The sequence below is a fragment of the Metopolophium dirhodum genome, chromosome 6 (assembly GCF_019925205.1).
Source record: "Metopolophium dirhodum isolate CAU chromosome 6, ASM1992520v1, whole genome shotgun sequence".
Lineage (NCBI taxonomy): Eukaryota > Metazoa > Arthropoda > Insecta > Hemiptera > Aphididae > Metopolophium > Metopolophium dirhodum.
Window position 1 is genome coordinate 15,032,346 of NC_083565.1, and position 72,089 is coordinate 15,104,434.

The window sequence follows — 72,089 nt, forward strand, 5'->3', positions numbered from 1 at the left end:
AAAACAATTTCTTGTTTGTGCATCTCTAAATCGCAAATATTATTTATATTAGAGTTAACATAAAAAGTAATTTCTTTATTTTCAAAAGTATTTATTGGCGGAGAAGTTTCAAGATCAGACTTAGTTTCAACTTCTTTTGTCAATTCTTCATTGTATTTTGAAATTTTATTGGATAAATTTCCTTCATTTAAATCCATTTTGGCATTAGGTTCGTCTAAGTCTGTAGCTGGGTCTAAACTCATTAGTGGTTCACTTAAAACAATTTCTTGTTTGTGCATCTCTAAATCGCAAATATTATTTATATTAGAGTTAACATAAAAAGTAATTTCTTTATTTTCAAAAGTATTTATTGGCGGAGAAGTTTCAAGATCAGACTTAGTTTCAACTTCTTTTGTCAATTCTTCATTGTATTTTGAAATTTTATTGGATAAATTTCCTTCATTTAAATCCATTTTGGCATTAGGTTCGTCTAAGTCTGTAGCTGGGTCTAAACTCATTAGTGGTTCACTTAAAACAATTTCTTGTTTGTGCATCTCTAAATCGCAAATATTATTTATATTAGAGTTAACATAAAAAGTAATTTCTTTATTTTCAAAAGTATTTATTGGCGGAGAAGTTTCAAGATCAGACTTAGTTTCAACTTCTTTTGTCAATTCTTCATTGTATTTTGAAATTCCTTCATTTAAATCCATTTTGGCATTAGGTTCGTCTAAGTCTGTAGTTGTTGATGTACTGGTTTTGTTTAGAAATTTCATCATACTAGTACTCATAGCTTGGTTCACTTGCATCATTTCAGCTTTTCTCTTTCTTTTGGAAGCACCAGATTCCCATTTCCGACCAGTATCTCTGTCTCTACTAGATCCAGACATGATACCTACATATGGATAGTTAATTATATTTTAATAATAAATTATTATGTAATATTTATAAAATTATTATTTTATTATTTATTAAATTATATTTATAATACAAATAATATTCTATTACAAATTACAATTATTTATTAGTTCTTAAAGTTTTAACTAACATTTCCAATACAACATACTAAAATATATTATTTCCATACTTCCCTATTATAAAAAATTATTATTATAGGTATATCTATTCTGTCACAATAAATCGTTTTCCATACTGATTATGTTATTTTCATATTATAATAAAATAATTTTATAACTAATATCATAAAACAAAAAAAAAACAATGGAAAATGTAAACACAATTAATAAAGTTTTATACTTACAACTTAGGTACGTGTGGTATGATTTTTGCTTCGTTAAATATTATTAAATTGAATATAATTTTCGGTAATCGATCGATACAGAAACGAGGATAAAACACAACCAATTGAACTAACAACAACTGTCAAAATGAAATTACGTTATCGAGTTTAGATAAAATCGGTTCGCCGAATCGGTCAGTCTGGCCCCGATAACGCGGTTTATATGTTAATTATAGAATAGTCGCGGTCGTTTGCCGATCGGCAACCGACAAAACGCATAGTGTGATCTGGTACTTTTAGTAATGACTAAATATGACGAAATATAACATTTATGCTTATGATTTTTTTTTTAATAAAATAATTTCATGGATACAAAAATTTTTGTATAGATACTTCTCCCATATTTTTCTATGGTTAATTATAAGTCCCTATGAAACGCGAGGCCCTTTGAGGTGCGAGGCCGTGGGCAATGGCCCACTTCGCCCACGCCTAGCGCCGCCACTGCCGGGTATATGTTGCGAGCTCCGTGTACCAGGGTCTCATGCTACTCCCTACCGTTCTTCGATTTCGGTGCCAGTGATTGCGACGGACGGCGGCGGCGGCATAATAAAGGCTCTCTATAATTTTATCATAGTTGTAGCCACTCGTTCGGCGGCCATCACGATCGCAGCATACGCTCCTGTTACATGTGTTCCAAACGGCCCCCGTTATGATTTCTATAACGTCACAGCAACGTTACTACAACGTCCCTGCAACGTTCCTACAACGTCAAATGAAACAACCGAGTAATTTTACTAACTATCACGTCGTGACTCACGCGTGGTTTTCAGCCAACCTTCTATCATCCAAATTACGCTCATACGATAACTGACAAGTCAACTATAGATAAATTCTAATAAAATTTAAAAGTGGGTGAAGCGTACAGTAGGGGTAGAGGTTAGGGATTTTAGTAAGAATTTCGTTAAATCTCGTCAACACCTCGAAAGTTTTCACTTTATTTTGTAGGGTAAAAAAGCGTGAAAATTTTATGCAAGGCTCCTGCTATATTGTTACAATAGCAAAAATTTCCAGTAATTTTCAAAAGTGACATGGTAAACAAAAGAAAAATTAAGGAAAAACGGAATTTTTACGCAAAATCTGTTTTTGAGAAAATCGATTTTGGTTTTTGGTGTAACTCTAAAACAAATGACCGTAGGTACATGAAATGTTGACTCAATGTTTATATTAGCATTTTCTATACACCATAACATTTTCCAAATATTTTGACTTATTTTGAGCTGTTTACGAACATTTTCTGTTTCCCATTTTTTTTTAGTTTTTTTTTCTACAAATATCAATACAATTTTATTTGTTGGGTAAAAAAGCTTGAAAATTTAATACAAGGCTTCTACTATATTATTGTTACAATGATATTTAAAAAATATTAAAAATCCTTAGTCACAGTTTTTATTTATAAGCATTTAAAGTTCAAATATTGACAAAATACAAAAAAATCACGAAAATTAGGAAATTATTTTGAGTTGAGAATTCATAAAAATTTTTCTTTTTCAATCTAAGATTTGAAAATGTAATACAAGATTATCCATAAGTTTATCTACCTTTATCAAAAAAAGTCTAACAAGAAAGTCAAATTAAATGTTTATGAGCGTTTGAAATTCATATTTTTACAACAATTGATATTCACTCGATTTCTCGTGTAACGATTTTCTTATTTTGTTGTAATTAAAAAACGTATGACTGTAGATACTTGACAATTTCACTGAATATTTATATTAGCATTTTCTATACACGATAAAATTTTGAAAATAATTTGACTCTTTTTGAGCTGTTTATGGACATTGTCAATTGTCAATTTTTTTAGTTTTTTTTTTATAAATATCAATAAAATGTTATTTGTTGGGTAGAAAAGCGTCAAGGCTTCTGATATATTGTTACAATAGTAGTTAAAAAATATTGAAAATACATAGGCAAAATTTTTTTTTATGATCATTTAAAGTTTAAATTTTGACAAAATTTATCAAATTTAAAATGTAATAATTATTTTGTAGTTAAAAATGTATAAAATGTTCAACTTTTGTAGCTATACGGATTGAAAATTTAAAACAAGGTTCCACGTAAAGAAGTATTATAGGCTGACTGACCGTTTTTGCTCAGAATCGTTTTTCTTATACAATGATATTATATCACTGAATTCAAATTTAACACCATTCATTACAGTGACCCACTTGTCACCCACTGTACAGCAGAGCGACATCCACTCACTCACCTTTTTTTTTATTGATATTTTTAGTTCAAATCTAGACGAATTTAAATAATCAAACGAAGAATAACAATTTTATTATTTTGTTGTAATTTGAAAATACTATTTGAGAGTACTTGAACCTTTTGAAGTATATTATTATATTTGATGCATACACAACGACATTTTCAAATGCAATGTTTCCATGTAATCCTAATGGACTGCTATGGTAAAATAAATGACTTAAATAGCAATATTAATATATCATATGGGTACTATATATTTAGTAATAATGGCTAACAGACCATCTTCGCTCAGAATCGTTTTTCGTATACAATAATATAATATCATAGAATTCAAATTTAACACATCCATTACAGTACCCACACGACACCTAATATACTGCAGCAGAGTGGTATCCACTTGTCAGCTTTTTAATTAGGAGCGTATACTTATATAAAAACAGTCGTATTACCTACTATAAATTATAGTAGGTAATTACATCCATATTATCATAAATGTTTTCAAATTATAAATAAATCTTTAACATACAACAGCTATACCTATATATAAATATAAATATACATTTCACGTTTTAATTTGTACTATAAATTATGATAATTATATAATAACTAACAATATTATATGTTGATTATCATAATATCATATTATGATTAGTTATTGTTAAAGTTAAAAATGTTTTGTCATAAACGAATTATTTATCAATTCTAATTTCGATATAACTATAAACCTACACGGCTACACAATGTAGATTAGTTTATTGTTATGTATTTTGTTCGTTATATTTAAGAAATACATATAAATATCAATCAAGTATTAAAATAACAATAACATATTGAGATTTATTTAAAAAATATTGTAATCTATCGAAGTCAATAGGTACTTATATAGGTGCTTCAAAATTCGACACCAGACATTTTAATGTTTGTTTTTGATAAAAGAGAAAATGTTTTTAAGCTTTCGTGGGAATGGTGGCCAATGGCGAGGGGAATATTTTCTTTTAGAATGATTGACAAGTTTGTGTCCGTCGGACCCATTATACGCATACCCTCATCTACCCTCAATGCTATTTTAACCAAAATCGCCCCTATAGCTACATTGGGGGCCATCATAATCTGAATACCGAACTTGAATGGAAACAAAACTGGATGGAACCTAAGCTGGTATTAAAGTGAAACGTAAGTTTTAAATCCCGTGATTAGGGACACATTAATTCTGTATGTTACTTTAGTAGAATATTTATTTTTAATATGTGCTAGACAGTGGTAAAGACTCTGTCTGAATCTATTATATTTGTAGATCAAACATAAAATTCAGTCTTAAATAAAATTTCAAAAGGTCAGTAAGTAATAAAAATTCTGACCAACTTAAACTAGGTATATTAAATACTCGTCTCGCTTTGATCACATCAGCACAAAATTATAATGTTTTATTAATACCTTTTACATACTTGCTGAAAATAAATCATAGTATATTTAATAATATTGAATAATATATGAAATATCTAACAGTAATTAAAAAAATAGTACTTATATTTGATTATTAAACAACTACTAGACTGTATAGTAAAGTATCGTTAAAGTTAAATATACATTTTTTTAAATAATGTTAACTAGATAACCAATATATAATAATGGTATGACATTTTAATGAAGGATGCAAATAATTTTAAAAAACCCTTAATGAAACCTGTATAACTACAGTATGTGTAAATAATTTTTAAAAAACAAATGTATCACGCCCTAGTTGGTAAACATAAAACATAACAAATTTTATTTTTATTTAGGAATCTATTTAAAATTTAAAATGTCAACTTAAGTCTTCAATACTATCGTACAAAATCCAAATAATACCCATATTATTTTATCGTTCTAACGTTATATGCATATATTATGTCACATATGTCACATAATATGTCCATGGACATGAATTATCTGTAAAAACGCGTGTACAGTATACAGTATACACAGTATCGGTACATAGCGCATAGGTACCCAACAACTAACAAGTTACACGTAATGTTATAATGTGTCTCGCCATCTGGTTTATAACACACACACCGCGTTTTTCCGAGCTTTTCCGGCGGCAGATGGTAGCTTGTCAAACAAAAGCGCGTATTGTTGCTCGCCAGTCGCCACCGACGTTACATACCACAATGTCAGTGGTATTTACTGACATTCGTTTGTATCATATTATTATAGCGTTGGCAATTTTTCGACAATGGTTTTTGCCAAAAGCAGATGGTGTCTCACGCGGATCGAGCCAAATCGGATTTCGGTGTGGAACGAATTTTCCAATGGATTTCGAGTCCCGGCGTGACTTATGAATCCAACGTTGGCCGAATGAAAAACTCCGTTCACAATAAGGCCGTCAATCGATGAGTGCCGTGGAAAATGCACACACACATACACACAATATATTATATATACATACTTATATATATAAACATTATATATATGTATTGCATACTCGATGTATATCACCCGGCAAACACCTGGCTGCCATATAGCACCCGTTCAAAGCAATTGTGCATTTTAACCGCAAATACACAAAGTGCAATATATTTTGTCATTGCAGCCATACATATTATTCAGCATAAAAAAGAGTATATTATAATAACTTAAAAAAAACGAATAAACATGTACGCATCTACAAAATATTATCAAAAATATCTTCACATCTGTTTCTTATTTGATGTTGAAAGATTTATAGATACGAATATACGATAATATTTTATATTTTCTTTTGTTTGTTTGTTTTTTTTCGTAACAGTTAATTTTACAATTCTGTGATTATAATACTTAATAAACTTGAATTCCCTACAAGTCACAACTATTATAGTTACATGTTTGGTATAAACAGTACATCTATAAAATTTGGTTGTTTGTCTATAAGAAAAAAAAAGTTTTTATATAATAATATTTACAAAAATAAATATATGTATAAAAATAAAAAGATGATACAGAAATAGGGTTTCACTGCTTGAACCGTTTTGTAACTATCCTTGCAACTAAGTATCAATATTTTAATAACATTAATTATGATTTATGATTATATCATTTGAAAATTGACAATTTTAAGTCGAAATAGATTTACCTTCTATTATTATAATATACAATATTCAATATTATTTTAGTTATTCAAATATAAATCTCATGTACAGATTTGAATAACTATTTTTAAAATATAATAGATATATATATACTATATAAGGTATAATAGGTATAAGAACAACAAGATAATATAATTATTATAAGTGTCCGCTGATAAATGATCATTGTTTAAATAATTAATATTAATTAATTAGCAATTAGATACCTACGCATTATAATTTTCTTTTTACATTAAGTATATAATATTTCAAATTGAACGTGTACCTATACTTACTTAGTACAATTTAAAATTGAATTCAATCCAATGAAGATTTATTAACAATAATAATAAAAGAAAAATTATGTTTCAGTTATATTCTCTGTTTTTTTTTTTTTTTTTTTTTTTTTTTTTTTTATTGAGTAACCCGCGGCAACATAGGCCATTGGGTGTGGGGAGGGTACTGTAGGTTTTATATTGGGTAGGTTTGGTAGGTTTTATATTGGGTAGGTTGGTACACGTGTGTGTTGTGTTTGGCAGAATTTCTAATGGGGCACCCGTAGGTTTCTGCCGTGCCCCGGGGTGGGGGGATGGCGGCAATTCTCTGTTTATATATGCACTATATAGTATATACAACTATAAATGTCACAAACATTACAGTGTAGTTAAATTTATAATACAATTTAATATTTCAAGAATTAATAGTACCTAGGTACAGTAAAAGAAAAATAGCCTAATGAAAACATTTTACAAATTAATTTATATTATTGTCCCTTAAAATTAAATTACTTACACCATTACACCAACCATACTTAAATAATTGCTTTAAGCTTTTAACCGGAACAAGTTTAATATAATTTAGTAGGTTTTAAGTGTAAAACCATGTAGGCAATACAAAAACTCTTTCCAGTAATTTATTCTTAAAATAACGTTTGAACATATTTTGAAATATTATATAACTAATATTCGTAGGTACTATATATTTCAAAAATGTTTGATAGGTAGCGCATTTGTAGAACTGATTTTTCTAAAGTCTAAATAATTTAAAAATTCATTTTTTTAATTCAATTTTCTTCTTAGTATTCTCAATGAGTTATACATTTTTAGTTGGTATGAAATTACATACAGTAGGATCCAGTCATCCAGAACAACTCATCCGACTCATCGGATAATATTATGTCCTCTCAATTAATTTAATATTATAATATTAACCGTGTTTCTCCATAAAAAAAAAAATAATAATAATTAAAATAATTCTTAACCAGTTTCTTCCAATAAGGAATTTAGAATGAAAATTAAAAATAAATATAGACAAGGGGGTACTTTTGCTTTACTACAGTAGTTCAGTAGTCGTTAAGTGTTATATTTGAATTCAATGATAAACATTGCATACGACGTTGTTTCATCCTATCGCTATAAATAATCAAAATGAATTATTAAAAACAAAAATTTATAAAAATCGAAAATATCTAATAGCTATATAAATAGCGTAATAATGTTTATGTCTAACTCAAATAAGAAATAAACAATATAAAAGGTGGGTAAGTGGGTGTCGCTCTGTTGTACAGTAGCTGGTTACAAGTGGGTCAATGTAATTGATGGTTTTAAATTTAAATTCAATGATATAATATCATTGTATAAGAAAAACGATTCTGAGCAAAAACGGTCAGTCAGCCTATGACGAAATTTGAAATTTGATAAATGTTGTCAAAATTCAAACTTTAAATGCTTATAAAAAAAAATTGTGCCCATGTATTTTTAATATTTTTCAACCGCTATTGTAACAATATATCAGGAGCCTTGTAAAATTTTCACGCAGTTTTACATAAAAAATAAAATTTTATTGACAATTAGGTATAGAGAAAAAAACTAAAAGAATTGAAAACTGACAATTCCGGTAAACAGCTCAAAAAGAGCCAAAATATTTTCAAAATGTTATGGTGTATATAAAATGAAAATATAAGCATTCAGTGAAATTTTCGTCTATATACAGTTATTCGTTTTTGAATTACTAGAGAATTACAAAATCGCTACATGCATGAGAAATCGAGTGAATATCCAATCTTGTAAAAATATGAACTTCAATGCTCATAAAAATTTAATTTGATTTGCTTGTAGACATGCTTGTACGTGTAACGACGCAGGTGACTATAAATTATATATAAAAAAAAACTTAAAATATTGATTAGAACAAAAGTTATTCTATCTGTCATGTCTTCCGGACCTTCAGGTTACATCACCCTGTATACCTATTGATATTTGTACAAATAGGTATAATAATAATAATATGACATAACCAACACTAATAAACGATATATATTTTTGATACGCAACGCCGATACATTTCCAAGGGCGAACAAATTCTAATCGGAACGAATAAAAGTAATTGTTCTGGAACGAAAGAAAATAATAATATTGTTCCTGAACAAAATGGTTCGTTTGGACTTGCTTTCCGCCCATACAGCACATATTATGTGTGTGTGTATTATAAACGCGTAATACGGATATTCCACCGAGATACGCTGCACAGAATTATATTGAATCGTGTACCCATATACCTATGTATATATATAATATATATAGGTATGTTTATATATATATTTTTTTTACAAAGCCGTAAATAAGGCAATGATCTTTGTTTGATGTTAAGTCACTCGAGTAAAAAAAATAAACATGTAACAACAATAAACTGTACAATACCTATCATATTATTACAGAACGATTGTTGGTAGTATATCAACTATTGTTGTGTTATAATATTATAGATATATATTATTAATAGGTTTACCACTTCAACCTTACATAGGTAGGTATATTATATATTATATCATATACACATAAGTGCGATACATATATAAACAACATAGGTACAAATGTACAATAGACAAAATAATGAGACGTTAAATTGAAATATATTTTTGTTTCACAATGTGTACATATGGTTTCCATGAAAAAATATTAAAACATCTTTTAATATACATTCTGAGCGGGGTAATGAATGTATCGATTTTATTATGATGAACCTTATATGAATGTTCATATTTTCATTTTCTATACACTATCATATTTTGAAAATATTTTAGCTCTTTTTGAGCTGTTCACGTGCATAGTCAGTTTTAAATTTTTTAGTTTTATTTATCTATATTTTTCAATAAAATGTGGATAAAAATGTGTAAAAATTTAATACAATGCTCCTGATATATTGCTACAACTATAGCAGTTGAAAAATATTAAAAATACATACCTATAGGCACAATTTTTTGTTATAAGCATTTAAATTTAAACTTAAGTTCAAATTTTGGCAACATTTATCAAATTTAAAATTTAATAATTATTTTGTAGTTAAAAATTTATAAAATGTTCGACTTTGACTTTAACTTAAAAACTAATGGACAGCGCTTAAAGGGAGAAGTCAGAGGTACAATATAGAGTGAGCGAGAAAAGAAACAAAGTAGTAAAATGTATACAGTTCCTTATGCGGGCTCCTTCACTACTTTATGTTCTTTATCTCTCAGTTATATTATGGGTATATAGTTATATGATGGCCTAGCATTGAAGGCAGGGCGGAGTGTAATGCGCTGTCCATTAGTTTATAGGCCTATGGGAAGGTTAGAATGATTGGTACGGTTCAAAAAAACGTTTAATGTGTGGACTAAGTTTTTGTGCACTACGAACCCGTGTGGTCACCCATCCGAGGACTATTGGCAGCGGCTGTTGCATACCTACTTTCAATCATAATATTATTGTAAATGATTGTCGTGATTGATTTCAGCCACTGCGCCACGCCGAGCCACATGGCACATAATTATATTTATAATATTAGAGGCGGGTTTCCACTATAAACGTTTACCCGTTGCCGCGTACACGAAAAATGTTCATCCAACAACACGGTATCGTGGTTAAACGTGTGGTAACTTAATCTAACCAACCAATCACAGCAAAGGATTTGTATGCACGTACACGCGTACGTGTATAGTGGAAACCCGCCAATTATAATCAATACTTACCAGTTACCACATAGTCCGTGGTCGTGGTCTGTGCTTATTTACATTATGTTATCACTATGATAACACAATAAATTGTTATCAACTTTGAATGAAATTCTACTTAAAAAGTTAAAACCACAGAAAAGAATAAAAACGTTATTGGTTATTTTATTAATTCTTAAATATTATAATAGTTAATATTATATACCTTAATACTTATATAAGCAACAGTGTATTTATTCTTATGTGTTTATAATTATTTGTATTGACTAACATGACGGGCTTTTATTACTTTGTAATCGTCGGACATGGTGACAATCCTATATTTGAAATGGAGTTCATGTCTAGCAAAGAAGTAAAAGTATGTTATAATATCAATTAATACTAGTGGTATTTACAGCTGTGTACTTGTGTTTGCCAAAGTTTTTATTTTAATTGGTTGGTATTATATTTAAGTTAGCCAGGGCTTTTGATTTCAAAATTGTCATTTAAATTTCACTTACCGATATTTGTTTTTTCTGATTTAAATTTAAAATAATATGTTTATACTCTAATTTTATGATTTGCATATTATTGCACTATATAGATTTAATTGTTTTATGATTTTTAGTTAGATTTTGAACATCATTATTCTTTTTTTAGATTTAAAAGGTAAATTGTACATTTTTACGATTTTAATTTTGATTTTTAACAACGAGAAATCTTTCATTATTTGTGTGCTGTTATAAAATAGGCCTTATAAAACAAAATATTATTTATTTATTATTATCTACATGACTACATATTATGAACAACATTATAAACCTATCATCTATCAACTATGTTCGATTTTAAATTTTTGATTTAATGATTTAAATGATAAGTATATAAATAAAAACTATAAAATAATTAGGTATTGTTTTTGTATAAATTATGGGTTTAAATTTTTTTCAATTTCAATATAAATTTTGAATATCATTAAAAAAGATATTTTATTTTGATATTACTTGATTTCTTATATGATTTTTAACAAATATTTAAAATCTAATTCAAGCCCTGAAGTTTGCACATATATTGTACTAAATTACCTAATATAATTCAATTTCAAAGTGATACAAATCTACCAATCTTAGGTATTATATTAATTTACATTTCAGACAAACAATAATAAATTATTCTGACAATTCTACGTAACTATTTTCATAATTCATTGTATTGCTTTAACGTATTGTAACGACTGTTAAATTAGTAGGTCAGTTATTATTAATACTACCTACTTATTATTTAAATATAATCTTAAATAATTAATTAAATTGAATCAAATTGTTATTTTGTGTAGTTATTCTATGTAATTTTTAATATGTTATAGAAAGAAGACCATAGCCATTTGAACCAATTTATAGCCCATGCTGCCTTAGATCTGGTTGATGAATTAATGTGGAAATCGACATCTATGTATTTGAAAACTGTAGATCGCTTCAATCATTGGACAGTGTCAGCGTTTGTTACAGCTAGTCGAATGAGATTTATTATTGTACATGATTCTAAAAATGATGAGGGCATAAAAAATTTTTTCACTGAAGTATATGAAATGTTTATAAAGGTAAATTATATGAATAAAATTATCTTAATATTTGTTTCCTTGTACCCATAGTCTATTCTATGAGAGAATAATCAGTCCGTCAACCGATTCTCATCAATGATGCGCATCTCCCAACAACTACCTGGATGTTAATGTGTTCGCGTAATTCTTGACGCACCAATAAAATCATTTGTGACGCTAAAAGTGATTATTCTCTTGTGGAATAGAATATAGTTATATGATATATCACAGAATAATTATTCTATGTTTATATTATACAAATAATATTGCAAATATAATATGTAGGCATAAAGTATTATGTATTTATTTTTCAAATTTAATTTTGATGTTTTCTATAATGCAGTATACTTGCTACTATAGGAAAAATGTTTATTCATACAATATTTTTCTTCAATAAGTATTAAGTTTTTATTATGATTTAGATGCAGCTAAGTAAAATAACTTTCCATTTTATGATAATTAAATAATTACTCATAACATTTCTGAAGTAAAATAATTGTTTTGCTTATATGCTATTACCTCATCAGACCATAACAATATGTAATCTTTATCATTTGGAAAATAATATGTCTGGAAAATCTAATACATATTTTACTTAAAAATTGAAATTAATGAGTTTTTTTGGATTCATGAAGGATTTTTTAAAATAAGTTCCTACATAGCATACCTATTAATAATTTATTGAACATTTCACATTTTTATTATACCTACCAGTATCCAGTGTATACAATGTACGTATACAAATCTATAAAAGTATGAAAAAGGCTTTAGATAATATTACCATTCTTATTCTAAAATAGCTACTTAATAACTAATTTCCATTTAAATTTTCAGTATGTGATGAACCCATTCTATAAGCTAAACATGCCAATCAAATGTGGATCGTTCGATAAAAAAGTACAATTCTATGGTCGTAAATATTTAGTCAACTAGTATCTTATTATAGATATATTTATAATTGTGATCTTTATTTTTTTATGTCAAAATATAAACTAATTTATTCTATATTGTTTTATCGATTGTTATTTTTTTAATGCATTTTAACATCTTATTTGATAGATACATTTTGTTAAGATATTTACATTTTTATATACTCAATATTGTAGAAACATTAAACGATTTTAAAGAGATATTAATTAAATTAAACAGTTAACTATGATTTATTTATTAAGTACTTAAATAATGAAACTAAATGTTTTTAAACTAGTAAACTATAACTTATTAATTATTATTCAACAATAATGTTCATCTATAATATCAACAAGTAACATTTTGATGATATGTTTTTGTTCAATGATGCCATTTTACGTAACTGCTTGAGTCGTATGGTACCTGAAACATAGTTTTGAAATGTTACATGATATAGATATTCTGTTTTCATTTGTATCAAACTATGCATTAAATTAAGCTACATTGTAAGATTGGCAGTATTAATAATATTATTACTTGACAAATTATTATCAACAAAATGTATACACTATATTATGTGTATATGGATCTTAAGTTATGTAAAATAGATAAATTTACTGAATAAAAATGTCAGTAAAATTATTTTTTTGAAATATATTATAATCGCATACAAATGGTATATTGATTATACCAAAAATGCAAAGAATATCAACTATTTCTTCAAATATAATTACGTTTTAACTTAAATATAATATTTATTATGGTTATTTAACATAACTTAATATATTTATGTTTATAAATTAAAAAAACAACAAATAATGTATACATATATAAATTATAAAATTATAACAACTACAATAATTTATTGTTAGTTATAATATGATTTGAGGTACTTTAATCTTTTGTTTTATAAAACTATAAGTATATTTGAGGTATAATAAACTTAAAATGTAATATGTATTATATTTTACATACTAATATGATTATTATAAAAAGGTTGAGTGAACTTATGACTAATTTTTTCTATTTCCATTTTATTTTAATTAATAATCCATAAAATATGTTCTGTTGTCCTACTAGGTACTGTTCATTAATAAAGTTTGCCTAATAACTGTGAAAGGAAAATAAAATATGCTTTATAGTGAAAAGTGTCAAACAAAGTTTTATTCATGCCCATTATATTTCATATGTTAGGTATTTATATTATTTCAATGTAAAATAAACTTACATCTTCATAATTGTCTATTTTCGGTTCAGTTTTACTATTTTTTCTCATTTTGCCATAGTTGTTGTTGAACATGGAATATCCAACAAATTTCTTACCAACAAAAAACTAACAAAAAAACAATAAATGTACCTATGTTATTTTAATATTATTATTTTTTTTACATATTTTATATAATAAGATATTCATAGCCTATCCAAATCTATGGATATTTACAGAATGGTTTTAATATTATTAAACAATGTATGTATCTGTATGTATAAAATATGTTTTTTAAGAACTATTTTAACTTACCCCTCCACAATTCTGCGAGTAGCATATAAAAAATAATTAATTTGTATTTATTCAAGACATACAACTATAATAAAGGTCAATATCATTTTTTAATAGTAAGTAATCATGTAAAGGCAAAATAAAGTAGTAAAGTAAGTTGCAACTTTGTACAATAAATTTGGTACAAGTGGCTTGTACAGCTCATAGATGTTCATAACCTGTATTTGTGTAAGGTATATACTAATTTTTAAATAGTGAAGAGTTTCTTATGGTCAATTCATATTTTACTATATTATTATCTTATATTCTTATCGGTTCATTATCAGAATTTTCGACCAGTAAATTATGTTTAAATTTTGTATTATTATTTTATTACAACTACTTTAGTCTTTAATAAAATATGTTGAATTAGAAGATTACCTACCTGAATCACTTTTTATCTGTTGGTAACTGAGGGTCATATAAAAATGTATAGGTAACACTTTGTTGGCCAAATTATATAATATAACCATAAATCACATCAATAATTTTTAGTTTTACTCATTTTGTTTTATTATTATGTAGATAAATAGGTTTATTTTATTCATAACATATTATGTTATAGAAAATATACCTGAGTTTTTAAAATAAGTTTCTCAAGTATTTCTTATGAAAGTAACCAAGACACAAATATTTATAATAGTCTGTCTGGTGTCAACACATCAATAATTAAGTACTATATCTTATTAATTACAATATACCTTAGTATGATTTATGCACTTTTTAAAATACTTAAATACAATATTGTTCAATAGGTAAGGTACTTACTCTACTGTCCAATTGGCACATCTATAAAATATTAATGACATGTAAGTTCATATAATATATTTATAATAGATAATGATAAAAATATATGTACAATAATACCTGTGTACATATTACAAATTATGTTTTAAATTATAGTATATTTGTATTAGTATACCTACTTTTATTTTTTTTCAAACCGGTGAAAAATTATTTTTTCATTTGGTTTTATATTTACGTTTGATAAAAATCATCTACTTATCAAATTAATATGTTTTCATAAATAAAAATAAATTAAAAATAAAAATTTTGTATTAATATAATAGGTAAAATTGTAGTAAAACATAATAATATAATGATTCACCAATTAGCTATGTTAGAAAGACTAGAATAATAATAATTGTAATAACGATTTGTATACCTATTTAATTATCTTAATAATGTAAAGCTTAACAATGCAAGAAATTTCCCAACCTTGGAATATATTATTTTAATTTTTGAACTTGTTTTCTAGAAATGTGTATTGTGTAAATAATATAAAATATATCTATACTTTTATGTTACCTCCTTAAATACCTTACTTAGTATCTACCTATAAATATACCTGCATAGTGCATAACTAATAAAATACTTCATAAATTATAATATATAAACTAATAAACTATGATTTTCTTGGTTGTAAAAATCAAAATAACTTGTTAATACTTTTTTTTATAACACCGTAATATTGTGTGTTAAGCCTAAAAGTTAAAAAAAACCATAAATACCTAATAATATGATTGATTTTATACTATATTTGTTTTGATATTTTAATTATTTTATTGACTGTCATTTAATTATAATAATTCTTAATAAATTCCAAACCAATAATATAAGAAAAAAGTAAAATGAAAAAAAAATTCTTAATTTTATTTACCTATAACCTATATAGTTCAGGGGCGAACTCAGTGACTGACCCACTGGCCTACTGCCCTTGTACTATGGGGGTATGGGGCCCTTCATTAATATGCTACAAGGGACCATAATTAAAGATAGCACGTCTTGAATCTTAGTTATCCTCAAGTTCAACTGTAATTTCTGAATTTGATAAAACCTCGAAACCCCTTGAAATATATATTGTTGATGTAATTACATTGGAAATTGGAATCATGTTATTTTTATGGTAAACAAATTAATTGCTCCTCTGAATTTTCCTGAATGTGGGACCTTCTATAATTAGAGGTTAATAGACTATTACAGGCCCAGTCCACCTCTGATATAGTTGTATATTCACCAAATATTATACCTATTAACTATAAAATAATTACTAAGCACCATGGTAGGTAATAATTAATGTAAAATGTAAATAATACTATAATGACTGGGGCTGGGATTTTAGTGTCCTGAAAAAACCCAAAAAAATCCCTAATAAAAATACTTTTAAGCCTTAAAAATTCTGAATAATGTACTACAAAAATGCATTAAATTTTTTTCTATTTTTAATAATTTCGATGTAAATTCCAAATTTCCAATATTTATTTGGTGTAAATGATAATATACCTATAGGACTGTAAAAAAAGTATTACAGATAGAAATTATAGTTTTAGATTTCTATAATCTGGAGAAACAATTATTTCCATAAATTATTATTTTTTTAATAGTTTTAAATAATATATTTATTTATCTGTAAGTAGTCATAATATTTCATGTTCGTTAAATGTATCTAATACCTTTATAAAAATCATGTAAAATCATGTACAAAGTTTAAAATAAAATTTCAAATTAAAATATGGATTAAAAAACTTGAAAAATGCTCCATAAATACTCAAATGCTTTAGAAAATAAAATAATTACCTTAAAATTTAAAATCGTCAAAAAATGCACAGTTAAAATTTCTTATTTTGTTCATAAATACATGAAAAGTGTATGTTATAAAACAACAATCGCGTGTAGCTAGATTCAGAAAACAATGCAAAGTGCATCAGAATCCCAGCTTTAATAATGACTAATGAGTTGGTATTTGCAATTTGTTATCTCCATGACTCCATCAGACACCATCTTTCCATTCACGATCTACATCAAACTCAGTTTGTATGTAAATATAAGTTTTAATATGCCTCATTATTTTCTAAAATTAAAATAAACTATAGCTAATCATAAAACTATGTACACTAACTTAAAAATATGGAACGATAAAATACCACAATAGGTAGTAAAAATATTAACACGTATCAATTTATTATTTATGAATAGATTTTTAACAGGTTTATTATTATTTTTAATTAAACACGAGATACCTCTAATTAATTAATAATACAAGATAATAAAATTTACTATATTACTAACAGCTACACCTATTACATTATAATGTATATTCTACATTATAATATCATAATATTATGTTAAACTTACCAGCTGAGTATTGTCAAAATATCCATGAAAATGATTGCCAAAAGAAAAGAAAACAATGTTAATTATTTATTATAATTATACCATATCTATTGGAGAAACAAATATTTTCTTTTCTTTAAAAATGTTGGATATTTTAACTCCTGCTATTTAAAATAATAACTGTTCTCATTTCAAACTATAAGAAATTCTTGATAGTTTAAATTAATTTTTGTATACATTTTATTTAAACCATACTATACACAACACGTACCAATACAAACAGTAAGACTTGTTTGAAATGTACACTTGAAATGTAATATTAAGGGTATTACGTCTTATTAGTATGCATACATTTGGCAGCATTTATCATAGTCCATTTAAATTTTATTGCATATTGTTACTATAGAATTGTATAAAATATTTTTAATCAACTTTCTAACAGTGGCAACATTTGTAAAAACTAAAACATGTTCTGCTCTTAAAACATTTTGGAGTTAGTCATTAATAGAAGGAGTACACACAACAAATAGATATAAACATAATTTTTTGTATTATACATAAGACAAACTAAAGCAAATTATTTTGTTTTATCATCATAATATACGATATACTTATAAGCATCCACCATCCTCGCTAATATAATATAGCTGATATAGGCTATAAGTATGATATAGGTAAGTAAAGCTACATCTCAACATCTTTTTATTTAATTAATTGTAGTATATTTTATATTAATGTTCTTAGTTTCTTACGCTTGAGCTAAGTAAATAGGTCAGTATTTAATATCTGGTTAAAATGTCTGCAGATACATATTTATGTGGCCATAATTTTATTTATTAAATGTTTTGACCTACTTACAAATTATTACTATATTATTACCTAACCTAACCTTTTTATAGGTACGAAGTATTTGCGACAAAAAATATTAAATTTTAAAGTCCCAAATAACTACATACATTTCCTTAATTCCTTTCCATGTATACCTATGTAAAATAATAAAAAACTCAGGTAAGTACAGTATGTATTTAAGTAGGTAACTACCTACTCATTAGCAACATATTGTGTGATTAGTACAACAGGGATGTTATTATTATTATGTATTAGTGTATTACATATTAATATTATGTTTGTTAATATTATAATATTTGAGCCCATATAAATCAGTGTGTACCTATATACATACTGCACTAGTGTTGATGTTGAATCGGTTCACAGTTCTTGTATGAAATATACCAATATGCGTAAATACCTATATTATGACGCTAAACCTACTTTAAGCAAAAACAATATAGTTATTACATACATAATAGTTCAGGGAATATTGAAATTCCCACTATTGAAAAAAAAATACCTACGTATTTTAAAATCCCCATATGGTCAAAGGACATAATATATCCATAGTTTTTATACATTACATAATAATATATGGAGGTATTCTATTATTAATGTAATTCGGTAATCAATACTTCTATAATAAAGGTAGGTACAACAAACCAAATATATTATGAAGTACAACCGCGACACTAATATATAATATTTATATTTTATAGGTAATAAATTATTTAGTATGTCCAACTGGGGTGTTACTTTGATCAGTGATTATGGAAATGTGAAGAATATAAAACGCAAACTACATTACTTAGTGAAAGATTTACTAATCTCTGAAAAGCAGAGACGACTGACGAGAGCAACGGGAGCGAAAATTAATATAATCTAATAAAATTATTATACTATTTATATCGGACACCGTAACTGCGCACGGATCGTCGCCATTTTATAATATATCACCTTAAATCTGCATACGAGGTTTTTTTAACACCTTAACTCCACATACAATTTGTTTTTATCACCCCAACTCTGAACACAAAATAATTAATACCTATATTATATACACATAATAAGTATTAATTAATTAATTTTAAATACAATATATTATGTTATTAAAATTAAATAAAAATAATATTTTAGAATTGATAGATAATACCGGAAACGGCTTGAAGAGCCTAATCTAGACGATGTATAATGAATTAGTATAAAAGTAATGATTATAATAAACACAGTTTTCAACAAACATTGTGGTCGTCGGTAAAATAAAATAAAATATAAAATATCTAATGTAAATTAAAATTAAATTGCATTAAATGAAGCTAAACTCTTAACAAAATTATACTTTTCAATTTGGTTGTCGTTATATAATTCTATTTTTTTTTTATTTATAAATTGTATATTATTTTTTTGTTGTGTTCTTATTATCCTATTATTACTGATATGCGTGAATACTGAATAACTGGTGAAAAAATTTCGCACCATCAACGCACAAGGTCTGAGAATCACACATAAAATTTAAATTTGAATCTATGAAAATATGATTAAATTATGATCTAATGGGTCATTTGTTATAATAAAATATTCGTCTTTTACCGTCATCGGCTTGGTGGTATTAATATATTCATGTACTTCAGAAATTAATTTTGGAAGTTTCGGTAAATTTCGTATGCGTTCAGCACGAGAAATGCTATCTCTATTTAATTTTGTGTCTTTACATGTTAAAGACGACGCTACTTCTACATTATTAGCTATTTAAAGTTGTATTAACTTGGAAGGACAATCAGTAATATTATAATCAAGTCCCTTTCGTTTTATCCCGTTACTAATCTTTTGTCGAACAATAATATTGGACGGTGTCGATATTTTCATGTGAATATGCGTCCCTGATTCCCGCGAAAAATTATAATCAACACAAATTGTGTATAATTTTGCTATACAAATTTTTTGTACCTATGCATTTCCATCCAATTTCCCCGGATTTTAATTCTGTATACTTAGAATAAATATATTGGTTAGGTATTATATGTTATCGATTTTATCATATCAGTTTTATGGCATTCGGACTTTTGGTGTTTAAAATAATTTTTGTCACGCCTGCACCGAAAGTTTGGTTTTCGATAGCGGTTGAAGCATTGGGAAGCGTCCTTTTTCCGTCCAGCGGGCGGTAAAGTGGAATCCCTAAAAGTGCCGGGCGATAAATTGGAAATCCCCAAAAGTGCTGGGCGCACATATCACGCGCGTATCACCTGCACAACCAGACTATACCACGGTCCACGGTCCTAACTAAACATAAATTTTTGGTTACATCTTATATTCCATATTATTATAACCTCCATGCGTGACGCTTAAAATAAATAAAACCAAATCGTTTCTTTCATGAAATATTATTGTCGTATAATTATGGACTATGGTCTAGTTGTTGCATAGATCCCTGCATATTACATTTTCCGTGACCGATGAAATATGCAGAGGCGTGACAAAAAATAGTATGTGTGACTCGTGCGGGAAGACAGTTTCAGTCTTGGGCGAAATGCGGCCCGCGACTGAAATAGCTCACTTCCCGCCATTGCCACACAATATACTATTTTGTCACGCCTGCACCAAAAGTTTGGTTTTTGATAGCGGTTGAATCGTTGGAAAGCGTCCTTTTTCCGTCCGGCCAGTGGGTGGTAAAGTGGGAATCCCTTAAAGTGCCGGGCGGTAAAGTGGAAATCCCCAAAAGTGCTGCGCGCACATTTCACGCGCGTATACCCTGTACAAACAAACACTGGAATCTATACCACGGTTCTTACAAAACATAAACTTTTGGTTACATCTTATATTCATATCATAACCTCCTTGCGTGACTCGTAAACATTTTTCTTTCATGAAATTGTTTTCGTATAGTAATTTGGTTGTTGCATGGATAATAGATCCCTCGATCCCTGCATACCTTTGCATTACCTTTGCCGTGATTTAATTTTTTTTATTCTTATTTTATTTTAATATAACAATTATTATTTATACTGAAATTTATACCACGGTCCATACAAAACATAAACTTTTGGTTACATCTCATATTCATATCATAACCTCCGTGCTTGACGCTTAAAATTAATAAATAAAACCAAATCGTTTCTTTCATGAAATATTATTGTCGTAGAATTATGGTCTAGTTGTTGCATAGATCCCTGCATATTACCTTTGCCGTGACCGATGAATGCAGAGGCGTGACAAAAAATAGTATGTGTGGCTCGTGCGGGAAGGAAAATTTCCGTCCTTGCCACACAATATACTATTTAGAATGCGGAGCTACGGTGCGTTCGTTTTTTCTACCGCGCGGAGATACGGTTCATGCAGAATTATGGATTCACAAAATATTTTTATTTATGCAGAGCTACCACGGTGCGTCCATTTATATATATATATATATTTTATTAGGTAAATATTATATTATAATTTATAATAATTTATAGTAGTTATATGGATCAATATTTTATACTACCTACCCCTAAAATGGGTAGCTCCGGACTTATGGTGTAAATTCTGACAAAATTGTTTTTCATTTGTATTGGATCTCTCTGATTAGAGACCGAATTGATAAATGAGAACATTGTTACCAAATATTATATGTGGGTTTTTCGAACGAAAAAACTACATTGGTCGACATTAGTACATTACCTACCTCCAATTTACATTGATATTATTAAGATAAACGATGTATATTACAAAAAACTCTATTTCTTAATTCAAAACTGATAGTTATTGAAGTTAATTTTGTACACTTTATAAATTAGTATCAATACAATTTAAGTCGTGCAGACAAGTGACAACTGACAGGGGGAGGGGGAAAGATTAAGTGTGGACCTGTGGACGATTTTATTCATTTTATAAAGTAGATCGGGCACAGCGGAATTGTGACCGCCGCGCATACACGAATATTATACAATAATAAAATTATTGATTACTTGAAACTTCGCATCTGATTTTTTTTCCGATTAGATTGCCAGTTATATCGACTTTAATATTCAGGTACGTCATCTGATGCTTAATATTAAGTTCTTTCTTTTTATTCAAAATGTTGGGTGTAACACGTCGTACGTGCTTGTGTGTCCTTTAACACGAGCCCCCCACTACTGTCTATAACAGCTTAGAGGCTCCCAAAAGTATAATATCGTAAGTTTTGTTGTTAAACTAATTATGCAATGTTACAATCAGTAAAATTTAAAACAATAAATTAATTTTTCTTATAATGTTTCGTAAAATTGTATTCAAAAATATAAAATACTTATAGTAGTTGTGATTTGAGAAAGTAAAAATTAAAAAAAAATGGTAAAATTTAATAACTAATAAGTATAACCAAGGGAAGTATTTACAATATGAAACCTTGTTTAGTTAAAAAGTTTGAAAATAAAAGATAGGTACGTAAGTAACAATTGTTGTAAAAGGTAAACCTAACCTAAGTCAATTAATTATAATTTATATTACATTACCTATCTATCTGTATTTAACCATACACAGATAAGTTATAGGTATTCAAAAATCGTATTTTAAACATTATAAACTGTTATATGAAAACTATTAAAACCATTTATGAAATATATTTTACATTTTTAAAAATCCAGTACCTAACCCAAGGGAATTACGAAAATACATTTATTATGATATTATTATACCATGTCCCATGTCCCATGGATATATTGTACAATGTACCGTACCTATACATATCTTGAGATGATGAGCTTGTGCCATAAAATATGTAGGTCACTAAAAACGAGCTTGTTGTCTATCTTTATACATATTATTTTTCTTTATTAAAAAAAATATGTTTTTAAATTAACAAAATAACAGCGAGCAACGAAATGAAGATAAAATGCCTACTTTGACAATATTAAATACATTTATGATATTATTAAGTTCTCACTCTAATAAATAGCAATACTGTTTCAGATATACTTACTCTGCCTCCAAGGTTAGACTGAAAAAATGTATAAAACACACATTTTACATAATTAATAATAGTATAAAATAATAACACATAATTTTGTAGGCAAATAATTTGTTTTGTAATTAAAGAACTGTGGTTTATTTTACAAGAATAATATTATAATACTTTAGTTAGTAAATATATTATATACTACTATTATTAGAAGGTGCAGCAAAATACAATTAGTGAAACAACAAAAGAATTCTTTTTCGTTTTTATAATTCATATCATTTGTTTTATACAGACATTTTAAAAATGTACTATATGAGAAATTACCAGAAAGTAGAATTTGCCGTCAGTAAACAATTACTACCTGGACAGGCAATCTTTTGTTTTGTATTATTCTTTTTATACCATAAACAATGGCAAAAATTATTTAGTACAGGTGTACCCTTAAACTGTAAAGATGAATAATAATTATTAATCATGAACATTCTTTGAAATTTGTTTGAATATTAATCGTCACACTTTTGTGAGTTATAAAAGTTATACATTTTTAAAGATTACTGTAAATAACAAAATAATATACCTATTCTAATACGATGACTAAAAATATATTATTCTAACACTCAGGAATGGCCGCGTTGATACAAGGGTAGGGGGATATGGTGGCTGAAGTACCCCCTCCCTTAGGCCTTATAGATACTTAAAACTATTTCACTTGCCTACGTAATTATATAATTATATCATGTGCAGTAAAAGGAAATTTTGTTACCAAAGTTTGTTATTGTTATTATTTTATACTATGCATGTTGATGAATATTTTATTCACTATAAAATCTTAAACTTAATGCCTATGCTTTTATGTACTCGAAGTCAATTTTTTCGTCCAGCCCTCCCTTAGTCCCTTCTTTGCCATTTCTAGATCCACGCCTGGCCACACTTAAAGAAATTATATAGGTAACCTAAAATTAGATGAATCAAGTGTAAATATAATAAGTACAGTATAAATTAATGATTAGGTATGATTTTTTTTACTTTTCGCCAACATTTTATAATATACAATATTAAAGAGCATTAAATTACGTAGGTAGTAGGTACCTACTATTATAATTGTTGTATGTTCTACAAGTTATTGGTTTACTGTTTACTGTTATGGTAATAAATAATAACAAATCACTCACTGCTCGTTTCCATTCCGATGGGAATAAACGTTTTATCTCTCTGTAAGCTGTATCTAAAACAATAAAACAATACAATAATATAAGTGTATGTCTACCTACATTTGAAAAATATAAATCTTTCTGTTTAAGGAACATAATATATAATTTTTGTAAGCATCAATAACTATACATTTTGAACATAATTAAACGGACATATTATTATTATTATTAAGTATTTTATATCCAAATCTGCCACTGATGCATATTATACAAAATATCTAAATATAGCATAAAAATAAAATTCTTGGCGGATATCATTGCATTACACATTATTATAATACACCACCTCAGGCCAATCTAGAACGGAAATGAATACGGTATAAAGTATTGTAATAATATGAAATATATCATACATTAACAACAGTTTTAAAATAATATTTCTGTTTTCGGTAAAAATGTAAAATAAGCCCAAAATTTGTTATTTATATGTAAATAAACTATTACACGACTTTTCCCGGGTTAAACTAATATTAATCTTTATTAATATATCTTTCTATCGTTTCTCGTTTTACTATAGTTGAAATATTTAATACAAATACAATTACAACGATCATGTTTAAGATTTCCCGTTTCTTAATTCTGGACATAAACACAAAAAACTGGAAACAGATTCAACGAATGCTTATTATAAGCCTACCGCCTACGTAAATCCTGTATCGTTAAGATTGGTATTTCGGTATCCCGATATTCGTATTTATTATATTATGTTTGCATCAAAAATATGTCCGGAATTAAGAAAGCAAATCATAAAAGTAATCATTGTTATTGTTTTCATAAGTAAATTTAACTTTTTAAACATATTTTATTGCTCAGCCCGAAATCTTACACTGCGAAACCGTTACAATCGAAAATTCTCTCTTATAAATCGTCTCAAATATTATATCACAATTTATTTCTAGTTTAAATTCTTTAATTATTCCACTAATTTTCCTTCTTACCAAGGTTGTACACAAACGTTTTTTCCATGCTTAATATTTTTCTAATTATCCAATTATTCATTATATTATAATTTATAATATTTAATATCGCTAATTTAATTATCTAATAATATTATATAATATTATTTGATTATGATTTTTGTATATCATATAACACGTTATATAAGTATTTATATATTTTGTTATTATTATTTTATACTTGCTTTAATGTTAAGCTATATTTTTAAGTTATTATGTTATATTATCCGCATATAATAATATGTATATTACTTGACTGTCGATCTGTAATAGTCGAGTACTAAATGAAACGGCGCATACTAGTTGGGTACCATATTAAAATTGTTTACCAATTTGGTCCACCGTAAAAATCATACTTTACTGTTTGGGTCCCTTAAAAAGTGTACCTAATTTAGGTACAGGTTGTTGAAAATGTTCCAACAATTCCAACTGATTATTTGCATCTGGATAATTCGATTTTGTATTTGTAAGATAGAGGAGAAATATAAACTTCTTATTAAAATATTCATATCGACAAATTGTTGAATAATCAGTTTTTATTTATTATTATTTATTTTTTAATAAAACGTAAATGTGCACAAGGTGCATATTATATTTATTTTGTACTATTTTGAAGTCATAATAAGAAATAGGTTAGGAACTACATATATCTTTAATTTTATAATAATATGTAACTATGTAAGCACCAATATCCAATGATTCTGAAATAGGTAATTTTGAAAATTAACCGAATGAGTTTATGTAGAAAAAATAATATTAGATTTTATAATTGTATTTAAAAGAAAAACAATTTTTAAGTACCTAGCTTAAGTAATAAATATAATAATCTATACATTTTCTTAACGTTTTTTATGTGACACAATATGATAGGCAGTGTTAGGACTTATCTAGATAAATTATCCAGATAATTATTATTTTTATCTTTTATCTTATCTAGATAAATAAATATAAGTTATCTAAGTATTTATTTTAGATAAAAATTTAACTTATCTAGATAAATTTACAAGATAAAATTTTTGGAGAAAATTAGCTAGATCTGTTCGAAAATGTTTTATTTTTATTCTCATTATCTGAGGCAAAACTTGTACGTAAAATCAACAACAGGGCAAAAACATCCAGGGCTAAAAATATATGACGTTATTCAGAAAAGACTGTACATTATTCCTATTTAGTACTTATTACTTATTAGTAATTAATATTCTGTGTTCGGTTAATAATATATAATATATACTAATTAATTTATGTAATTAGCCTATATTAGTATATTACTGTTGCAACCAATATGTCAAATTCCCAGAATTTTATAAATATTTTGAAACTATAATTAAAATACGAATAATAGAACAGATGACAAGTTATAACCACCGCCGTCCCAAACAAAATTCCATAGAATATAATATTATTCATTGATAAATAAAGATAAACCAGCCGTCTATTCTTTCCGTATTTGCAATGCGTCTGAAATTAATGACAATTGATAAATCTGACGATCAATACACGAGATGCTATTTATATATTTCGGGTTTTATATTTTGTATTATAAATCTATGGACTATAAACAATCTCTAAACCAATTTTAATTGCACATGACGTATAATAATAATAAACATTATTTCGTATACACAAATACACAATACTCGTAAATATCTTTTCAATGTTGTTAATTATTAATAGTACGTGACACGAAAAGTGGCCGGTGACCACACCACCCGCCCGGAAAGAACGGCCGTTAGCCATGGGTTCTCTTGTGTGTGTATTATTTTGTGTACTTACATGACGGTATATATATTTTTTTAAATTAGTTGTTTTAATTTTAATTTCTAAAATTATCTGTTATTTAAATATTTATATAATTATCTAGATAAAATATTTTTAAATTTTATCTTTTTGTTAGATGAATTTTTATTTGTTTATCTTTTATCTGTATCTTAGATAAAATTTAGTGTTGTTATCTTTATCTTTATCTAGATGATTTTTTTGTTATCTGTTCCTAACACTGATGATAGGTAGTAGCAAAATATACAAAAAACAAAATATATAACTTAAAACATAATACTTAAAACATAATACTTAAAACATAATATTATGTTTTACTGGGTAACTCTTGAAAAATGATTAGTTTTATAAGAAATCAAATTATGAAATTAATTCATTCAATTTATAATTAATGATAATATTGTTTATGCTATAATTATTCGATTAAACAAGTTTTTGCACCTCATTAATACATTATAGTACAACACCTATTACACTGAATATTAGAAGTTAATCAAATAAATAACCATAGTAGGTAGTAGCTACCTCTATAGTATAATATACCCTTTGAATATTGAATATACCTAGTTGTTAAAATGCATGTTTATTATACTTAGGATGTAATAACCTACTACAGTTTGTATCTACAGACCATTAATATTGATGATCCATTATTAGATTGTCCCGCTATAACATCATCATGGGTAGAAATATTAATAATATTGCATATAATCTATACGAGTAAAATATATTTCCATTCTTATCTACTAACTTGTAAGTGTTTATATAGTTTTGGGCTTTATAGTAGCTGACTAGATGAGTGTTCTGTAATTATATTAGCCTAAACTCTAAACCAATGAAAAATCTTAAGAAGATGTCAGCGTTTGATTTTTCACTCTGGCCCACGTGCAACATAGACAAAACGCATGTAAGCTGAAAATTTTTTTTTGTATATGTATTTGAGTAATCTTAGAGTAAAATCACCTATTAAAAAAACGATAGAGAATAATATTTTCTAGTGTTTGACTAATTTTAAAAGTCGAATACAAAGTCAAATAATAATAAAATATAAATCCGATAAGTTATACCCTCAAAAATATTATTCTCTATAATTTTTGTAATAGGTGATATTACTCCAAGATTACTCAAAAATCATAAAAAAACGATTTATCTATGTTGTGCATGGGCCTGAGAGAAAAAACAAATATTGTGCTGATATCCTCTTAAGCTTTAGCAGGCCATTGATCGATGTATTCTTAATTATATAATTATGATGCCATACTGGAGTAGTTAGTAAAATCAACTTTAAACAAATAACAATAAAATTCATATATTTTTAAAAACAAATTGCATTTAACCTTTCTTTATTGCATCTACCTATGTAATATACGTATATTATCATAATAGCCGTAGCATGACCAATTGAAAGATTAGATAAATATTTAAATTGTTTGACGAAATTTGTGTAATATAATATTTTGTATAATAATTATTTAAAATTAAATAGTAAATAGTAGGAAATTACTAACTGTAAAATTAACAAAAAAAAAATGTTCAGCATAATATAATATACATAGTTAATTTCTATGATAAATTGTTAGCCAGTAATCCAACTCCTGAGGCTTATTCCGACAGAAAAAAAATAAAATAATAGTTATTAATTATTATATAATCAATGTTAATTAAATTGATATACCTACTATAATAAGTACCCAATACTTGTACAGTTGAGATTTATAACTTTTTTCATGTAATATCTACCTATAAATTATTAACAACTAGTCCTAGTTCAATATAAAGATATAATTATTATTGTAAACAATGCACTCTTGGGCAATAGCATGTTAATAACTAAAATAAATAAATAATTTAACTGACATTTTGTATTAACTATTAAGTAACATTTAATCAATGAAATAACTATTCTGTAAAAAAAAAGAATATTATTTCATTGGATAATCCCAACTTAATTTGACGTTATGTCTTATTCTATATTAATTTTCAACATAATTAATGTGTAGATACTTCATAATGAATTATGTACTGTAATAATTGTCAACAATTAAATTGCGCCTGAAATGTTATTTTTGCTTGACGCAAAATAATACACATGATGGAAACTGAACTGACTAGTACTAATCCTTAAGTCATAAAACTAAAGAGTAAAGACTTCACATATTGAAATACATGATTAATTGGTTAATTAGTAGATTATGGTTATGGACTCTTAGGTTTTCGAAATAACTATAATATTATATTTTAATTTACAAAAATAATTATATAATATAGACATATAGTAAACATTTGATAAAATATGTAATAAGTATATTATAATTGTATCCAAAAGTTAAAACTAAAAATATTGACATGAAAGGCACAGACATTTTAATGTACAAAACAAAACAAAAATGTGCCGTTTATTTGGACACCGAGACATTATTTAGACATACATTAGCTGACTAACACATTAAAAATATAGCAGAACCTGATGTTTATCAAACTAAAATACAATACACAATATATACATACAAAACATTAAATTACGAGGAATAAATCAAAATATAAATCGTTGGCGATAATTTTAAACATCTTGATAAACAGAAATAATTATAATAAACCGACTGAGAACTGGCCACACTCGTCTTACACATGGATACCTAATGCAAAACCCAACCACCAACAGAATGAATATAATGTATACTGTATAGTGGTAAAAAAATATAATTGCAAAATGTAGATTCAACGAACAAGACAGAAAATATCACTACAACCAGAAGACGACATTAAATAGAGAAATATAATATTTGTGATATACAATACAATTAATATTTATAAGTTATAACCTTTTTACAATTGTCAAGTTGTATACAAATTATGTAAAATAGCATATTAAAAGCTAATGAGCCCTGCTAAGTTATGATAAATAAAAATAAAATAATAATTAAATAGACAAAAAAAAGTACTGATTATGACTGATTAGGCGGTATATAATAATATGATCTTATAAATGCTGCTATTGAAACAAATAATCGTTGTAATTAAAAAATGTTAATGACAATTTCGTTTTTAATTAATTATTATTGTTAAGTATTGGATTTTTTTAAGCTAGTACAAACATTTTTGTAATACAACTGTAGATATTAAATTTAACGTCTCAGAACAATGTCAAAGTGATTTAATGCAAATATATGTTATGTTCTATTTAAACCAAGTATAATAATTATAATCTACTTAATCCTATAGACTATAGAGTGTGGAGTATAGAAATAATAATTAATTATACCTTATAAGCACATTCTATATAGATACAAATATACAATATCTATCTATATATTATAAAATATTGATTAAAATGTTGAACGTAATTTTAAAAATACACAAACCACATATATGAGAATATGACTACTAAAGTTAATTATGTTTTCACTAGTTGACATATAAATATTGTGATATTAATACAATTATTATTATAAAATGTTTTGTGTCTTTAGACTGGACAAATGCCCTTTGCATTTTCATTTATATAAATCTTGGATTATTTCTAAGTCTCATCAGTTAGGTAACAGAAAACATTATGTTTATTTTTTCTTAATAAAAAAAGAATAATTATAATAACACAAAAGTTCGGACTAAAAGAAAACAAATATTTTAATTTTATATAATATATTTTTGGTACCTACCTACCTATTTTCTGTGTAAAATCTAACCATGGAAATTTTTAGCACTTATCAAATATTTAATCTACCTTTTTTGATTTTTGTCAATATTTGTATACATGTTTCATCCTTTTTAACGTAAAACTTTTCTTTTATAGTTTTATAAGTAAGCTTTTACATGCTTTAAAGCCGATAAACCATATTTAATAATTATTTGTGATGTATTTATTAGATTTAAACATAGCTGTACATATTATGTTTATTGTATTTATTACTAAAATACGTCCCACTGTCCTAGTATGATTCATTTGAGGATAGCTAACAAATTTGTAATAAAAAAATAAAATAATTTAAAATGTTAATTTATATTTTCTATTTTTTTAAAATGTAATTTAACTAAGTATAGCTTTTTATAGAAACATAACGGGCAACTTCCAACACACATTAAATCTAAATCGTAACATATAAAAAAATATTTTAATTATTTAGCTATTACAATTTAAAAATAAATCTAAACTGCATTAATTGAATGATATAATTAAATAAACTATCATATTATTATTATTATTTATTATTAATTTGAAATGTATGTATAATCATTTTGGTAAATGATCAAGGTGACGAGGTAAATTTCAATTAAAAACTAAATGGACAGTAATCGTAAATTGCAATATAATAAACTAACATCAGTCACTATTCACTAAACATGTTGTTATAAATAATTAATAGTTATATTTGTATATAATAAATAATAAAATATAAATATAATTATAATTATAAAATCGGGATTAACAATTGTTTACCTATTGGACATTTTAAAATTTAAGTTAATAACAAACTAAAAACAAAAATAATTATCTTTTTATTTTCTATGAAGATACCTACCTATAATAGGTATTATACAAAAATATAAATTAAAAGTATAAATAAATACCTTGAAGATGACAGTCCAAGAAGTTGGACGATGACAGTCCAAAAATTACAATATAAACTACTGCAAAGCTGATGTGCTGCATGGTTGGACCTAGACTTGAGTTTATCAAATGAGTGTCACTCACAAGAAGTATTCAGTTTTTACACCGGCAGTGGCGCAACCGCTCCACAACTTTTGCGCACACCCTAAATATATATGTATACCAATACACCTATAGATGAACATGAATAACGAATCAACTGTACCACAAATGCACCCACTCATATTTTGAATTTGGAAGTATAATTAGTTGTTGGTAAGTATATTATAATTATAAACGATACATATTACAATAAAAATAAAAATAATTGAAAGTTAATGTTTATAATACAAAAAATATATATGGTTATATTGAATAAATATTAAATTTAATCATGTAGCTCTTAATTTAAAACCGAAACTCTTAACTCGTATTAAAAATAATTATTTTATTTCATAAAATATTATACTCTTATTTTATTTTACTAGTTTGTATACCGTATACCTATACTTTATTTGTATGTTTAAATTTTGATTAGTTGATTGTTCTAGTCCAATATTATTAGACTTGGAACAAACGGAAGCAAGTGGTATTACATTCATGAACATCTAATATTTGTTTTGATAAACGCTATTAGTCTTATTAATTATTAGCATGCTCCTGTCTTGTTAATTAATCTATACATTTCAACAGTTCAATATAGGTAGGTATGTATTTAAATTTCCAGAAATTAAATCTAAAGACTAGGAATCAAAGTCATAGCACATTTGCGACGGGCTCAGAAATAATATGACGGATGCCACATACGACCCTAGGTCATTAAATATTAATATTTAATAAGATACAAAGTGACTTACCAAACATGCTCTCCTCTTTTAAAATCAATATTGAAGTTATTAAAAATCTGATTTTTGGAATTTTTAATAATATACTTAATAACTATATTTAAGACCATACTATACGTATTTTGATAACGTATGTGATATGTAAGTCCTAGTGTCCTAAATCAGTTTAATTTTACAGAAAGATATTTTTGTATTAAAGGTACATATAGATTTATAATAAAATACACTTCTTTAAATTAAAATACTCATTGTCTCATTTAATATAATTTGCAAAAATTTAAATTAATAATTTTTTTCAATAATGTGGCGAATGTACGGAAACTAAAACTTTAAAGTAGATACCTACTATAGCACTATATTATATACATTCCTATCCATAGATAAATTCACCTACCACCTACCACCTACGCATAAGAATATATTTCTCACAAAATGTTTAACAAATATGCATGAAAAAAAAAAATTACTTCTTGTTCTGCTGACAAATTTAAAATTATAGAAAGTAATATTTTTATTGAATATAGGCTAATTTTATTTAATTGTTACAAGATACGAAGTTTCAAAATATTTATAGTTTAGACACATTTTAAGCTATTTATACTAGGTACGAACTTATTTACAGTGCAGTTCTTCTGTAAGTCGGTAATTGGTATTGACTTATAACATATAAGTTGATAACACAAATATATAATATAATATTTTTGGCAAAATCTAGTTTAACCTACTGTATTACTAAATACTAATAGCAATTTAGCTAAAATACCCTTATTAGAAATAGAAGCTAACGCCTGACACACTGTCTCAACTAGAAATCGTTTTTTGAATGCTATATTGCTATAATATCATTGAATTCAAACTTAAAAAAATCGATTACTGCAGTGACCTACTGACGAGTTACGCTTAAAATATAATATATTATGATGTAGAGCGACTTATCCCGTAATTTTGTTGTTTAAAAGTGCATAGGTTATGTTAAAATTTAAACAAAAGTTAAGACAGTGAGAATTTATAGCATTCATTGGATATCGTGTTGACGTATAGTCGAGTAATACCTTCACGAGCCAAATTAATTTCAAGTTAACTAATTTGTTTTCTATTAACTTATTAATATGATTATTGATTTATTTAAAAAAAAAAAAAAAAACTATAATATTTCAAAGTATTATATGTATAAAGTAAAATCGTTGGCTCTCCTCCTCCTTATAGAATTCTTGCGGACGTCCATGATAATAAGAAAACATAAGTAGAATATATTTTGCTCAAAACGTACATACCAACAAATCTACTCAAATTATAATATGAAAGAACGTAACAGACACAACATCAATATTATAAAAAAAGGAGTAAAGTAGGTATCAGGTAACCACTCTGCTCTAGATACAGACATACAGTTGAAGGTCTCGAGTGTACCTTTGTCATTGAGGAGTAAGTCACTGTAATATTATTGCTCTTACGTAATTTATTTTACTATTTTTTAGTAAATAGAAATACAGTAAGTTGAATTATTTTTTACCGAAAAGATTGCATTTTTTAAAATGTCATTGTGTATGTATATACATTTATTATACTTTAAAAGTTTGAAGTACCCACAAATAATATTTTTAAATTACAACAAAATAACTAAAATCGTTAATCTTTGTTTAAATATCTAATTTCGTCCAAATTTAAACATAAAATAACTATACAAAAAACTTGTTTTAATCATTTTTAAATTTTTTGTTCACTATATGAACCAGTGGCATTTGTACCAGTCTAATATTTACATCAACCTGAAGTCAGCACGTTTAAAAATTATAATAAGTCTTATTTTTAAATTTTAAGGCCATAATCATACAAACCAACTTGTTATTATCTTATCTTTTAATTACTGATAAGTGATAACCAAATGAGTCCGAGGGGGCAGTTGGTATTCTACTAAGATGAGTGGTACTATAGTGTACGACATCAGAATATCAGATAAGACCTATTTTCTAAGTATAACATAATATAATATATAATGAAAATAATTATGATTAATTTTCATTATTAGTTATTTTTGACATAAGAGGCATATTTTGTATTTTAGTATTTGCATTTGACTGCTTGTAAATCAGTATTATAACTTAAAAGGTGTTTATTATTTTTTTACACATTGCTCAATTGTCCAATTTGGCTTTCCATTAAATATTCGACAAAATTGTTTATATTTAGCTTTGAAATCCGGTGTATGACATTCAAATACCTGAATATTTACCCCCCACCCCACTCCACCATTTAATAATATGTTGCATGTTATCTATTCAGAATTTATTATTTTATTTTATCAATTAAACTTTAACTTTTGCTCAAGTATTATGACGTATCAAAGAAGTAATAAAAATGATATGAACAATTTTGGTTATTAAAATGTTTTTTACTTATACATTTTAGTTGACAATTACATTAAGATAGCCGATAGGTAACCTACCAACTAATTAGATATAGGTAGGTACATTTTTCAATAAATTGTTATATAATATTATTTAACTGAAACGTTAAAACGTTGGTCAGTACCTTCTTAGGATAGCATTTTTATATATTTATGAGTTATAACTAAGTAGGTGCCTCTTAAAAATTATTTTCAATCTTCAAATCAAAATTGTAGGCCGTACACACGAATTAACTATAATAATATGTTAAATGTTTATACAGGTACATTTAATTGTAATATTATTCCCATTTCTAAATATAATATCATTAATCCTTCGGATACGAATAATAGCATGCAATTGATATCTTGATAGCTTATTCTAAAAGCACGTACAATCATCCAAATTTCCAATAATTATTAATTACGATAACAACAGAAATATCCTATGCTACGTAATATGCAAATTCAAAATCCCTAAAGTTATAACAACAGTTAAAACAATCACTAGGTATGTTATAATGTATTATTGATATATATAACAATATTATGATTATATATTAAATAAATTACATAATATGTAAGTCTAAATGTGTACCTAAATGACCCATATTACCTAAGAGTACCTAAATCTCGGTAATGATTTATTCGATAGGTACCATTTTTTTGTCAATACTCAGTGTTTAGGCTATGCAATTAGTCTTAATCATTGCATAATTTCAATACCTATCACTTTTTTTCCTCATACCAAGCCTGTAAATCATTATTTGTTTATATTTGTTTTTTTGCAGTATGTTCTCAGTATTTTCTCATAATTATTAATAGAGATTAAAGAACAATATATTAATATACCTACTAAATTGATTTTACTCTTAAACAAAGTATAATATGATACAATTTTAAAAGATGTACTTATAATAAGATAAATAATGTACATAGGCACCTAATCACCTAATGGGGTCATGTACTCACGTATAATATTTATATAGTATTATTTTCAATTTTGACAGTACCTAACGGCTAACATTAATACTACAAAATGATGCAGTTGTTGAAACTATGCGTTGTTATAATAATATAATATTATTATGAAGCTTTTGCACTTGATTAATTAAAATAGGAACATTATTTTTTTTCATTAATATTAAATTTTAACGGTCGACCGATCGTTAAGAAAATTAATATACTCGTATTAATGTTTAATATTACATTTAAAAATAACACATGGACACTGTGGTTTCGATATCATTAAAATTAATATTAGAAGTAAGTACAGAATATTATGTATTTTTATAATAGATATTATTCTTTGCCGGAAGTTATATATTGAATTTTCGTTTTCAGTAACGCGATAGTGTCACAGTGATTAGAATCCATTATGTGTAATAACTTTTTGGCTTGGGTATAAATAATACTTATTCGTCATTAAGTAAACACAAAAGACAACATTTATCATTCAAATTGATCAAATAAATATTGTGGATGGTGCGCACAGTATAAAGTAATAACATAAGAAAATAAGATATATTATATGATATAGGTATTAGATAGGTATACCTATTTATAACTAAAAATATTATTTTATTAAAAATAAATAAATTTAAAAACACACAATCTTTACATAGGTACCTACTAAAAGTTATAAATGTACAGCCAATTATCCAATTAAGTTGATTTATAATGAGAATGTGGTATTAAATATTAGTTAATAAGTAAATTGAAATAACAATAACATTTACCTAACAAATAATATAATAAATTATAATTTTTTTTATATATAATATAATCTGCAAGAATATCATTATAATTTATATTATGATAATATTATAATGTAAAAATAAATCAACTAACAACTAAGTAGATACCTATATAAGTTACCTACATAATAATATGATTTCGTTCTTATAAAAACAAAATAAGTTTAATAATAACACTACTCTATTAGTATATACCAACTTAGGTAGTTAATTCGTTAGTAATCGTGACCGTATTAAATAATTATGCAAGTCCACGGCATTTCGTAAAAGTTTTTAACTCTTTTAAGATCAGAAAAGCTTCCATTTTCTCATAGTAATCCGTGTTTACTATGATATTTTTTGTTGTTTAAATGCGTGATAAATTACAAGTAACATTAAAGAGTAAGACCATCTATCAACAAATCCTTCTTTCTACAACGTAAAAATATGTTATAAAAAACCGTATCTACATAATATATTCGTAAATACTCGTTGATAAAAAAAAAAATATTGTATAATTTGTTGGTGCTTATTGGACGTTAGAATTTATTTTATTATTTTTATTATTTTACTATGCATGTAGCATATAATGTCTTATAATTCCAAATACTATGTTCTAAGTGGTGATACGAACAACACAATTTGTATATTTAATATAGTAATGACTGTAGTACAAGGTTGTTTTATTCAGAATAAAATGAACCGATGTAATATCTCAAAGTCGCCATTTATTTTCTGTACCTACACTAATGTTCACAAATGAATTTTATATGGACGCGTGCAAGAGACGTCGATTTATAAATGTTTTTCAATTCTCATATAATAAATTCACGTGACATTCAGTATTACCCCCTAAAAAAAATCACATGAATATTAGGTATGTACAAAATAATAATACACACACTGAATATAATAATTAAATTAAACCAAGTGAAGATCAGTGTTTACTGTTTTATTATCAAATTGTTATAGGTTGTCACATGAATGTGGACGACGGATATTGTCAACGCTCGTAATATAATTATTTATTTATTTATTTATTTAATTTGATTGCATATACATATGGATACTGGGCCTCATTGAGAAAACTTGTGCGGGGGCCCAAACAATAAAATATATATGTATAGATATAACGGATTATTGCAAACATATATATTAATTTAATTGAATAATGAATATAATGATAACCGACGAGGTATTCCTTGATTGGATCTTTCGTTTGATAATATTGTGACAGTTGTCGTATTATTTAGAGCAAGGCAGAAACTGAAGTCTAAAATTGTATTCAAGCATACCGCAATACCGTATATTATAATATACACGAAAATTATTATGCCGGGTGAGATTCATCAGGAATGCTAACCCCCATTTTCTCTTAATAATATGTTTAATCAAATTCTGATTTTCGGGATTTCCAATCTAAGAGACCATAGTTTCAAAAGTCTATTATTATAGTTAGAATGTAACACTTATAGTGAGTTATACAAGTGCCATGATTTACATAAGTAGAAAATATAGTTGAATAGGTATAATTTCAACAAAAAGTTAAAAGTAAAATAAAAATTGTATTTTGAAAACAGTTAATTAAATACAGTAGGTACGGTCCGAAACTCTAAGACGTAGAAAACTGAATTTTAATGAAATAAAATTAAAATATTGTTAAGCAATTTATCATCACATGTATTATAATATTGTCTAACTCCATTATTATTAATTATTATTATAATTATTATGTATTATTTTTTTTTCGTTTATAATATTTATAACTTTTAGTTTATATTGTAATAGTCGATAGTTAAAATACCATGTACTTATAATATGTTAAAATCTCATTAACTAGGAAAGTGGCCGAAAAAAAAGATAAATGTGATTGAAAAAAAATGCCAATTATTATCACATTATCTAATTATTAAAATACCAAATTCTAAAAAAATATTCAAGTAACCTAATCACCATAATAATTATAAATTAATATTAATATGTAATGTAGGTACTAATGTGAATAATATGTGATAACTTGTGTGTTATATAATATTATGTTTGCTATAAAAAAATATGAACAAATTCATGTCAACTACAAAAGGTTGGATCTCCCTGCCCTATATTATAACAGTAAAATTATAATTTCTAAATTATTAAAATAAATATTTTGTAACGTGTTATAATCGGATCAGTGGTAAAAGCACGATTTTTCAATTGGGGGGGGTGGGGGGGGGGGGCTTGAAAATCAATAATTACTGAGTTGTGACCAGATTAGGTTTGAAAAATAAATCAAGTGCTTTTTTAGTTCTAACTTACACGAAACAAAATATAAACAAACATATATGAAAAAAAACATTTAATCATAAAAATTATGGGCAGTAAGATACAATTTTATTTTTATTTTTCTTGTCTAATTGCAGAAGTTCAAGAGAGGTATTCAGACATTTTTGTACATTTTCAACTTCTCAATTATTCTATTTTATTCATGTTGGCTATAATAGCCAATACGTTAAGACGTATATAAATACACGTCTTTGCTTACTAGCTTACTAGTTTACAATTGAAATTAAATAAATATAAAAATTATAGTAATTATAATACCTTCAATGGGAGAGAGGCTTCAGCCTTTTAGCCCCGACTGCGTACGCCAATGCTTATACCCACGCGTTGTTGTTTAATGCTGTAATTTCTAAGTTTTTTATTGTTTTTTTTTTTTTTTTGTACCAAACAAAATGTTTATAAACTCTAGAGTTTCTATTGTTTCACAAGCCACAATGAATCTTAAATCATTATATTTTGTTCTTAATATTATATTATACAATTCATTCTAGACTGAGAATAAAAAATAACAACATTTTTACTACTATATACTATTATTTCTATTATGAGAATTAAAATAATTTCTGGGAAATTAAAAACGTAGTACATTAAACGTAGGTAGGTACCATTCATAATATTATGGTTTTGTATTTTCGTATTTTTACTAGAATAATAATAATACTATTAGTTTTAATCCATCGAATGGGTTTTAATTACTGTTCATATTGAAAGCTGTCATATTGCATTTTTGTAAACATATTTTTTTTATAATAAAGTTGAATATAATAGGTGTGTATTACCTATATTGGTTGAAATTTTTTTTCGTTAGTACACAGGTGACAGGTGTGAGGATGTTTCATTTTGAGTGATATCATATTTAAATAAAACGTTGCCCCTTTTATATAAATTATATAACACAGAAATATTATACATTCGAACAAAGAGAGGAAATAATAATATGTCAAACAAAACTAATCCACAGTTTATCATAATGGTTTTTCTAAAATAAAAATCAATTCAAATATATTTTATTTTTATTGAGAGACAAAAAAAAGTTATTAAATATTAAATGTACAATTATTATGAACGACTAAATGAAAATTTTAATGAGGTTTCTTTATAAAACTGATCTGATATTTTGATTATTAATATAATATTTGAATTGATATAAGTAGGTAGGTGCATATGCAATGGTTATTAGTTATTTGCAATTTAATTCATCTTTATAAATTATATTAAAATAAAATTCAAAATACAAAACGAAAAACATAAACTGATAAAGTTACAAAATATGACGAAGTACCTAAACGACTAATTTAATATTATATTAAGTTAAAATGTCATGTATAATGTATCTTTCAAAGAGTATTAATTCATTCAAGCAAATATTACGACAGAAAATATTTATTTAAGAGCGTAAAACGCGTACCGCTTGTTTTTGAAAACATTAAATTAGTGGTAAAAGGAATTGACTTTTGATATGTACGTATGTGCTCATAACAAGAAAATCAACATAATATATTTACTTTTAATATTATTATGAGCTAGGTACCTATTTCATTAATTACTTCAACAGCTATTAATACTGAGTGTCTGTGTAAATATTACTAAGTTTAATAATATTCCGTCTTAGTTATAACTAGGGGCCGCGTTACACTGTAGCAAAAGGTGGGCTAGTCCCCCCCCGACATTTTATTTTGCCCCTTTGTTGCCCCATCCCCAAACTATAATATAATGTTGACAATTTTAATATCAAAAACATTTAATTTTGCACATTTAGAAATAAAAATACTCAATAATAAGTTAACACTAACTGCATACTTTCTAAAATCTCATACATCAAAAAATAAAAAGTTATCTATTGTTACTTACTAGTAAAAGAAACGGAGGGAATTTGAAGTTTTAGTGTAGTACATTTGTGATAATAATAATAGTAGGTATATTTTAGATTCTGAGCGGAGCGATGAATGTATCGATTTTAGAATGGCGTGTGTGTGTGTTTTTTTTTTTTATTATTTTTTTTTGTGTCTGTGTAATGTTAGGCTAGGTTGAGTAGTCGAAATAATGGTTAGATTTTCAACTTCAGTATCTTGATCGATGGGAAAGTGGATCTAGTTGGTGCATTCGGAGGTCAACCCATTAACAGTAATTTTCATAAGCACCAGCAAAAACAAAATAAAAATTAAGAAAAAACGGGATTTTGACAAAATTGATTTTAGTTTTTGGTGTAACTCTAAAACAATTTACCAGACAAATGTAGATACATGAAATTTTCACTGGTTTTTATATTAGCATTTTCTATACACCATATAGTTTTCATAATAATTCGACTTGTTTTTAGATGCTTACGCACATTTTAAGTTTCCAATTTTTTAGTTTTTTTTTCTTTAAATATCAATAAAATGCGTTAGGTAAAAAAGATTGAACATTTAATACAAGATTCCTCATAAGTTTGTCTAATTTTATCAAATAAAAATCTCTACCAAAAAGTCAAATTAAATTTTTATGAGCATTTTAAGTTCAAATTTTTACAACATTGGATATTCACTCAATTTCTCATGTAGCGATTTTCTTATTTGTTGTAATTTAAAAATGAATAACTGTAGATACATGAAAATTTAACTGAATGTTTATATTTTCATTTTCTATACCTACACCGTAACATTTTAAAAATATTTCGACTCGTTTTGAGCTGTTTACTAACATTTTCAGTTTTAGTTTTGTGTAGTTTTTTTTTCTATGGTAAAATTTTCAATAAAATTTTATTTGTTGGGAAAAAGAGCGTGAAAATGTATACAAGGCTCCTGATATATTGTTACTTTAGCAGATGAAAAATATTAAAAATACTTGGTCTTTTTTTTATAAGTATTTAAAGTTTAAATTTTTCAAAATTTATGAAATTTAAAACTTAATAATTATTTTGTAGTTAAAAATGTATAAAAAGTTCAACTTTTATAGCTAAGGATTGAACATTTAAAACGAGGTTCCACATACATAGGTTATATTATATAAGTTACTTTATTCACAATAATATTTTCATCTAATATACTTAGTAATATCATAGGCTGACTGACCGTCTTCGCTCAGAATCGTTTTTCTTATACAATGGTATATTATATCATTGATTTAAAATTTAATTTCTTCTCACTACACAATCCATTACAAATAGTCACTTGTAACCTATAATTGTACAACAAAGTGACACTCACTTGCCCACCTTTATTGATTATCCATTTAAAAATATAGTATATTATACCCAAAACGTTTTTAGCAATACTTTTCTGAAAATATGGTATAAACAAATCAATGGGTGATCGAGTAGCCATATTTAATTACATAAATGCCCCCATAAATGCCCCCCCTCCCATTCAAAAATATCTGATGCCGCCACTGGAATTATAACTTAAAAAACTTTATAACAACTTAGAACATTTTAACATTAATGCAAAAAGTTTCAGAACGTTTCGAACCAAATTAACATGATTGTTATGTTGTGTGGTTAGCATAAGTATTATAATATGTATCATAATTATACAAATATAGTTGAATATTATGTCCTGACTCCTAAATGTCGTAAATGTTGAGAACCATCGTGTTGAAGGTATGGGGTTGGTAGTTATAGCCGTTGTAGGGAGAAGTATTTTCTAATATAATATACCTACTAACATTTAACATATTGTTGATTGGACCTGTATATTTGCCGGTGGTAGTGGTCAGAGATGTTTGTTGTTGATAATTTTGTTAAAACTCAAATGTGGGTCGCATAACATTATTTTAGGCTGATTTGTATAATGGAGCTATTGAGGTTTGTTTATTCATAACTCTATGAATGAAATGTTAGTATCATCAAATTGGAAACTATTCTCAATAAGTTTCTCCATTCTACCATAATACATACCAATCACAGCCAAAAACATATTTTGATTTTCCTTCATACCTCTCAATCACCAAAAAGCGGGTGAGTGAATGTCACTCTGATGTATAGTAGGTATAAGTGGGTCACTGTAATGGATTGTATTAAATTTGAATCCATTGAGATCATTGTATACGAAAAACGATGTAAACATTTATAAAAATTAGTTTAGCAACGACTTTTGCGGAAGATAGTTTTGCGTTTGTAAGAATATAAGAACTTCTAAGGCTTAGTGAATAGTTGTTCTATGTAACGTTATTTTTTTCTCAGAATTTTTCTTGACGTTAAAAAATTATTTGAACGTGTAGATCATAAAATCATTAATATTAGATTTGGTGCATGTCGTTACCCTAATGACAATATTTCGTAACTCAAATTTTGTCGATATTGACTTTTTGATATCAAAATATTTATAATCTCTTTGCGGTTGTTTTCTTTGTGCACCTTCGTTACGACGATAAACCTGATGTTTTCCCTCCAAAACCAATTTAAGTTATACTCGGTTAAACTTGTATTTAAATACAGATACATCCATTCTAAAAATATTAAAAATTTATTTAAAATACTTTTTTTTCATTTTACTTAATAAAAATGGGTTTGCACTTTTGCAGAATTAATTTTGTAGGTAATTATTAATTTAAAATAGTGTAATGTTACATTTAACTAGGTATTATTAGAACATTTTTTGTACCCCTTCTTAAATTTATACGGAAAAATGAAAATAAATAAAACTTGTTTTATAATAATAATTTTGAAATTGATTATTTGTAATGTAATGCGTCTAGACAATAAGGGCAGTGATATCTACCGCCGCGCTCGTTCTCCTAAACACTGAAACCTTCTTCGACTGCCTGACAGTCATATTTTCTGCTAGATAGCGCTACCATATACGATTTTTGTTTTTTCTCAAAGACGATGACGCCAAACGCGCATAATAATATGACGTGTTGACGTGTTGTCTACGTCAAAAAATATAATATTACAGATTCAAAATATCGTCTTATTTCGGTAACATAGTATACGATTTCAAAAGTTTTAGAAAAATTTATAAAAATTTGTTAAACAACGATTTTTCTAGAAGATAATTTTGCTTTTGTAAAAATATAGAAACTCCTAAGGCTCATTGATTAGTGATACAAACGTTATTTTTTACTTGGAATTTTTCTTGACGCTAAAAAATCATTAGAATGTTTGGATCATAAAATTATTAACTTTAGATTTTGTGCATGTAACACGTACAATATTGTACATATATAGGAATAATTCAAGTATTGCAAAGCAAATCACTATAACCGAAATAAATGCATTATGCATATCCATACTTGAATACCTCCTTCCATATACCTATTCTATATTTTATTACACTCCACTTCTTCTTATTAATTGGATTTAATTGATTAATTACGATTTTAATTACGATAACATGTTTTTCCATTTTCTGCAGATTCAAAATAAAGATTTTTCTTTTAGATAATATTTACAATAACGCTCACCTATATGGTAAATATAAATATGTAATAATATTATATTATGAAGTTTTTTTGGCATTTTTTCAATAAAAATAATAGTTTTAAAAAGAATAGTTATTAACACCATTTTTTATTACCCAACAATCAACATTTATATTACAGTAGCTACTGATCTAGTGAATTGATCTATTCAATTTGTATTTTAAATTACATTCGGTTTTTAAATATTATCATTTTATAATACTTAATAATTTGAAAATTTTTATTCTTCTGTTCAAAAAAATTATAATTTGTTACTTTTAAAATATAGTAATATTTATCATGTAAATATTTAAATATAGCAACTTTATTATAGGTATAAAAAATATTTTAGCAACGATTAAAATTCATGGCCATTATTTCTATAAAACTGGTTTCGATTAGTTTGTATGTATATTTAGCCGCTAGTAAGCCTTCAGTCACTACTCAGTACTCTCTGTTAGCTTCGCATCGTCTTACAGGCTACAACAAAATTCACATAATATTTTGAATAAAATGATTTCAATTAAAGATAAGACATTTCTTTTGAAACTTATTTTATTAATTTTATACCTGGATTTCACAATATGTGCAGGTAGTCTATAATTTTTGATATGTGTCTTAATAAGTTAAGTTTATTTAGGAAACATATATTTTAAATACCTATTTGTTTTAAGGTTGTGACAGTAATCAACTGTTATATACAGAAGTTGGATGTAAACCTATTTTTGAAAATGGTTCAGATTTTTGCGCAGTGGCATACGACTGTGGTAAATATTCTCGTTAGTAGATGCGTATTATTTTTATAATTTGAATTTAACTTTTGTACAAAATGTGTTTACAAGATCAAATGACAACTCTTATCTTAATGGAAATGTGTACTCACCAAAAGATAATATCTCTCAGATTGACTCCGAGTTAAGCCTATGTGTGTCCGGTTGCTTCTGCGATCAAAAAACGATTAATAAGTAAAATAAGTAAATAATAAAATATATGTATAGTAGCTTGTAATTATTAAATTACTTAATACTCGCTGAAATAATATAGTATTTTAATCGTAAAAAGTTAAAATTTGAAATCTTATTAATTTGTATTATCGTCTTAAATGAATAATTCTATTCTCATTTTTCAGCAAAACTACAACTACATTTGCATGCGAATATGATCGATGTCCGTCTTATTTCTCATTATTGCCCGACACATGTTATTATAAATTTGACAAAAATGTATGCTGTGAGACTGAATTGTACTGTCGTAAGTTTCTTAACTGTTCAATTAAAATGTTATTGGTATAAAAACAAATATTATAATATTATTTTGAATAATTGGGAGAACTGAAAAAGTGCACTATTCGTGATTATTTTAAAGTATATACTATATAGCACTGTATTGCATCGTTAATAGTTATCACTTTCCATAATTCATATATAACTTACATGTAACTACGTGATTTATGAATCTAGAACTAAATATAGGAAATTAATAATAAATATAATAGCAGTAGGTAATTGCAGTATTCTAATGCGTTCAAATATAATTCAAACTATTGAAGTTCAATACCACATGATTTCCCAATTTATATTTTCTATATTTTACTAAAAGTAGGTATAAACACATCTAAAACCTAAATAACACAGACAAATTATTGTTGTTTTGAATAATTATAGTTGTATATTTTTATATTAGAATATTTAATTAAGGCTAGGTCATATATAACGCGTCAGCCTGAAAATGCTTCACTCGAATACAAAACAATATATTTGGTTCTCCTCTCTACAAGTTCGATAATAAGTAAATTCGCTCAAATATTAGCTATAAACAACCTGTAGTAAGAATCGTATATCTAAGTAGATGTTGTATAATGTACCTATGTATTAAACGAGTAAAGCCAGAGATTGTGAAGATGAAGTCAGAGCATGGTACCTACACTGCTGGAGTTTGAACCGACAGCAGAGGAGGATCTGTGTGAACACTACTCCTCTAATGTTTTAAATTTAATACAACGTTACATAAAAAATGTAATTTAAAGCAAGGGGGATAAGGAAGCATTTACCTTGCTAGAGTCTAGAATCAAGATCAAACTTTACCATCTGTAACAATGTCCTATAAATTATTTTATTCTTCTAATGAGGCACATTTGGTTTTGGGGGATAAAACTTTGTCCACCTGAAGATTTTCTGCTCTAGCTCAAGTCAGCGTCGGTTGTATTAAATTGCCATTAGTAAAAAAACTACAATTGCATTAGAATGGTTATTTTCAATAGTTTCAAAACATTCATAGTGAAAAATTATGAAACAATTATACCATATGGTGGCATGTGAATATCGGGTCTAACTAATAATAAAAAAAAAAAAAATTAAATGAAATTAAGTAAAAGTGATTTTAACCCTGTAATAAATAGTTAGGATGTTTAAATATGGCTCATTGTAACACTACATTTATTAAATATGTATAGGTACGGCTAATGATAAATCGTGTAGAAAATTTAAATGCAATTATGAACTTCTTTACATGTAAAATATTTTGAATCGAGACGCTCCTCTTTATTATGAAGAAAAGGATGGATGTCCCATCAACTGGTATCGACGTAAGTTGAAAATATAAAAATATTAATTGGTTTTCAGTTATCAATTATCAAAAATAGTTTGTTTATAATAAAATAATATCATTATATCTATAGAATAAGACGATAATATCTGTACTTATATTTATAAATTAATTCAATAATCCAACTTCTTATTTGAAGAATTCATAAATTATAATTTTAATTTACGTAGTATGTATTTATATAATTATGTAAAAGCAAAATTTAAAACTAACCTTGGGATATGTAACTATTTAAGTATCTTTTTAAATATATCAAAACTTTCTTACAATATATTAATACAAAATCAAATTATAATAAATAACAATCATAGTACCGCAGCAACTAGTTATAGTTACACATTTTACATCTGGAAACGCCATATTATGGATATTTCAAAATAAAAGATTTGAAACATGTTTCAAATAGAGGTATGTATAGCTACGTTTTAAAATAATATTTTGCAGCGTACTTCACATGATGGCGCCACATAATCCATCCACATCAATCGGTAAAAAAAAAGGTTATGAACCAAATATGATATTTTTATGCAACAACAAAATATTATTACAATTATTTAAAAATATTTATTCGACAAAATGGCCAAACATATAGAGGAGTTATAGGAACAATTTCCTAAAAGTTTGACTATGTTAAAAATATTTCAACTACTTTTGTTTATTAATTATTGTTACAGTTCTTTATCATAGTGATTTTAAAACAATATCTTTTATAAAATTCACAATATCTTCATAAAATACTCAAACAAATATCAATACCTAGTTTTTATTTGTTAAGGTGAAACCTAAAGTCGTCCAAACACTCTAAATTGTTACCAGGGGTGGATTTTTTCGGCCGGGGAAATATGGATCAAACCGGCCCTGCACCACAAATGTGACCTCCCCACCCTAAAAAAATGGTCATAATTTTACTCAAATTTCAAAATTTGTTTAGTCTTACACCTAAATTAGTAAAATATATAATAGGTACCTATAATTAAAGCTATAACAGTTTTGGATTAATCAGATAAGGTTAACCTGTTCAGACTGTTCTAACTTGAACTTGAAGTTAATCTTATAACATTTTAGATTCTGAGCGGAGCGATGATGTATGTTTTTTTTCAATTTTTATTTTAATTTTCTTTTTTTTGTGTCAGCCACCACCTTTTAGGACAGTAAAAATACTTAGATTTTCTTCAATGGTATCTTTTCTGATAGGAAAGTGAATCTAGTTAATACTTTGGGGGATCAAAAGTAAAAATTCACTGTAGTTTTCAAAAGCACTGTTGAAAAACAAAAGAATATTAAGGAAAAAGGGGGAATTTTTACGCAAAATCTGTTTTTGAGAAAATCGAGTTTGGTTTTTGGTGCAACTCTAAAACAAATAACCGTAGGTACATGACATTTTGACTGAATGTTTATATTAGCATTTTCTATACACAATATAACACTTTCAAAATATTTTGACTTATTTTGAGCTGTTACCAGACATTTTTAGTTTCTACTTTTTAAATTTTTTTTTCTTTAAATATCAATAAAATTTTATTTGTTGGTTAAAAAAGCTTGAAAATTTAATAGAAAGCTCCTTTATATTGTTTCAAAGGCAAATGAAAATTAAAAATCCAGTCACAATATTTTTCATAAGCATTTAAAGTTCAAGTATGGACAAAATAAGTAAAAATGACGAAAATTTGCAAATTATTTGAGTTAGAAATTCATTAAAAATATTCTTTTTAAATCTAAGATTTTAAAATGTAAAACAAGATTCCTCATAAGTTTTTCTACATTTATCAAAAAAAAAATGTCTACAAGAAAGTCATATTAAATTTTTACGAGCGTGTGAAATTCATATTTTTACAACATTTGATATTCACTCGATTTCTCATGTAACGGTTTTGTTATTTTGTTGTAATTAAAAAACGAATGACTGTAGATACTTGAAAATTTCACTGAATGTTTATACACCATACAGTTTTGAAAATAATTGTAACAATAGCGATTGAAAAATATTAGAAATACATAGGCACAACATTTTTTTATAAGCATTGAAGTTAGGTTAGGACAAAAATTACCAAATTTAAAATTTAATAATTATTTTGTAGTTAAAAATTTATAAAATGTACAACTTTTATAGCTAAGGATTGAAAATTTAAAACAAAAGGCTCCATGTAAATGGGTTCCATTAACAGTTTTTTCTTTTTTCTCGTACCTTTTCAGCGCCACCGTTCTTTCGTTTTTCTCCAGTGTCACGCATAATTTAAATTGCACAGTTCAATTGAATTTTTTTATAAGTACTGTAACTGACTTGGTAACTCGTTTGTGTAAAAAGTTCAAAATAAAAATAAATACAAAAAATGATAAGATAAGGTTATCAATGTTATCAGAAACTAACTGAATTCTACCATAGAGTATAAAATATAAATACTAAAATACCAATACCACAGATTTCTAAATAATCCATTAGCATGAATGGGAGGGAAAATAGTGTAAATACCAAAATTCCTACTATGAATTGTAATAGTTTAAGATATTAAAAATAATACCTTCGTAGGTATTTGATTTTTAATATATTTTATGCTTAATTTATAAAAATATATTATTTTTTTTTGTAATTATATTATAATAATTATAGCGGCCCTGCCGGCCCATCGGGAAGATTCCCGATTTCCCGATAGGCCAATCCGCCCCTGGTAATTACACTGAAATCTTTCATTCTGATACATTCATCAATCATCAACAATATTAATTATCATTGCACATTTTCCATTGTGTATTTTTTTGAAAAATTAACAATTAATATAAGCTTTAAATAGTTAAATTTAATCTGTACTTTTAAATATCAGATCTTGGTACTATTTAACTAATGCATCATTATTTCAATGTTTTTTTGCAGTAGTTTTGTGTAACAGTTTACCAAATGTGCAAATTTCTTGAATAATAAAAATACTATGTCATTATTATTCAATTTAGGAACCTACTTAAAATATTATATTACAATGATTACATCGCACAATTACACTAACATATTAAGATTTAAGTCTTGTACATTTTCGATATTATATTCTTTTTAAATATTAAGGTGAATTCAAAATTATCTCTTAATTTATATTCCCGCTTAATACAAATAAATTTCATCCGATTGGTTGAGCGTTTAAACTAACTTTGAATAATTAGAAATGCCCGCGCGGCGCCCTGAAGAAAATTGCGCAGGCGAGTTAAAAACTTACCGTGGCCTTAAATGATAATCCAAGATTATCCAAGTTATTTAAATTTCCCTGGTTTCTACTTTAATGCGACTTTGAATGCTGACGAACTTAAGTATCGTCTCCCTCTTGGGACTCACAGCTACAATATATCTGTTTTTGCGTCTCTCTGCTCCACTTCCTTCCTTATATCAAAGGGGGAACGGTTTAAAATCTCATCAGGCCTCGCGAGCTCTGTCTTTGGTATTTCAACAACCTGTTTTCTAAAATCTAAATATATGTATATAATAATACATTGTAGGTATATCAGTTTATGTATATTGTATTATGTATTATGTATATACATATATCGTATATTAATATTATATCAAAATTGAATTATCGTTATGAATGCAATGCACGTTTCTGAATTTCTCACCCAAATCGATACGGATTATATTGATACAGAATACCTATATTATAATAAAATATATAAAGAGACGATTTTTTAAATTATTATTTTCTTTAGCTCAGTGGGTAGTTACTGAATTCTGAACAGGTGAGTCTTTACTTTTTTACTGTACCTATAAATAAGTTGTAAATTAAAAGTATGGGCACCTAACTCAATTATGATTTTATTTCCAAAAAAACTTTTATCGTTTATTTTTAATAAATATGCATATACTTTTGTACTTATTTTAATATGAAGTAGGTGGCATTTGTAACTAATTTGTGAATTTTAAGTATCTTATCGTATCCTTTATCATTAAATATTTCAATTATTTTAAAATCCATATTTATGATATTAATGTACGTAATATAAAAAAAAATCTACCTTTACAAATACAAATACCTAAAGATACTTTTTTCAACAATCAAATTTTGAATATTTAAATTTATACCATTTTAATAGTTTGTAATATCTTTTTATATAGCAGACGTCTATACGATTTAATTATTACTGAATGTCTGGATTTACTATATAATTTATTATTCATTGACAGCATTACAAAAAAAAAAAAACATGGAAGTCAAATTACTTTAAAGTAGATTTCTAGTGTTGACTTCGTGATTGTGTAAATCAATGTAAAGGAAGTATTAATGATAAATTATAGGATACTAAATCAATTCTAAGTAATGTGTCCGTCTTTATTTGTAAAGATGTTTTATAATTTATATAATATTATTATATTGTGCACTGTTGTCTATTAGTGATATATTTTTGTATAAGCAATACGGTATGTTTATTTAGTTTGTGTGCTGAAAACATCGCAAATAATATCATACATTGGTCTAATGTGGCACAGTGGTTGGCCTCAGTCTCTAACGCGTTCTGAAATCAAGCAACAGCCGTGTCCCTAATTCCCAGATAAGTGATCACTCAGGTTTTTAGCGACAAATCCTCATCACGTATTATACACGTATTCGGAACCAATCGTACTCCCCTACAGTAAAAACATGCTTATAACCATGCAGTTGACGCCTTAAAATTAAATAATTTTTACTATTAATAATAATAATAGCATATACAAAGTAATTCCCCAAGCATGCTGACCCCATTTTTTTTCGATAATGTATAATTATTTAAAGTTTGATTTTGGAATTTTTAAATATACCATATTTTCAAATTCTTCTGATTTTTTTCTACTACTTATAAGGAGTGTCCTGTAGAGATACAAACTTCTGTTTTTCAAATGATAGCATCCCTTTTCAACTTTAAATTATACAGTAGATAATTTTTCGGTAACCTATTTTTTTCAAATTTAAAAATACACACGGGGAATCTTGTATTAAGTGTTTGGTGCTTAGGAATAAATAATAAATATGTTATTAATTATTATTATATTATAATTGTATATTGACACATGATACATTTCACAATTTCCGTAAAAGTAAAGTCAAAATGTTCATAAAACTATAAAAGAAAATAAATTACAATATATTTTCGGGATTTCGTAATTGCTGTTTGAACAACTTATAAGCAACGTCCGAACATTGTACTTTAATGTAAATCTATTTTGAAATTTATCAAAAACAAATAAAAAATTAGAAAATTTAAAAATCTTTAATAATCTCGAAAAGATCCAAAATATTTTGAAAATTATTTAATGTTTAGAAAATACAAATATTTGGTGAAAAGGTCAGTAATTGATTTGCTTAATTTACTATGATAAAACAAAATCGATTTTGTCGAGAACTGCAGGTGGTAAATATTTTCGTTTTTTTGCTGTGAATTTTTGAACTTTTGAATCACCAAAATATAAACTGAGCTTACCAGAAACCACCTTAGATAATCAATATTGAAGTTTGAATTAATTGTTCACATTCAAAGTGTCTTTAGAAATCACAAAAAAAAAAACACTTTTTTTTACTTAAAATGCCCTATGTACAGGTACCTAAATCAGTTCATATCATATTATAATTTATAAGCTTTTAAACTAACAAATATTAATGATAATGATAAAAATGATTTAATCTTAATAGCAAAATATTAATATTTTTAATTCACCAATAATAAAATTAACTTTGTTGTACCTATTATATGTTTAAATAAGGCAACGAGTTTTTGAAATAATTAATTCGAATTTAATGTTGTTGTAAAAGTTATAATTTATGTAGAATATGTGACGAGTAGAAATTTTCAGACAAGTTAAATTTTAAGGTATAACCCTTATGAGCTTCAGAACTTTTACTATATAGCTATTGTTATGTAGCCCATAAAACGATTTTCCGTATATAACACGTGTAATTAATATTAGTAAAGGCTATACAGTACCTATATAGGGCTAATATAAATGTTTATGGATTATGATATGTATTAAAATAGGTAAATGTAAATAATAATATTAATATTTAAAGTTTGAATGATGACATTTAAAATGTTTAATTCCACCTAGTGTGTTTTTTAATTTTGCTTATAAATTATAATCATAAACTGTGTATAATGAATATACAGGTTGGTTCTTTTTATTTAATCATTTATCACACTCATATTAAAAAAGTTAGCCGGAATCGCAACAGTAATCGATATTACAACTGTCAAATTAATTTTTTATGAGCGTAGGAAGTTCAACATTTTTTGACATTGGATATTCAGCCGTAAATTAACCAATTCTCTTCGATCGATTTTCTTATTTTGTTGTAATTCAAAAAACAAATAACTGTAGATATATACTAGACATTTTCACCAATTTTTTATTTTATTTATAATATTTTTATAAAATATGAAATTATTCAAAATATTTTGATTCGTTTTGAGTTTTTTATGGACATTTTCAATTTTTAATATTTTTTAGTTCTTTTTTTCTTTAAATGTCAATATTTTTTTCATTGGGTCATAAAGTTTGAAATTTTTATTCAAGGTTCCTCATAAGTTTTTATAATATCAGTTGAAAAGTTTAAAGATAGGTACATAGGCCAAATATTTTAAATTATAATATTATATAGGTATTATTCATTTTTATTAAGATGATAGAGACGGTAGGTCAAATTGTTTGCTGCAGCAAGTCGCATTAAAGCCGGGTTTCTGTGTTTTTCTATTTTTGGCCAAGTGGCATGGCCCAATCGTTAACCGGTCACTGGTTTCCCAATTTTCCGTATTGTTTTCATGACAAAGTTTCTTCTTTTTATTATTGTATCATTATGTTTGCACTGTAAATTATTTTTTTGTAAGTTTTTTATACAACGCAACAACGGGGTTGGTAACTATAGTGGTTTTGTAGTTATAAAATTGAAAATAATAATAAAATAAAAAAACATAAGTGTATAAATAAGTTAACATATTTTATATCTATGTCAAACTATTAATAAAAACGGGTAGATACAATGATTAAAATAATTAATCACAGCAGTTTCTACCTAATAATTATTATGACTTTATTATGATCAATAATGAGATTTTTAATTAAATGTATATTTTATGTCCTTAATTTTTAGATATCCCACCACTGTTTTCAAAGCTCAAAATACTTATATGTTATACTAGATAATGGTATGAAACAAATTTTAAATAATGTAATTTGCATAATTTTAATTAAAATAAATTACCAAAGTATGTAGGTATATGAAGTTTACTACAAGAAACATTGGTTTATTTATCATAATAATATCTATCATAGTATTATAGTAAGTAAAGAAATAATTTGAATAATTTGACATTGTTTTTAATTTGTATAGGTACAACGTTCGGTATTTTAATAAAACATAATATTATGTTGCTGAATAAAACTATGAAAACAATAAATATTCAAAAATATGTATCATAAATCAATAAAAATAAAAATGCGGTTAAACGGAATTAAAGATGACTTCAATATAGTAAAAATATAAGTAAATAAGTTTAGTAATAATATTAGTAAGTATATAAGTTATTTACTAAGTATGTATATTATACTTGTAGTTCAGCTGTTACAAATTGTATCGTTGTGGCATATGATTTAAGTAATATGTAGTATAATTGCGTACTTATGGAAATAATGGAATTATAAAATATATTAGTACGTTGCGTTATAATATTAGTTATAAATTGAAACTATTGACATAGACCTCATACTAATAGACGGAGCGTGGCGGTAGTTCCCACGGTAAACGTGTGTAAAGCTCATCGTATTGTCCCACTTCTATGCATGAGCGTGGACCACACCAATCTGTGCATAGTTAAAACAATAAATACGTGATTATCGTATTATAATATTATGATTCATGAATATTTCTTACAAGTATCAAACGAATCAAATGAATTATGAATAAACTTGTATTTCGTCTTACTAGTAACTTGTCTGGTTTTTGATTTCAACGTTCTCGTTATTACATTGACTTGTTATAAATTATAATACATCACTGTAACGCGATTTGCCATCACCGCACCACCAAACCCCGATGGCCATAATATTATATGATCCGTTTATTATAGTATGAGGTCTATGGCTAGAGCTCATATTACAATAAATTATTATTTATCATCACACATTATTTTTATTTTCAATGACAATGCCACAACAATTATTTTTAATACATTAATTTTAAAAAAAATTACACTATCACACAAATCACAGTTTATGTAATTTTTGATAATTCACTATAATAGAATACCCAAAAATGTTATAGTAGCAACGTAATTCTAAAGTTTGGCGGAAATCACGTGCTTACTGGTAAACATTTTTCGTAAGTCAAAGAAAATAGGCCGACAAGTATAGGTAACCGCTTTGGTATACAGTATAGGTATCGAGTGTACCTTGTCATTGAGTAGGCACTGAAATGGATGTTTTCAATTTGAATTTAATGATAAATCATTGTATAAGATGAAAAACGATTCTGAGCGAAAGCGTGACATAACTTTTTGGTAAACAATGTTACCACAATGGTATGTTTTTATTTATTTTAAATTTTTTCTAGTAGAAAAAAATATGTTCTGATTATTAACTTCAATGAAGGTTTCTGGTAGAAAATGTAATCTAATTATTATTTTGGGAGGTCAAACTTGAAAATTCTCAGTAATTATTTAAATAACAAAAAAAACAAATTTGATAAATTGTTTGGTAACCTTGGTTAGTCAATCTGAGCACCGGCCAAGTTTCCAGCAATGCCAGCGTAACTTTACATGAACGGCTTCAGCTTGTTTTTCTAACCCTCATATTTCTGCTTCCTTTTACGATGAACTTTTGAAATTTGAAACATAAATTATTAAGCTTATAAGTAGCTAACTTTTTATTTTTGTTAAATTGTAAAACATCGAGGTGATAATCCGTATAAGTGTAAACTATTCTCAATTAACTGTTAGCCTCACCTCCCCCAAAAGAAATGTCATTACAACCTTAAAAATATAATCTTAGAGTACTATGTTTGAAAATTTCACAAATGAGAATTTGGATAAAATTGTTATTAAAATATTAAATGAAAAAATAGGAGCGTGTTTGGTGAATCATACGTTTTATATTATCTAAGTATATTAAAAACCTATATGTATACTGTATAGTGTATATAGGTACAGCGCGACAACACTCTACCGCAGCAATATTATATTATATTCGAATGTCAAGGGGGGCAGTGCCGATTTGTTGCAGAGGGCAATACGAAAATAGAACGAGTGGGGGAAAAAAAAAACTTTCTGACGGAAATATATCCGGTCGTCGTTGTAGTCGTTTCCACCAATCGTCGACGAGTTGCGCGCGCCCGCGTCCGGGAGTACGACGTCGGCCGGAGAAAATAAATACGAAAACGAAACGGAATGGAAATATACAATCGTATTCGGCACCGGCAGCGTTGTCGTTGTCGGGCGGGCGGGCGGGCGGGCGGGCTGGTGACTGTGCGCGGCGGCGGCGGTCGATTCGCACGCTACGCGGCAAAGCGCGCGCGCGCGTCGCAAACATTACATTCGTAATACACCCGACGACGACTCCCTTTTCGGTTTGCGTTTTCCCTTCCGTTTTATTTATCCGGCATGAACATTTATCGCGCCCCCGCCGAATGGCTCGCGAACGGCCGTTGACGCGGTGAGGAGAGGGCGGCGGCGGCGGCAAAGGGGGTAGGACGCATTCCGTTTGTAGAATACATTTGGAAAACCGCCGCCGCCCACCGACCGACGGTTTTCGCCACCGAGTCGAATGTAATAATATATTATATTATTATTATTATTATATATCTGCAGCACTCTGTATATATAGGTACTACAACCGCAGTAGTACAGATATGTGACACGCCGCCGCAGCTGTACTTCAGCTGTATAGATAATAGCTATGGTAGCTATAATATATAAAGGTACCTATTTCGGAACATGGTATCATATTGATGGGAGGGTGTGTTTCGTTTTGACGATTTCATCTTTAACCCATTTATTATAGTAGCGATGGTATTGTGGCTTACGTACGCCGCAGAGTCGTAGATTTTCTCAGTTTATATCGACATCTTGGGGTAGTTTTAGACCTTACGTGCGACTACATATCAACAATGTAAGTGCTATAATCGAGTGAACGTTTTTGAAATTAATTACATATGAGCGTGAGCTGTTGACCACATTTTGAGTGCATGTCTAATGCCGATGGTATAATATAGGTCTTGTAAGTTGTAATTCAAAAAGTAAATGTATAACGATCGCACGGCGTTTTATATAGGCAATTTAGCTACACGTCTGTGAGCCAATTTTTCCGACATCTCATAATGTTATTGTCATATTTTATTATCGTTCAATATGATAAAATTATTTTCAAGATAACTACTGGTTACAGAATTGTTCTTTAAACTCAAAAAAGTTTGTACCTTTTAGCATGCTAATTTTCCCTATCAGTTGAAACCTCTAGAAACCCTCCTCTTATAATATTGTGTTGATTGATTATGGATTATTACAATATTTCTACGAGCGCTTAATATATGCTGTATATAACTACTATAGAGAATTGCGGTGTGAAGCGTCTGATGCAATTGATTTAAAATGTTATATCGTAATATCAATTCATACAATGTCGATGTATTATACTGTATATTTTAAATGTATGTATGTTACACGTCATAGGTATCATAATATTACGATCGGTCATCGGTGGTCCATCTATAATTAGCGAGTAGGCAATTTTTAATAATACTAGTTTACAATAGTCAATGTTGAAGTAGCGTTACTAGACGCTTCAACCAAGCCTTCAAGCCTTGTCAATTTGTTTTATATATTTTATATCAACACTTATTGAATTAATTATTTATTCGGATTGTAAATATTCGTTTTCATAATAATAATAAAAAAAATAGTCAATAAAGGACCATAAAATACGTTTGTGTTACTATTCAACATTCATATAGTGTAATAGTATAACTATGTATTATATGATATGTAATATATTATGTATAAAGCATACAATACAACTGCGTTTTCCGTAAAGTATCCATATAATTATGTGTAGGTATATTTTGTGTATTTTATGCATATAAATATTATTGATTTGTACGTTTTAAGACACGCAAGTTGCGTGACCCCCTCTACTAACGCCAAACCCCCAAAGGGTAGGTTATATTATTTGGCCATCTACATTTTATGTTAATAGTATATGATATGGTAGTATACGATGTTATTAATTATTATGTTAGCTGCATTTAATATCGTTATCATAATGATTGCAGAATGCATGACGCAACAACCGATACATAAGATGCCTAAGTGAAAATTCGTATAAAAAATGCCATCGTCTGCACCGCACTATTGATATTTACATAATTATAATAATATGATATGTGTCCTCATATGCGTTGGTGCGGTAATTACGCACTAATTTTCGTAATTACATTTTCGCGCGAAAACGATCCACTTAAAACTACGCATTATTATTACGCAAAGTCCTATTCGATATTTGGGCCCCTTAGTTTTCGTGAATATATTTGTATATACACTGTACAGCGATACCGTATCGAAGCTACCTAACCGTTTCTTCATTCTTCATTTTGATTAAATGTTCACTGATCCAAATCGTTCTATCATTTACTGCTTTTGCCTATATCAGAGTATTATACATTATATTATAAAATAAACGTACCTAAAGTAACTTGATGAATAATTAATTCCCCACTGATGACATTTGACACTTCTATAAAAAGTAATTTACATTTATTAAAAAATAAATAAAAGCCAAAATTAGTAAATTATAATTTACAACACAGGAAGCGCGTTTTAATATTCATTAAAATAATAACCATATTTTTTCAATGTTTAAAAAAATTAATAATCTAAGTATTTAATTAGCATAATTAGGAATAAGGTAGGTAAGGCTTGTTTGCACATGTAATGTAAAATGTATGTTAAATGGTTGATTATACATTTATAAGGTACACACACAAATTCTGAGTGGGTATTGAAGTACATTTTTATAAAGTCCAAAAAAAAAACTTTAAACACATTGTGATAAAACTATCGATTTTTACTGTTATTTGTCAATCATTAGGTCTATAAACATAATTTAATTAGTACTTATCAATATTGTTATTATACATATACATGGCATATACATAAAAAGAAATATGTAAGTACAGAGAAACCTAACATTTGTGGACACTTTTGGTCCGCCGAGATATTTCCGGTATTTAGGGGGTTCAGTTTGTAAAACGATTGTAGATTAATCCTCCTCAAAAGCAGTCCACTATTTAGACGTGTCCGCTATTTAGAGGTGTCCGTTAGAGGAGGTGTCGCTGTACCAGAGTAAAGGTTGGTGGCGTTCATTAACTTTTATTAATCTTATGTAATTATGATCACATTATTGATCATCTGACTTTTCGTGCCATAAACGTATAAGATATATTCATAATAAAACATGTCACATAGTTTTTGTTTCCTACTAATTATATTTATTTTTCACTGAAAATATTATAGAATACTTCAGTGATTGATAAAATGATTTAAGTGCTCAATAGTTTTCCGTTATTCATATCGACAACATCATAGGTAAGATATTTTTTTGGGTAAACGGACGGTTCGATTCACTCACTTATATATGTATATTGCACCGCATTTGACTTTTGCTGAGTGAAGTGAAGGGGGGCGTCGCCATTTTGAGAACGTCCCCCAGTGCTAGGTAGAAAGAGGGGGCACACACTTTTGTCAGATGCGAACTCAGGGGATGAGTGGAGGGTACGACGAGAGGGGGGACGGGTGAGATAGAAAGAGAGAGAGAGAGTTATTGATCGGTACGCCACACCCTTGAAACCCCCCCTTGAAAAGTAAACCCAAACGCGGTAGGGGGGAAGGCTGCGTGAGGGATGGGTAGGGCGTGAGGGGATTGGTGGGACTGGTGGGATTGGGGGTATCCCGCACGCTCGGTTCCTGGAAAACTTTAATGTCATTCCTACTGCGAAGCGGTCTGGGTCTCCCTGCTAACTTCTCTTCGCTCATACCCTACCCCTTTTGTCCACCCAGCCACCCACTTCTCTTTTATGTATGTATTATATCTTTCTGCTACTCTGGTCTCGGGAAATATCGAGCGGGTCCCGCGCCGTGTCAAGAGGTCTCCGGTTTTCATTGTATGCACAATTTAAGCGCACGAACACCGAAAAGAGAGAACGAATAATTTTTAACTTAATTTTGTACATTACAACTAAATATAGGGAGTTATTTATGACCACTTTAATACATATTAATAATATACAACATTAAATGTAGCAACCATAATACGTTGTAAGAAAATATTTTAAAGGATTTTATCTAAACGTCCGTATATAAACTACATAATATTATATTAGGCATGCATTTTTAATATTTTGTATACGTACCTACTTACCCACAATATAATATAATATTAGATATAAGCATATTATATTATTATACAATTAGATTTAATAATAATATTATACGCTTGTGTAATATTTTGATAGCACTTAATTTGCATAAATATATATTTACTTTTAATAAACTCATTAAAAAAAAAAAAATGTCACATAATATCTATTATACTATTTAATTTTAGCATTAGTATTGGGGGTTGAATTATGTTTATAACCAACAATACTGTATAAAAATATATAATAATGAAATAGGTATGTATGAATACAATGTGAGCACGATATTATTTTGAATTACAAAAAAACGTATAAATGTCTTTGAAAATAAAAATACAATTTAAACTATTATTGATTCTGAAAATACAAAAACTATTTATATTAAATATTCTGTTATGACTTATGAGGGCAGATAGTAAATTAATAGTTTTACTATTACAAGTTGTTTTTCTTATTTTTAGATTCTGAGCGGAGCGATGAATGTATTGATTTTACAATGATGTATGTTTTTTTTTCAATATTCTTTTTTTGTGTCAGTAACCACCTTTTAGGACAGTAAAAATACTTAGATTTTATTTAACAGTATCATTTCTGATAGTAAAGTGAATCTAGTTGGTACTTTGGGGGGGGGGGGGGGGGGGGTCAAAAGTAAAAACTTGACAGTAGTTTTCAAAAGCGGCGTGAAAAACAAAAGAAAAATTAAGGAAAAATAGGAATAAAAACAATTTTATCTGTTGGGTAAAGAAGCTTCAAAATTTAGTAGAAGGCTCCTAGGTTATTGTTTTAAAGGCAGATGAAAAAAATTAAAAATCCTTAGTCACAGATTTTATTTATAAGCATTTAAAGTTCAAATCTTGACAAAATACGAAAAAATCATGAAAATTATCAAATTATTTTGAGTTGAGAATTCATAAAAATTTTTATTTTTAAATCTAAGATTTGAAAATTTAATACAAGATTATCCATAAGTTTGTCTACCTCTATCAAAAAAAAAATGTCTACAAGAAAGTCAAATTACATTTTTATGAGCGTTTGAAATTCATATTTTTACAACATTTGATATTCACTCGATATCTTATGTAACGATTTTTTTTATTTTGTTGTAATTAAAAAACGTATGACTGTAGATACTTGAAAATTTAACTGAATGTTTATATTAGCATTTTCTATACACAATAAAATTTTGAAAATAATTAATAATACGACTATTTTTGAGCTGTTTACAGACATTGTCAGTTTTCAATTTTTTAGTTTTTTTTCTATAAATATCAATAAAATTTTATTTGTTGGGTAAAAAAGTGTGAAAATTTAATATAAGGCTCCTGATATATCGTTCTAATAGCAGTTGAAAAATATTAAAAATACATAGGCACAGTTTTTTTTTTATAAGGATTTAGAGTTAAAATTTTGACAAAATTTATCACATTTAAAATTTAATAATTATTTTGTAGTTAAAAATTTATAAAATGTTCAACTTTTATAGCTAAGGATTGAAAATTAAAAACAACTAACAACTGTAGGATACTAAAATTTGAATATGGAAGAAATAAATTTTACATAGAAGTTAATTTTATATAATATATATTATATTATCGTCTTTCAGTTTGATAGATCAATTTGTAATATCATCAGCTGTAGTATTGACAAAGCTATAGCTCTAGATTCTAAAATACAATAATAATATAGTGCGTGCAGGTTTGATACTACGAAAAATAAACGTATTTAGATGTTATTGCTAGTATATTATAATATAAATTATATACCTTACACAATATTACGATTCAGAAACGGTTTCTGTTTAATAAGTCAATATTATAACTTAGGTATAATATTATGTCGACTGTATGGTGGTTTTAGTCATATTATCTTTCTTGTTTTGTGTAAACATTCCCGTAAATCCACCACCGGTTGGTCGTAAGGTAAAAACCGTATGAGTGCGGCGACCGAGATGCCATGACATAATACTGCAGTATTAAGTACCGTACTATACCAGTGACGGCGAAAAGATGACGATTATCCCGAGTGCAGTACAAATTTTTTAAACGATCTTTAATTTATGATAACTGAGTATCTGACAAACACCCAATTTGTCTTCTATAAATGTTGATGAAAAATTTTTCAAATAGCTTGAAATTTTAAAACAAGATATCTATAGGACACAATATTTGTAAATGTATACGAAAACTTAACCACATGTAAAATATCATATCTGTCAATATTAGCTCATTTTTTCACTTCATCCTCAACTACCTGATATGATGAAGAAAATATAGTTATTTCATATATTGGCTGAGTACTTTGCCTTATATAATCTGGAAAGTTGTTTTCACTGTAGTATGTGTGAAATAATAATATCATCAAAATAAATGTAATAAGTATGTAATTAAGTAAATTAAGCAAACGAGCTGAGACAACAATTTGTAATATTCTTAGTGAATTAAGAACTTAACTAAGTTGATACTTAGTAGACATTATATCATTCAATTGCATAGATTACGCTTTAAGGCTTAAGCAAAGAAAAATGACTTGGTTTTAAATAAAGCAATAGCTAATAAAATCGATTTTAAAAAAACTAGAAAAGACGCAGGAATATCCGATTTGAGCCTTTCGAGTCCTGACGAAAAAAAATTCAAAAAAAACTTCAGATAACCTTTCCAAAATCTTTAAAGATCACTTAAAACTATGCAATAAATGAATAACCTAAATAACAGTAAAAACTAATTTTTGAATAAAATCAAAGACATTTTAAATGTTGAACAACGTTGCTTTGGTCCACCGCGTGGTCTTTTCCTGTTCACATTGATCACAAATACTGTCTTGATAATGCTGTTGTCGGTTCTACAGACATGACCTGCCTATTTCAGTCTTACAACTTTAACAATTGTACTATACTTCCTTTTTCATATACTTGTTGTACCTGTTCATTTGATTTTCTCTCCTACATTTGAGTATCAGGGTGATAGACAGGATCATACATTTTCCTTAACACGCCTTTCTCTCAAAGATATTTAGCCTATTTTCATCTCCTGCTGCTGTAGCCCAGGTACAACAAGTATATGGCACAGCTGGTCTGAGATACGTAGTATATAGTTTTTCCCTCATTTTCCTGGAAAATAATTTTGACTTAAACAGATGTGCCATAGTAAAATAACATACATTTCCAGGTTTTAGACGGAGTTTAATTTCAGTATGCATACAGTTTCTATTATTTATGTTCACACCGAGGTATTTAAAATCCTGTACCTGTTAAAAGAATATCCCATTAACTTCCAAGTCGGATGTTGAAGATGACATTTCGTACATCTCTAGTCATGAACATATTATATCTAGTCTTTTCTTGGTTTATGAACAGCCCCAAATGTTTGCATTCTTCAATTAGGTTTGACATACTGTAAACGGTATCCTGCTTCGTATCGCCTAAAATTATTATATCATCAGCATAGGCTAGTAGGGTATGATATTCATTTACTTTCACTGTCGGTCGTTGTGGCATTCTCCTTATCACACTTTCTAGCGATAAATTAAATAGCACCGGCATAACGCATCACCCTGTCTTAGCACTTTACTTATTTCAAAGGGCTCTGATAGCTTCCCTTGTACCCGGACCACACATTTTGTGTTGCTGTTGCATAATTTGATTAAGTTTACTATTTTTGTTGGGAAACCTAAATTTATCAAGTTTTTCCATAACTTATTCCTAATTATATTATCATACGCTTGCTGAAAATCTACAAACACTAGATGGATATTTTTATTATATTCATAATGTTTACTTATGATTTGCCGTAAAGTGAATATGTGATCTATCGTTGACTTTCCCTTACTAAAGCCACACTGGTAATCTCCAATCACTCACTCCGATATACCCTGTACTCTTCTCAGAAGAAACATAGATATAACGTTGTACTCCACATCTAAAAGAGATATACCTCTATAATGTTCTACATATAATTAAAATATAACTCCTCAGTTAGCCTAGGGCCTCCTAGCTTTAGTAGCTTTCCATATATTCGGTCCTCTCCTGCAGCCTTATTATTCTTAAGTGAATTAATGATCAATTCAATTTCTGCTCTGCTTGGTTCCACTTCTTCTTAAATCAGTTAAGGAAAAATATTCAAGAAATAACCATAACAGGAAAAAGAAATAAATCTGTAGAAATAACATAGTAATAATTATACGTCTATTAAATGAAGATAGAGTCAGAAGTTATGAAAGAGAAACTAATTATTGGAGTCAAAAACGCGATTACAGATGAGTCCATACATATAGAAATTGCAGAAGTAGAGAGTCGTCTCTAGTAAAATATAAATTGCAATTACATTAAAAAAAATAGCTCAGTTAAATATGAATATACTGAAGCTTAAATATTAAATAACTGTGTTTCAATATTTTTGGTATTTTTTTGTAATTAAAAAATAATTTAATTGAATAATATTTATATTGTTAAAATAAGTAATAGTGTTGTAAACGACCTATTTTTCGGCCACCACTGCAGCCGTTGATATTAGCATAATCATCATGGCTCCATCTCCATAAATAGCTGGTTAAGAATATTTTTATAATTTTCAAAAAAACTGTTTAGTATTTAATGATAAACTAAGTTATTTAATTAAAAATTTGTGTTATAAAAATACGTAATTTTCTTAAAAAAAGAATAAATACTAAGAATGATGTTAAAATATTTACGAGGAACATAACATTAAAAAGGTACTACTTAATAGTATTATACTGTCGATATTTCTTGCGTGATGCATACAATGAAACTAAAATAATATGATTAAATAACGAAGTACAAACAAAATGTTCGTGAAAAACATTCTATATTGGATATTCATCTTTTAATTAGTGACACAAACAATGGCCGTTTAAATAATTAATTAATAGAAAGATGTATTTAATATCAGGTTTAGCTATTACTTTTTTATAATTACACATCATTGCATTGTGTTTGCGTGTCATTTTTAAATAGGTACCTGCCTAACCTACTCATTGATTTTATTCAAACACTGTGTTATGTTTAAACTATTAACTAACTTGGCGAAACAAAAATTTGAGTTGTCCAGCTGCTATAGAAATATAATATTGTAATGGTGAAAATTATGAACATTTTTTGTAATGCCATAAAGATTATTATCAAATAATAAACGTGATAATGGTACGTGTGTATATATTGTGTAAGAGCGGAACATGTCGTGATAATGACGAGTTTTTCTATGTTTACTAAAAAAACAACATTCATCATATTTTATTATAATTTAAAAATGGGTGTTTTTTTAATAAATAGTTTATACCTACCACCCAAAAACTTTAATATAAGTAAAACTATTTTGGTCATAATATAATAGGTGGTGCGTATTTGATGGAATTTATGTACCTTATGTACACATAGCATGTCTCAGAATATAAACAGTTAATGTTGTTTTTATTTTTATAAACCTTTTATTTATGTTATAATAAAAAAAACTTTTAAATATAATATCGATCATTGGAATAAATATTTGATTGTGATCATCAAATTTATTGTAGATATAATATCTATATTATAATCAAATAGTAAAAATAAATTGGTTTTCCTATAATTAAAGAAAATAAATAGAAAAAAATATACAACAGTTACAATGATTTTTAAATACAACAAAGTCAACTATATAATATTACTAACGAGAGAAATTTTTTTAAATAATTTGGTTGTTGATATAATGATATCAATAAATTAAGTTTTAAATTCTTTATCAAGAAAATAGGTACTTAATTATTGAAATAATTAACTTTTAAGATTTAACTAGATTAAGTTTAACATAAAATAGTTTATATTCCATTATAAATGGAATGTATTATGTAGTATCACTATTTAATTATATGCAACATTACTTTAAAATGAGTCATTGATAATTTGCAACCAATACAAAACTAAGAACATATTTGAAATTTCAAAATTTCTATTGTTTATGTTATTGCGGTCAATATGTGTGGTTTCTCGTGCAATCATCATTCAAATAAACATTAAAGCAAAAAAGGATATCTTTCCATATATTGCTATAACACATACAGTTAAATAAAATATGATAATATTAATTCTCTGTTAGATATAATAATATTAGATATGATAATATTGTCATTGTCATTTGTCACTAGTATTGAAAAGATAACTAAATGTAAAATATAAAATTATAGTTTGTACCTTTTTTTGCTTTTTCAAATAATAATATTTTATCTGTTTCTCTGTGTATTTAAATTGTTTAAAATATAATTTATTAGTATGAGCTACGATTAGATAATATAAAACAAAAAAAATATCAACAGATATTAAATTTAAATTTGGGTTTAAGCAATTTTTCGTTTGATATTTAAAACGAATATAACATATTTTATTGCTAATATAAGTATAGAAAATCCTAACAAAGTTTACCGAGTTAATGTTTATTATTGTACGCATTAACCTTTAATCATGATTTGTGCATTTTTTCTTAATTAAATTTCTGAGTATAAAAATTATACTGCAGATTAAATATTAAAAAGTTTTTTTTATATCAAATGTATGGTGTAAAAAAGTTGAAACTGCTTAGTTTTCTTATAGGTAACATAAAATAAAACGAGATTTTTCCAATGGGTGTAAATTAATGTATTATTATTTAAACTCGCTAGAAATAAAATATTAATTTTTAATTTATTGAATGTGGTGAATATTTTGAAAATGTTTGTCTAATTTAATATATTAATACTACATACTACCAACAATTTAAATTCTAATGCAATGACGTTTCGTCGTTTTTTACAAGGCGTTTTTTATAGGCAATTTAAACATGTGGATTTTTTTTGCAGGGCCTCTTGGCTGCAGGTTGACCATAATATTAAATTATTATGCGGTTACGTCCCATAACATTATTATTATCCAATACATATTTACTTACAGAATGTAAAAACGTTAGTTGGTTTTGTGGGGGTGTTTTTCTAAAAATTATACTGTTCAAATGTTTGTGTCGTACATATTGTGCTGTGAATATACTTTGGTTGGCTCGAAGTATTTCGATGCGAGACCCATCCATGCAGCACACGCCATACACAAACTTACGGAACGAAAGAAGAGCCGGTGGGTGGGTGAAGCGGGGAAATCTTTTTGACGTGAGGATGGGAGAGGGGGGCGGTGAGGGTCTGGATGGATTTCGAAGACACTGTGTTTTTAGGGCACAGTTCTCGGGATGCTCCGCCACCCGTCGGGTTCGTGGAAAACGTCGTGGCAGATTGTCGTTTAGCCTAGACGTCATCTAAAGTTTTGGCTCGAAGTCGTTGGGCGAGAGATGGGTGTGAGATGGACGGGGGAGAAGAAGAAAATATAACGTGTGATATATACATATTATATTGTATTACAATATATATATGTATGCATACACGTATAATATAAATGAGGTGGTGGTGCGGACGGTGGTGGAGGGACTACTGCGGGGGACGAAAAGAGAATGCGGTAAACGCGGATGGAGAATAAAACACAACATCGCCGTATCGTAAGTGTGAGTGTGTGGGTGTGTGTGTGTGTGTGCGAGTGCTGAGTGGTGCTGCAGGGGGGGGGGGGCGTAAGCACAGGGAGAGATTGCGAAAAAGAGAGGAAGAACTCTGCCACCCGCGTTTGCTACATCGATTTGTTTTGTGCGTGCCCAGCAACGTAGTATTCTCTCGTTGTGTGCCTCGGCCTCGGTTTCCGCGTAGGGCGTTGGGTGTGGCCTTAGCCGCCGCTGCCGTTGCCACCGAGGTAGTGTACAAGTCGTAGCGACACACAAAAGCACGAAATACCATTAAAATACGCACACAGTCACACACACACATACATACACACACACCCACACTCACACACATATACGCACAGTATAGGTACGCGCAAAGAAAATGGGATATATAAAGAATGCGAGTAGCCAAAGGATGAGCGTAGGTGGGGGGGGGGGGGGCATCAGAGGGAGAAAAATTCTACCCGATCGATAAGTGGTCCCGCGGTTACCGATTACAGACACACACTCACATATTATTATATGATACATATTGCACACTTAGAAATATAGAACAGACGACTTTTTTATGCATTTAAAATATATTAAGATCGTTGTTAAATAATATAATAATACGTATTCCCTGCAGTTCACTTTGCTGCAAACTACTTTATAGCTATAATATATCTTTTGGCTATTACGCACTACTACTCACTACGAATTATAGTCTAAGTGTATGGTGTTTTACAGAAATAGGAATAATATTACGGTTATCTGCAATTAATATAATCATACATTTTCTTTTAAATTTTGAGCGGAGCGTATTTTTTTATACGTTTTATTTATATTTCAAATTGCGTTTGCTTATTGTGGAATATCATATAATTTGTACATTCGAACATGACATATTTTGTCCACACACTATAACTTTTAATTCTGACTTTTTACGAAAAAAAAAAATATACTCAATAGTTTGCTTTCACCAAAATATAAACGACTCGGACTGTTATACATACGATATGGTTTGACAGTTCAAACAAAACGTTTTTTCGTTTATATATTATACACCAAACTTGTATTAATACTACGCATGCGCTGAGATACTTTCTATGAGATTCTTCGTCTAAAATTCAAATCTCACTGTGACCTAACTCTTTTATAGTTTAATACATTAATTATAACTAAAATTAATGTGCAGAGCGTATGCTGTTCAAATATTTTGATTTGTAATATTAATTAATGGTAGGGAATTATATTATCGAAGTCTGTCTGCAATGCACTTGATTGTAATATCAACGAGGGAAATATTTCTATTTAGTATTAAACACAGTTCGACATTGATGTAACAGTAACACGGTCACAAGGAAAGTCCTTTATTTTTGTAGACGTAAAATGTCAGAAGCGGAAACTGTCAGAACAATAAACCATGACTGTATAGTGTACACCAAGTGTAGGTACTATAAGTATTATTATTATTATTGAGTAAACATAATAACTAAGTGAAATGTAAATAATTAAATTTTCACATACACAATGAAAGCTATTACGGGTAAAAAAACATGAAATCCTTATTATTTTTCGTTTTAAAATCCAAATTTATTCTATGAATACTATAATACTTATAAACATCGAATTTATATTTGCATTTCCAAAAATGTACGATAGGTACCTAATAAAAACTTGGTTAATAATAATTTAAGATAAATTAAATTTCTATTATTTGTTTTTAATATGATTCCGATATATTCATTTAGAAATATGATTTGTGACTAATTTATTTTTAATTATTTTTTGTGAATAAGAAAGAAAAAATTCTACAATTTTAAGTACTAAGTAGGTATTGAGGAACTAGAATAATATATTTAAAAACAACAAATCCATAGCTTAGAATAGTATATAATTGAGACAACCATTATGTACTACACTTATTGTACTAACAAGTACCTATTACAATACTTATTCATTATTATATTTTGTATTATCGAGTTAAATATAAAACCATTACTTTTATAGATTATTGATTTTTGAAGAATACAAATATTGGATTCAATGTTAAATATAATATAATATATGAAGTCAATTCACATGAAAATATACATGGCAAATAAAACCTGTTAAATAAATATAACGCATTATATTCTATTGTAATAATAAAAATGTTAAATGTTGAACAATTTAATTAGAATTATTATCTATTAGTATACCCACTTTTAAGAAAAAGTGATAACTGTGTTTTATCAGTATTTTATTACTATTTGTATACTTTTTATGAACTTACAATGTGTGTTAAGTGTTAAGTATAACATTGTTGTTTATTTTAGGGAAATGATTACTTAAGATAAAACTTAAAATATACTTAATTTAGCAGTTAGCTTATTTTATGAAAAATAGGTACTGTATAAAATTATCTAGTACTGAATATGATAACTAAAATGTACATAGAATAAGGACCATTCATTTTGCTTTATACATTGCAATCGATATTTAATTATAGCAGATTTGATGGTTACTGCAGTAAATTCATGAATGATCATTTTAATATTTGATTATAATTATGAATACATTTTCATTATTGTTAAACGGGTTATTATTTTTATATATTTTAATTATATATATATAATTTAAAATTTTATATATTATCACAATATTTATAAAACGTTTTTTTTTTTTTAATTGTTTTCTATAAATTTGGTCCCACTTATTGGCGCCCTACATAACTGAAGTAGATAACTTAAAATACGTTTTTGTAGATTTAATAGTGTAATAATAATATTAGCCACACGACCACAACAAACAAACTATTTAAAACTTATTAATATTTGATATCAAATATAATGTTTCAACAATTGCTTATACAATAATAGCCAATTATATATATTTATTTTAAATATGTTTCAAATATATTTGAATTGTTAAAAATAATTTTTTCACTTGCATGTAATTTAAAAAATATATATTCGTCATTATTTAATAGGCATCAAGATTATTCCTTATTATCCAGTGGCAATTGACTTAAAATTTAATAAAACAAGGTCACTTGAATATTAATTATGTACCTCAATATTCAATAAATGTTAAAATATTTTTGATTGTAACTGCAGCTGTAGTAATAAAATATATCTAGTCCGCATAATAATAATTATCATGCTTAGTCATGGCCATGTCATAACAATAATTTATGATCGAAGGTATCAAAAATGTAAATATAATATTAGAGAGTAAGGAGATTGAAGACAGAAGAATGTGTAGTCGTAGAGATAGTATATATATATAGTATACACCTAAAGTATACCGCTACTAGTCTTTAATTCATAATAAGTACTCAAAAGTATACTATTATGATTATAATATGATGTGGTGTACTGGTGTGTATTTATTTGTCTATACATAATACAATAAATTATTAACATATTTTTGCTATTATAAATTATTTCTAGATGAGATTTGAAATAATTTTGATACAACATAATTCACTAATTTACAGTTAAAAAAGGAGGGGGGGGTTCTCATTTGAAAAAAATAAATTTATATATTATTGTCCACAAGACACTTTCAGTAGAACATATGAAAAATCTCAAGAATTTAAAAATAATAAACCTATCTTTAAAAATCCTAACAGATCTTGAATAATAGCATTAGTGAGTCACCCTCTTTATTAAAAAAGACTTTTTTTGTGCAACGTTCATTTTTAAAGTTCATACAATTTTTTGAATTCAAATATATGATTAGTATAGGTATCCCACTTAAGATCTATATAATAATATTTATTTATTGCTAGTAGAAGAAATGTGTACAAAGTATAATGGATGAATATGTGAAGTTAATAGCTTTGCTCTACACTGAGGTAGTACCTCTTATCGTAGTGTATCGTAATATGGGCTCTTAATGAAAAAAATTAAATACAATGTATGTTTTATTCAATTTTTCCAAACTAATTTGTCAATCCGTTCTAATCG

General features: G+C 27.1%; 3 protein-coding genes across 6 annotated transcripts; 2 read left to right on the forward strand and 1 right to left on the reverse strand.

Annotated features, from left to right (window-relative positions):
- Nucleotides 1-10,653: 10,653 nt before the first annotated feature.
- Nucleotides 10,654-13,142, forward strand: LOC132947359 (trafficking protein particle complex subunit 2). The gene is made up of 3 exons (XM_061017629.1): nucleotides 10,654-10,916; nucleotides 11,904-12,137; nucleotides 12,972-13,142. The coding sequence occupies exons 1-3, from the start codon at nucleotides 10,830-10,832 to the stop codon at nucleotides 13,068-13,070; spliced, it is 420 nt and encodes a 139-aa protein (XP_060873612.1). The 5' UTR covers nucleotides 10,654-10,829; the 3' UTR covers nucleotides 13,071-13,142.
- Nucleotides 13,143-13,278: 136 nt separating this feature from the next.
- LOC132947360 (uncharacterized) lies at nucleotides 13,279-32,053 on the reverse strand. 2 transcript variants are annotated; one of them, XM_061017631.1, is made up of 8 exons: nucleotides 31,956-32,053; nucleotides 24,616-24,668; nucleotides 23,465-23,482; nucleotides 23,280-23,282; nucleotides 15,352-15,372; nucleotides 14,566-14,577; nucleotides 14,275-14,379; nucleotides 13,279-13,469 (listed from the first exon to the last, which is right to left on the reverse strand). In XM_061017631.1, the coding sequence occupies exons 1-8, from the start codon at nucleotides 32,035-32,037 to the stop codon at nucleotides 13,428-13,430; spliced, it is 336 nt and encodes a 111-aa protein (XP_060873614.1). In that variant the 5' UTR covers nucleotides 32,038-32,053; the 3' UTR covers nucleotides 13,279-13,427. The 2 variants fall into 2 exon arrangements, with proteins under 2 accessions (XP_060873614.1, XP_060873613.1); XM_061017630.1 differs by lacking the exons at nucleotides 14,566-14,577; nucleotides 15,352-15,372; nucleotides 23,280-23,282; nucleotides 23,465-23,482.
- A 13,041-nt stretch (nucleotides 32,054-45,094) lies between these two features.
- On the forward strand, nucleotides 45,095-47,463 carry LOC132947113 (uncharacterized). Of its 3 annotated transcripts, none has more exons than XR_009664828.1 (5): nucleotides 45,095-45,237; nucleotides 45,320-45,412; nucleotides 45,488-45,619; nucleotides 45,775-45,896; nucleotides 47,098-47,463. XR_009664828.1 is itself a non-coding variant. In XM_061017312.1 (5 exons), exons 1-5 carry the CDS (start codon nucleotides 45,159-45,161, stop codon nucleotides 47,157-47,159), a joined length of 495 nt encoding a protein of 164 aa, XP_060873295.1. In that variant the 5' UTR covers nucleotides 45,095-45,158; the 3' UTR covers nucleotides 47,160-47,463. The 3 variants fall into 3 exon arrangements, 1 of the variants encoding a protein (XP_060873295.1); XR_009664829.1 differs by having other exon boundaries at nucleotides 45,488-45,610; XM_061017312.1 differs by having other exon boundaries at nucleotides 45,472-45,610.
- The last annotated feature ends 24,626 nt before the right edge of the window (nucleotides 47,464-72,089 follow it).

Bases quoted from the DNA above. Each gene is read 5' to 3' on its own strand.
- LOC132947113 (XM_061017312.1), top strand. From the start codon at position 45,159: ATGATTTCAATTAAAGATAAGACATTTCTTTTGAAACTTATTTTATTA. The intron at 45,238-45,319 runs GTAGTCTATAAT...ATTTGTTTTAAG, and splicing joins GGATTTCACAATATGTGCAG to GTTGTGACAGTAATCAACTG. The intron at 45,413-45,471 runs GTAAATATTCTC...TAACTTTTGTAC, and splicing joins CGCAGTGGCATACGACTGTG to AAAATGTGTTTACAAGATCA.
- LOC132947360 (XM_061017631.1), bottom strand. From the start codon at position 32,037: ATGCAGCACATCAGCTTTGCAGTAGTTTATATTGTAATTTTTGGACTG. The intron at 24,669-31,955 runs GTATTTATTTAT...TTATTGTTTTAG, and splicing joins CTTGGACTGTCATCTTCAAG to ATACAGCTTACAGAGAGATA. The intron at 13,470-14,274 runs GTAAGTTTATTT...ACTATGTTTCAG, and splicing joins AAATAGACAATTATGAAGAT to GTACCATACGACTCAAGCAG.
- LOC132947359 (XM_061017629.1), top strand. From the start codon at position 10,830: ATGACGGGCTTTTATTACTTTGTAATCGTCGGACATGGTGACAATCCT. The intron at 10,917-11,903 runs GTATGTTATAAT...AATATGTTATAG, and splicing joins TGTCTAGCAAAGAAGTAAAA to AAAGAAGACCATAGCCATTT. The intron at 12,138-12,971 runs GTAAATTATATG...TTAAATTTTCAG, and splicing joins TATATGAAATGTTTATAAAG to TATGTGATGAACCCATTCTA.